This window comes from Anastrepha obliqua, chromosome 5 (genome assembly GCF_027943255.1).
Source record: "Anastrepha obliqua isolate idAnaObli1 chromosome 5, idAnaObli1_1.0, whole genome shotgun sequence".
Classification (NCBI taxonomy): Eukaryota; Metazoa; Arthropoda; class Insecta; order Diptera; family Tephritidae; genus Anastrepha; species Anastrepha obliqua.
In genome coordinates, this window is record NC_072896.1 from 105,823,046 (window position 1) to 105,894,457 (window position 71,412).

The window sequence follows — 71,412 nt, forward strand, 5'->3', positions numbered from 1 at the left end:
CTATTGTGAAAGGCCTATTTTGTAACCCTAGAGTTTTAGGCTTTTTAGAAAGTTTAGCACAGTTTTGGGTTTTTGTTGTTCCAAAGATTGCATGGAGATACTACGATACCACCACGGTGGTAAAGTCTTTGTCTGCCCAACGCAGGACATTCACAAAGCACATGTTCTGAGCTTTCTATGTCCATTTCGCAAAAGCGGCAGACATTGGTCTCGGATAGACCAATATTATTTAGATGGTACCTCAGGCTGCAGTGACCTGTAAGGTATCCGGTTAAAAGACGCAGATCTACTCTGTTTAGTGAGAGAAGTTTGTCAGATATTCGTTTGTTGGGACTTAGGAATAGTTTGGCTTGACGCTGACCGGCACAGCTTAGCCAGTGTGCGGCAAGTTTTCTTTCTTCCCATTTCCTAAGGAATTCATTAATGTGGCCTTTTGTTAGTCCACAGAAAGGCTCGGGACCAGTAAGTTGCATATTTGCTCCTTGTTTTGCAAGGTCATCAGCCATTTCATTCCCCTCATGCCCTTCATGTCCCGGAATCCAGACTAGAGTTACTGTGTTGAGGTTTCCTAACATGTTGAGAAGGTTTAGGCAATCATTTACCAATTTAGAGGTGATAGTTGTTGATAGAAGGGCTTTTAGAGCCGCTTGACTATCTGAAAATATGTAGATGTGAGTACCTCTCATTTTCCTTCTAAGGCATTCTCTCACACATATTTCAATGGCATGTATTTGTGCCTGGAATATTGTTGGGTAGGATCCCATCGGAATCGATTTTTTGAATTTGGGCCCATTGATTCCTGCCTCTGTTCTACCATTTTCCAATTTGGACCCATCAGTAAACCATAGCTGGGAGCCAGGTTTGAAAGTGATAGAGTTAGTTCTCCAGTCTGTTCGTTCATTGATTATAACTTGGAAGTTCCTGAAGAGTATTGGTTTGGGTGATAGTATATCATCCCTATGAAGAATGGGACTATGTAGGAAGTCTTCTAAGATCTTTAAATGTCCTTTCATATCCCCACTTTTAAGTTCAGTTATACCTTTTAGTCTTAAGGCACTCGAGCGAGCTTCCCTTTCAATTAGAATTGGAAGCGGTGGTATGTTCAGAGCATAACACCTGTTATTATACATTATATATATTGATATATACATATACAAGATCTCATTTCATTAATATATGAAGAGATTGAGGATATTGACCGATCGACCTATGTATATTAACCCACTCAGCTATAATGAACTAGTAAAAATAAACGGAGATTAGGTGGCGCATACTTCGATACAAGGCAAGTCTATTCAAGGAGGTGGTATTCGGGCAACAACAACAATTTTAAACTAGACCTGTCAATGGAAAAATACTAGAAAAATGAAATGAATGACAAATAAATAAAATTAGTTTCTCGCATATTCACAACACAACAACAACTTTCCGTCATTCCGTTTTACTGGCATTTCTTAATGTTGAATAAGATGAATAAATTTTTTATCCAGTCTAAATTTTAAAAATAGCCTGAAAGCTTCAGGTTTAACAGCACACTAAATCACATTAAAAATTGCAGATCCGATAGTACTTTTAAAAAATTTAAAACCGTCAAGCACACGCTTGAGAGGTAAAAAAAAACTATGGTATTATTGAAGCAACTAATTTGACAAAGACTTTTGGATATTTACTTGAAGCTGAATTCCCTTATTTAACGGTTTTTTAACTTGTGTTTATATTGATTGGTTCATTCAAACATTTCTTCTGAATACTAATAATTTTCGATTTAAATTCAAATTAAATAATTCTTATTATTATTTTTCTACAAATTTTCCCTCCAACTTTCTTTTCAAATTCGACCATGACAATTTATAAAAATAAAAAGCTGCGACATTTTTCAGTCGCATTTTTAATTTCGTACCCAGCGGGAAGCCTGGTTGCCTATTTGGTTTCTGTCAGCATTTCTTGACATCTTCGCTAGATTTAAGCACTTGCCAGCGTACATACATACATTTACCATGCAATTTGCCTATGTATGTATGTGCAAATATTTAATAAATGCTGCATTTTAAATATTTTCAGTACTTTAATATATTATTGTACTGAAGCAAATTGCATGCAAGTAGAATGGAGCAGCGGGTCAATTGTTGTTCTATGAAAATGTGAAGTGAAAAGAGAGGCTTTAATTTTCGTTTTCACAAGTTAGAAAATACGTGTCAGAAAATTTAGATAGTGTTATCGAAATTCGTCCATTTAGTAATTGGCAAAAAGTCATTGAAGATGACACTATTCCTGAACGATTTGATTTTTCAACGGGATTCAAAACAGTATCTCCATATATGTACATACTAGGGTTTCTCTCCCGGGATTTCCCGTTCCCGATATCCCGGGTAATCCGCAAAAATATCTATTCCCGATTTCCCGAAAAAAACGTAAATTCCCGGGATTATTTAACATTTATTATCATTTAAAATGAAAAATTCAAATTACTTTTTTTATTTAAAAATATTCAAAAACAAAGTAAGCTAAGCAAGCATTGACTTTCTTGTTTTCGTGATTATGCAGCTGTGCAACACAAATATTTGAGAAGTCATAGCGTTTGGCTGTCTTTACTTTTTATATTTTAAAAAGTTATATATTAAAAGTGGTTAAAAGATTTCTTTGTGAATTAAAATAAGTTTAATTGAATTTTAATAACAATTAGTTATTATTCCACTGATATTTTAAAAATTAAAATTAAAGGGTTATTAAAAAATACGAATGTCGTCAGAAAGAAATTGGAGATTTTATTTTACCATTGATTCTACTAATAAGGACAAAGCAAAATGCAATAAATGTAATCAAGTGATTATGAGAAAGGGAGGTTCCACAAGTATAATAATAAATCGTCATATGCAAATCCAACATGGAATAGATTTGGTTACCAAGAACAATAAATTCGACGCTCCAAGTACTTCATCGCCGGACAAATCTGATAAATCAATTTCAGGAAATCAAAATTCCATTTTAAAATATGTAAAGAAACAATCATTGGAAGAAATTCTTGCAAAACTAGCAGATGTATATTAGATGGAATTTCTATCAATGTTATTTCGAAAAGTACGTTCATTCGTGAATCTATTTGTGCGAAAGGATATTTTCTTCCTAAAAATCCTTCACACATAATGAATCTTATATTCAACTATTATGCCGAAGTTAAATCAAAACTTAAATACAGATTTTCAACTATTCTAAATGCAAATCAAAAATTTTGCTTAACTGTAGATGAGTGGACAAGCAGCCGTAATCGTAGATACATGAATATCAATGTTATGTCCAATGGTGGGATATTTGAAAATTTGGGATTAATAAGAATTGAAGGAAGTTGTGGAGCTGAAAAAACATTAGATTTAGTTAATGAGCGGTTAAAGGAATTTAACTTGAATTTATCTACAGATATTATTGCAATCATAACTGATGGAGCAGCCGTTATGGTGAAATTTGGAAAGTTAGCTCCTGCCTTCCATTTACAATGCTACACACATGGAATTCATTTGGCTGTTCTGGATACCCTTTTTGGTTCTACTAAGACAGAATTATTATTGCAAAAAAATCAGCAGCACCAAGTAGACCAATTATTAGATTCAGATGATGATAGCGACATTGATAATTATGATTGTCTTGACAAAGACGAAAATACAACATTTGAAGGGATGTCATATGAACATGATACAAATATAAGTGACCTTAAATTCAAAGATCTAAAACCTCATATCCAGGATGCAATAAAACAAATCCGCAAAATAGCATCATTTTTCAGAAAATCGCCAGTACGTAACACAATTCTTCAGCAAAATGTCAAATTAGAATATGGTAAAGAATTAAACCTATCATTAGACTGTACGACAAGGTGGAATAGCTTATTAGATACATATGTTGGAAAGATTTGAACAAATAAGAATTCCGATTAAAAAAAGTCTATGCGAAGTTAATGCTACACATCTACTTGAAAAGGAAGAACAGCTGTTCCAAATTGTAAGCACATTAATTACTTGTTTACGTCCAGTAAAATTAGCGTCCGATGCATTATGTCGACGTGATATGGATTTAATAAAGAGTGAGGGAATACTATCGTTCCTAATAGAAACGTTAAATGCGTTAGATAATTCAATATCTCGAAAATTATTACAAAATTTTAAATTCCGTATGACAACTCGAAGATCCAAAATTTTAATTTCATTGGTAAAGTACCTAAATAATTCAAGTTTATTGTACTCCAATCAAGATGATATGTTTTTTGAAATGTCGTCGAAGTCTGAAATGGTTAAATTATCTAAAGAATTGTTATACCGCCTATTTCCAGTTAATATCCTTGAAGACACCACTGTACTTGAAAATGAAGAAAGCGTATTGATTTCCGAAACGGAAAACAATATAGAAGCAGAAATGCCCGCGAATGTTTTGAAACGAAAGCTTGAAAGTGCTATAAATAGTATGAGCGCCAAAAAACAAAATACTGGAGATACAGAATATAAGACTATATTAAAAGAATTTAATTTATTTGAAGCTAGTGGAAAGTTAACCAAAAATTTGAAAATGCTCTTAGATGCTCTTCTTTGCATTAAACCAACTTCAGTGGAAAGTGAAAGAGTATTTTCGACTGCTGGCCTTTTTGTCACCAAAATTAGGGCAAGACTCAACGAAAATTCAGTTAATGCGCTAGTTTGTCTCAGAACTCATTTTAAAAACTCTTCTAATAAATAACTTTTTTTTTTGTTTTATGAATTTGAATAAAATATGTAAAAATGAATTTTTTAATTGTTTTTAAATTAATAAATTTATTTTAATTAGTAAATATAAAAACTCGATTTTCCCGGGAATCCCGGGAATATTTTCGAAATATTCTCGTTTCCCGGGAATCATTATGTGACGGGAAATGAGAAACCCTAGTACATACGAAGCTGTGGTAAAATATAAAGGAAAAATCTCTTTTACAACTTATAATGCTAACAAGCCAACTAGACGTGGTATTCGCATTTACATACACATAGTAGAAAAAGTCTGCGTTCACCTATGCAAATATTCTTTGCATTAGAAAAAGTTCAAAATAATAAATATTTCAGAAATTTTTTTTAATGAGTTTTATTTAGTTCACTTAAACGTAACTATCACACATATTTCGCTACCAATAACAAAATCAAATTTAAAATGAGATCACATAAAATTAAAAAGGCCATTCAAACTAAACGGAAAAAGTTTGCGGTTACTTCAGTGATAATAAAATAAAAGGCTTAAGATCATAGAAATGTTTTAAAATTAAAAGCTAGCTCGATATCCACGCCTTTTTATGACTTCTAAAAGGCGTCTTTTCATTGATCCAACTAGTTTGGCTGTTATTTCTGGACTTATGGCTTCCCATTCCTCTTTAAGCGCGTTCTTAAGCATTTCCTTGCTAGTTATTGTACGCTCTCGTTTTTTTTTTCTAGAACGTCCCATAAGTGCTCAATGGGGTTAAGGTGAGGTGATTGTGGGGATGTGCGAAGTTGTTTTGGAACATTATACAACAACCACAACCTAACAATCTCTGCTGTGTGTTTCGGGTCGTTGTCCTGTTGGAAAACAAATCTTCCACCGAGTCCCAGTTGGGTTGCACTTTCTCTCAAATTCGTTTTTAAAATATCGAGATAATCATGTCTGTTCATTATCGACTCAATAAACTGTATATTTCCAACGCCCGAACTAGCCATACATCCCCATATCATGGCACCTCCTCCCCCATGCTTTACCGTAGGTACCTACCAGATTTTGCTTTTCAAGTGCCGTTCCGTTTTTCCTCCAAATAATTTTACGACCTTTTATCCCGAAAATGCAAAACTTGCTCTCATCTGAAAAAATCACACTATTCCAAAATTCAGTTGGCTTTTTTACGTATTCTTTGGCGAAAGCCATCCGCTTAAGTCGATTTACTCGCGATATAAAGGGTTTTTTTCGCGCCACTCTGCCGTGAAATCCGATTCTTTTTAGAATTTCTCTTTCTGTATCTGGATGTACTTTCTTTTGGTATGTTACTTCTATGTCTTTTGAAATTTGGCTTGCCGTTAGTCGTGGATTAGACCTCACAAGAATAGTTATGTTGCGTTCTTCTCTTTCCGTCAGTTTTTTTGGACGCCCAGAACGAGGCTTAGACTCCAAACAATTCGTTTGCTTGAAGTTGTTTATCACTCTTTGGACCGAGGAGTATTGCCTCCCAACAATTGTCGCGATTTCCCGATAGCTCTTACTATTTTGCCACAAACTTACAAGAGTTCCAGAAATATTATATTTATTTTGCTAATGATTAATTTTAGATCTAATAGCAGTCATAAAGCTACACGTTCCAAAATGTAATGCCTGAATGGAGAGATCCAAGGCGAATCTATTCAAGGTAGTGGCATTCGAACGACAACAAAATTTAAACTAGAACTATCAAGGGGAAGAAAATGGAAGAATGGACTACCCTAATCACTCCAACTTCTATGGAAACGCCTTGGATAGATAAACTCTGAGTTTGAACAAACCCAAATTGTACTGTAAAATTTTCACGTTAAACAAAATCCTTAGTAATTTCCTGCTTTTATGATAATAACTAATAATGGCATTTTAAACAACCTATTGCAGACATGATCAAGTTCTGCAAAGGCCTTATGTTTGTAATGACCTGGCAACAGCGACAGTAATTTCAGCGCCATCTGTCACACTGACAATTTTTGACATTTCATCTCTCCTCTCGTTTGTTCGTTACAGACGAGTGTCAGCAATCACCAGCAATTTCGGTAGGCAGCGAATTTTTTCGCAACAATTTTAGCCTCCAAATAAATTTAAAACGTTTGAAAATACGAGTATTTAAAATATTAAAAAATGATGAACAGCGTAGCACGTGTTTACTTACGCGCTGGGGGCCAAACGCTTCCCAAAGTTCTCAAACCTGCAGCAGTTGCCTTCACTCAGGGTAAGAATCGAAGCAGTGCAAAGAAAAGTTCCTTCAATTTCGTATTGCACAACCAAATTAATCCGCTGGAGTACCTAAACATTAACCGATAAGATGATAAGTGAACTGCAAGCTGGGAGAAAAGTGTTCATGTCATTAAAAAAGATATTTTTGCTATTACTTCGAGCTTTCCATTATGTAATGTTTTTTAGGTTAGACGTAAACGTCATGCAAAAGGCAGTACCACCAAAACAAACTGGAGAGATCATCGAATAATTATTCATTTAATAGAACTGCATTTTTTTGTTTAATTCATACGTGTATTATATAATAAAATACAAGGGTTTTACTTACAGCCGAACGTAATGGACACACCGACTTGCAGGTACCAGACTTCTCACCTTACCGCCGTGAGTCTGTAAATACACCCAATCGCAAAGATGACTCCGCCGAGAGCCGCAAAGCATTCTCTTACATGTTAATTGGTACTGGTGCTGTTGGCAGTGCATACGCAGCTAAGGGACTCGTAACAGCGTTCGTGAGCTCGATGAGCGCAACTGCTGATGTTTTGGCCATGGCAAAGATTGAAATCAAGCTTAGCGATATTCCAGAAGGCAAGTCTGTTACATTTAAATGGCGTGGCAAACCTTTGTTTATTCGCCACCGTACCGCTAGTGAAATTCAAACCGAGCGCTCTGTTGCTGTATCGACCCTACGTGATCCTCAAGGCGATGATGTAAGTTTACAGTACACCTTAATACTGCCTAATATCATATATAAACTGCTTAATAATCTTTTGTGAATTACAGCAACGCGTTCTCAAACCTGAATGGTTGGTCGTAATCGGTGTTTGTACACATTTGGGCTGCGTACCAATTGCTAACGCTGGCGACTTCGGCGGTTACTATTGTCCTTGCCATGGTTCTCACTATGACGCTTCTGGACGCATTCGCAAAGGACCGGCTCCATTGAACTTGGAAGTGCCAACTCACGTATTCCCTGATGACGGCACTTTGGTCGTTGGTTAAGCATTACGAATTCTAGCTAAATAGAAAAAACGAAAAGAAAAGTGTAAACCTAATTTAAAACTGAATAAAAGCAGTGAGGCAAAATGTGATTCATTACGAGACGGGAAGCATCACAGTTCATTATTTGGGAAATAATTAGTATATTGTTGTTATAGCAACATAATCATTCCCATATGTACATGTATGGAGAATACTGCAGGAGTTACAGTCCTTGACCGGATGTTAACGCTTGGGGGGAAAACATAAGTGATCTAATTCTAAATCAGATCTAATTACTATTATAGTACTTATAGTACTAGCCCTGTCTAGTGTACCGTATTTGTTTTTACTATTATAGTACCGCTTGTGGCTGATTTATGCTGGAAGGATTGTTTATATTTTTGAGATCCAATTCAACCTTCAGAGAACAATGAATTCATGTATCTAATTCAAATATTATGAATATTGTTTAAATTCTGCAAACTAGGCACTGTTTATTTTATCTTTTTCTTTATTCTAGTTATTCGCAACAAAATACTCGGAGTTACATGTTAAAAAACTTGTAAAATTATAAAGGAACTGCAAGAATCAAGAAAAATAAGACGATTGGCTTACCAAAAATAAAACTAAATAGTTTTCATTTTCCATTTGTCTGGCAACGATTGGTATATAATGTGAATGATTATACGAAGAAAGAAAAGAAAAAGTAAAAAACAATGTCATATGTCATTCTGCTGTGTGACAAATTAGTCTGCAAAATTTCACCATGGATTGGAGTTTTATAAAACCACTCCTATCTAATCGATATGGAGCTTTAAATAAAACTGATATAGTTAATATAATTAAAGCTGTAACAAGATGGTAAGTTATGCCTCAGTTTATGAAGATATTTTTCTTTGTTCAATAATTTATTTGATGCGCAGTAAGAAAGTCTCCTAACGACCGCTAATCAAAGATGGCGGCCGAAGATGGAAAAAATTTTCTCAAATATGAATACAAGTTTTATTGGCTTTTCATATATTTTTTATTGATTTATTTGCAGTGAAAACGATTTTTTCGATGATGAAAGCAATTATGCTCAATTTTACATGGCATTTGCGGCTCTTGCTGCAGAAAAATTAAGCCAGTGCAAGCAAGGTAAATCAAACGATTTTTCCCCGAAATATTGTATACACACTTTTCCAAATACAGTGTACGCCTTTACATCCGAACACCTACAAATTTAAAGGGTGTAATGTAGCGCTCCACAAAATTATCCATTACATATATATACTATAAGAAAAATCTAAATACTCGAAAGAAACAGGATTTCGACCCAGAATAGTAGAAAACAAGGGTTTCTCTATATCATAGGGATGGTTTGTGCAGTCGGTTCTACGGCTCAAATATGAAGGAATTGTGTTAAATGTTATTACAACAACAATAATTTCTGCGTTAGTGATTTATGAAATAGCTGATTTTGAACTAAAATATTCGTATCTTGTAATAACTGTGTAATTTAGAAAGTGCGTATTAACGAGGTAATGCTGTATGTTGGGAGAAAAGTTGTTGGCAAAGAAAAAAGTATTTTCTTATGCATTTGTCATATATATATGATTATAATACCAGCTGTTTTCTGTGAATGGTTCATAATCGCGCCGGGACGGGCTGTGAAGTGCAATATCATTAACATATTTTTCTAATTTTCTTTTCTTCTCTTTCTATACAAACATAGTTTGTCAAACACAGGTGCCGCAAATACAAGAAGCCTGCGCCGTACTTATACGTTTTATACTACATAAATTGAGCAAAGTGAGTATCGTTTTTTTTTTAATATGTGCCTTTATATTTTTAAATATTGGCAAAAAACTAAGTAATCCATTTTTTTGGTATGGACTTCTATGTAGTAGGAATCTTTATTTATATCTGCTATTATTTGCGGGCTATGATTGGGCGAAATTTTAAATCGTGTGATATGTTTATAATATTTATTTTGCAAAAACAAAATACATTGCAAAAAATGATAAATAAACAAGCCTCAAAAGATGCAAGAGTCGATTACTAAATATTGGCAAGAAGGCAAAAGCACTCACAAAATAGACGAAGTTATTAAAAAATACAACGCTACAGTATTTTATTATCAAATACAAGTAAAACGTTGAAGCAGGAAGGTGAAGAAACTTCTGTGTTGTTTACAAAACGAGAAGGGCGTACGCATGTCGAAGATTTTGTGGTGGATGTGGTCCAATGTGTCTTGATCAATAAAAATAATAATTTTGCTTACCAAAAAATAATCCTAACAAGTCAAAAAGCGAAAACTTATACGTAAAACTGTAATTTAATAATAAGGATCTGCTATAGATTACCATATTCTTGGAAATTTTGTGGCCAGAGGACTCGCTGCCTAGCTTAGCCACAGACTTCACACCATTCAAATTTACTGTCTTTCCTGTAGAAAAGCCTGAGTTTTCCCCCTGTGATTGGGTCTTAAAATTTTTATATCTTGGTTATCCGAGTCTAGAGTTTTTTTTTTTTTAGAATACATCATTTACATTATCCCCCGCACTACTCGGACGTGGCGAGCGTGGCGCACTACGTTTTTAGAGTGAAAATTGGACAATCGACCATGGCACTTTTCCTCCTCGGGTGACCCAGTGTCAGGGGAGAAAGACGAGGACACGATGAGATTCCAATGTAAGGAAGAACCATCCGCTCCACAGATGGATACCCGCCCAATCCGCATGTGGAGTTTACCTCTTAGTTCCCACAATAAAAACATTATAGTATTTCAAGTTAATGTGTACATGCCAACGTATGTTTTTTTAATCTCAGACATCTGTTATATTCTATATATTTTTGGCGATTTATTATAAGCATTGGTTTAGAAATCAGGTGACTTTACCTGTTTTTCGTTTGAGTTTTGTTAATGCATTTCATTAAAATTTATTATGAAATCCTAATTTCAACGCATATTTATTAATACATGTACATATATTTTAACAATAGATAACTAAGAAACCGAGCTACGCACAATCTCTGAGAGACGAGATAAAATGGCTGCTACCAGCTTTGAAAAGCCTTTGCGAGGGCAAGTCCACACCATCCACACAAACGAAAACAAACACAGGCAATGCTTCTGGTGGCGCTACTGGGAGTGTGTCCAACTCATTGCTGTTACAATTCGATTACAACGTTGTAGCAGCTGTTTTGAAGAGTGCCAAGTACCCCGAACTCAACAAAAGCATTGTGTCTGGCAGTGACAAGGAGTCGCCCAAGTCGGAGATAAAACGTTCCCGCTCCGATTTATCGACGGTAATATTCCAACAGCTTACTGCGCCGTTAGAAGCTGGAAAAATTACATGGTCACCCTTGAGCGAAGAACTTACAGATTGTTCAGTAAGTTGTCATTTGATGCATAAAATTAAATAAATATAATAACAATATTTTTAATTTTTGTAGGAAATTTTTTCAATAGCAAATATTGCACATTTGCAATCACTAAATGGCGCCGACGTTATACTCGATGTGTGCATTTCGTTGCCCATTTTGTCGCGTTATCGCACGAAGTATTATGAAACTGTCGGCGCTTTTAGTACAAAACCACTATACTTGCCCTTGACACAGGCCGATGCCGCACAAATTAAAAACACTCTTGCACACATGGTCACAGACATTTCCATTCTGTGGCAGGCTATATCATTGCCCATAATGCAACCACTTTCACCAAGCCGTATAACGAAATTGTCCAACTGTGCTATATCTGCACTTTACTGTGCTGTGTTGACATCGATTGCCAGCAGTGTGCTGAGCATGACCAGCTCAGTATCGTCACAAAAGAGCCAACAATCGTCAGGTGGTGGCAGTGGCTCGCAATCAAAAGAAACCGATGAAACTGAGGAGCATGCCCGTTTTATTGTCGACAAAGCGCTTGAAATTTACACTATTATTGGTAACGTTTTCAAAACGTCTGCTCGTTCGCATATCTATCAGAATCATTTGTGCTTTGGTGCCTGGCTATTAGTTAGTGGTATACAGGGCGCACTTGGAGCTTCAGGTAGCGGTGCTGCTAGCAGCAAATCCTCAGCACAACTGGACGATCCCGCCAAATCTAAGACGGCTGTTGGCGGCACTCAACGCGCACCAGACACGCCATCCACACCAACTGCACGAGTTAATCTCTTCAAAGTGCAACAAGGCTTCGGCGTGCTCAATGCCGCAATTGCAAATCACTGTATTAAGCTGCTTAGTGAGCTTGTTGAAGACTTAAAAATTGAATCAACCTGCAATGACATCGGTGTTAACAACACCAATGAGAATTTACCAGAGCCAGCAAGTTTCGATATATTAGAAAACTACACCTCACTGCAGCGTCTAATTCGTGTACTCAACACAGCCACTCTGCATCAACTCTTCACTTTTCTAGCAACTGTTGCTTACAGGAAGGCTTGCGCTCTCAAACGTGCAAACGCAAAAGATCGCACAGAATGTGAAGCCATCAGCTATTCAGATTCAACAACATACTTTAATGATACGCTCTCTTGCTCGGATAATTCTGAGGAAGATGATAGCGAGAGCTATTTGGGTCATTGGTTTAAAGAGACACTCTCTCCTGAAGCGAACGATGAGGCGGCAAATGCACAGGCGCAAGAGCGAAGCAATGAGGCGCAAAAATCCAATTTGGTGCCGGCAGTCGATGAGCCACATGAATATTTGGATTTAGCTGCGCAAATATTTTGCTTCATGGAGCAATTTTTCGCCAACAAACATGCCTACCTGCATCGCTATGTAAAAGCTGGCTTAAGCGACCAGCAGATGTTGCTGCTGGCAAATATACTCAAGGATCTTGATCGTGATGCGGCACGCGGAGAAGCTGAAGCAAGTACGTGTGCTAAATGGCAGGCCGCAATGATACGCTTTTCAGGTGCCGTTGGTCGTTATTTGCACAACTTGATATCGGCCTCATTGTTAAGTGAATCCTTACAATCCAATTTACTACAACATTTATCGATTTCGCCGTGGTCGACAGACACAAACGCCTGGCCATTGCAAGTCTATCCAAGCACACTTTCGGTGCTAGTGCAAATTCTACTGCTTAAGCCAACGCAAGAGAAGGAGGCTGCATGCCTATCCGTCTGGCATCGTTTAATTAACACTCTTGTAGAGGGCGTTTGCTGCACTTCCGTTGCGAGCACAGCATCTGATGTCGATTACGAGGATCTTAACATGGAACATGCGCAACTGCTACTATTTCTATTTCATTCGTTAAATTTGATGCAAAAGAAAATGATACTGTTGCTAACCGCCGGCGCCGTGACACGTTGCGCTGAAGTGTGTCGCGGCATTTCGCCAGATAAGCCTGTACGCAATAGCCAAATAATGTTACTATCGCGTCTACTACTCTTTCTGGAGTATTTAATGAAACATTTGTACAACGCACCACCCGAGTTGTTGGATCAAGTGCGCTGGAATTTATTTAGCATAACTACAATGCATGAAAATCAAAAAGTATCTGATTTACTCAACAGCAAAACGAAGCTCACGTCTTTCTGCCGCAAGGATATTGAAGAGAAGTTTCGTAAATCCTCCTCGGACTATCTATCCAGTAAGCAAAGTCATTTAAAAGCCACAGCTAGAAATTTGGTTCTCAATACCCAAATCTTTAATATACCACACATTTCAGATATACGTCCAACATTTTATTCGCTCTCCGTCGTCGATCCAGCGGCCACTTCTATTCAACAAGAATTCAAGCTAGACGGTTTAGCATGGAATTTCATCCTCTGTACGCCCGACAAATTGAAATACCCCCTGCTAGTGGATGCACTAATCGATATACTGTCCGTCACGGACATGTCGCAAAATAAAGTCACGTCACACACCTTATGCGCCATGCAATATTGCTTCAGCATTTGTTGGAAATTGTTGCTGGGACTGCCGCCTTCTACGGTGCACGTGGAATCATTGATGGAAGACAAAGTGCCGAATTTGCATTCACTGCTGTGGTCTATCCGTTGCCCTATGCCAACGTCGCATTACCTGATAGTGAACAGTTTAATCAAGCAGGGAATGTACACACAGTTTGCCGAAACTTTATGGTCAAATGTTAGCGATCGAGTCAGCGATATTGGTTTCAATTTGAAACAAACATTGCTGGGCGTAGAGTCATTCAATAATACAGTTGATAAGAGTGAGTTTAATTGAAAAGCAAATAAAATTAGTAGCGATGCATTAATGTTGCCCATTTATTTATATGCATTTATATATTTGCAGTAAGTCCACGCTTATCCCACATCATTCTTCTCGATGCCGTTGTTGCTCACATGCAAGCAGTGGCTTGGGCTGCCAAAGAGGGTATTAAGCTACAGCGGGCAGCTGCCAGCACCAGTAACAGCGGCAGTGCTAGTCCCAGTTTGCCCAGCTCTAATTCACCGATCACCACAGGCGAGCAGGATGTATATTCCTCTTCGGAATCGTTGGATCAGAAAAATAAATCGGATTCACCATCCACATTGCTGCAAGAGCGCGCGCAAATTAGCCGGGATTTATTGTCATTGTTAATTGTAACATACAAAATCGTAGTTGAAACAGTACGCAGCAAAATGACGTTACAACTTACCGACGCCACACCGCTGAACATATTGAACCTCATCGTACCAATCGTTAGCTCACAAAACCCACTCACTGCTGAGCTAAATGCAACATTTATAAAGCTCTTGCCAAATCAAGATAAGGATATAATAAATGTGGAGTGGCCAAAGTGCTTGCGCGTGTCTGAAAGTGCTGTATTCACCAAGCCCAACTATCCAGTTGAGGAATATACCCTGACGGTAATTGAAGCGCATATTATGGAGCTAACACGCTACAACAACTACTCGCTTCTAAACTCGCTGAAACACTGCATGAAGTCCATATTGAGTCTGATTGATTTGCTACTTCCATACTGCAATATTGACGTCGCGCCTAGTGCATGCGCTACAAATGCCGCTTCGGACATTGAAAGGGATTTGAAATCAGTACTCATTTCGACAATGCTTGATGTACGTATGGAATATGTGTATGAAAGAAGCGAGAAATGCATGAACACTCTAATGAATGGCAGCGATGGCAGTGCCGAAGCGCAACAGCTGCTCGTTTACGAGTACACATTGAGGCACTGCTACAAGCTCTTATTAGAATTCGCTAACGAGCTCCGCCAGTCACAGGCAAACACAAATAAGGTAATCTTTAGCGAGGTCATGTTTTTCGCTGTGCTCAAGACCATGACACAAATGCTTGACAAACCCACTGGCGTTAGGGCAATGCATAATTTCTTTAAAGTAAACAAAGAGGGCAGCTTGGTGGAGCTGCTGTTATCTTTCACAGGCACCACAATGTCAGTTTGTTATGCCAGAAAATTATTGCAATTCGTTGAGAAACTGTTCCAATTGGGAGATCAAGCTGATTCTAATTTTCCCATGGAAGATATTGTGCAGTGCTTTGGCGAATTGTCCAATATTGATGGCGCGCGCATCAAGGCTTGGCTTAGTCACGTTATTTATGGACCTCATGGCGCACAAGGCGGTTCGGATACAGTGGATAAAGTGCTCGCGAGCATGCAACCCTCCAGTACGCCCTCGAGCAATGCTCAAACGCCAACGAATATGGCCACCGTATCGGCGATACCTAGCATAACGGATCAATTGGCGCAATCTTCGGGTTTGGACGCAGAGGCGATGGAGACGGACGATGATGGCGCAGTGGCGTGTGGACCCACTATGCTGCAAGTAAGCACGGAACTGTGGCGTAAAAACAATATATAAAAATACCTAACTCTCTTTTATATTGCAGGCAGAGACGTTTAACCTTTGGCAAAACGCCGGAAACAGTTATGTGACTAACCAGTCCGATGAATCATCGCAAGATGCGGAGAACAGCGAACGCAATGGCGCACTCTTACTAAACGTCGTAAAATATATAACGCGTGATAGCAAATCTCCAGCCGGTGTTGCGATGATACTTTTTCAATCGCTTCTACAATTAGGGCAGTCCTTGATTGCTCCACCACAGGAGGCCTCGGATTTTGCCGACATTCTACAAGTAATGATCACACTTGCCGATACCACACAAGGACGCGGACATGCTACGCTCTTTAATGCCGCAATTGTTTGGCTCGAAATCACTAAATTCCAAGTGCTCGAACGTGCTTTGAATCCCAAAAACCTTACTTCTCTGGTACCAACTGTAACCCTAGAAAACATCAACGCGTTGCTGAAATATCTTAGCGAACTACTGCAGAGTCTTGGCTACAAGGGTAGCAAAAATCTAACACCGCCATGGGATGATGAAATGCAGACCGATTTAGAGGAACTAATTGATGATCTGGGCATCGAGGAGGATGACTCGTTTGTTGAAGACTCCGATGAAGATAGCCTTAATAATAAGCTTTGCACATTTTCACAAACACAAAAAGAATTCATGAATCAGCATTGGTATCATTGCCACACCTGCAACATGGTGAACACTGTTGGTGTGTGCTCAGTTTGTGCACGCGTGTGCCACAAAGGACATGACGTCAGCTATGCCAAATATGGTAACTTCTTTTGCGATTGTGGCGCCAAGGAGGACGGCTCGTGCCAAGCGCTTAGCCGACGCGTTTCATCTAGTGGCGGTGGCGGCATAGGCAACAGTGGCACTGGTGCAGAAAGCCGTCAACTCATCGACTACTCTCAAAGCGCGTACGCAAGCAATATAAGTGTATTAAGTAGCAAGAAACGTGCCCAAACACCACCTACGCAAATCGTCGCCTATAGTCAGCGTGTGGATGCACCAAACGAACGCATTACATTGCTGATGAAGCTGCTGGAGCCCAGTCGTGAAGTCTTGCAGAATAACGAGCAATGGAGTGTCATAGTACGCTGTATACTCGACTTTTTCGATGTACTATTACCGTCAATACGTGAAAACTGCGCACTCTTCTCGATTGTTGGTTGTCATAAGCGTGCAAAGGCAGCGCTGGATCGCTTACATACACCCGAGCAAAATTTCCAAATGACCGATCAATTGATGGTGCCAACACTAGGCTCGCAGGAGGGTGCATTCGAAAATGTACGCATGAGCTATTCGGGTGACCAAGGACAGACCATAAAGCAGCTGCTATCGTCTGGGTTGGTGCGACGCGTCGCGTTGTGTTGCCTTTCGTCGCCGCACGGCAAACGCCAGCACTTGGCAGTGTCGCATGAGAAAGGGAAAGTTACGATTTTGCAGCTATCAGCATTGCTCAAGCAGGCAGATGCTGCTAAGCGTAAACTTACGCTCACGCAACTCTCTTCAGCACCCATACCCTGCACGGTGCTTTCACTCACAGCCAATCCCGCGAATGAGGACTGCTTGGCCGTATGCGGCTTGAAGGAGTGCCACATACTGACATTCTCGAACAGTGGCACAACCAACGAGCACATTGTATTGACGCCTCAGCTTGAGAATGGCAACTTTATCAAGAAGGCCAACTGGCTGCCCGGATCGCAGACTATGTTAGCGCTCGTCACGGCAGATTATGTTAAAATCTACGAACTTGCAGAAGATTCTTACAGTCCAAAGTATTACTTTCTGGTGGCTATAGGAAAAATACGTGACTGCACATTTGTTTATCAGGATGGCGTATATTACATGTTGATCATAGCTTCTTCTGGGTACATTTATTACCAAAAATTGGACGACCAGAGTTTAGCTAAGCATGGGGATTTCTATGTAACCAACACTTTGGAATTGAATCACCCACACATCAAGGATGTCAGTGGGCAAGTTGGTGGAGGTGGTGTATCAATTTACTACTCACACACGCTCCAACTGCTATTCTTCAGTTATTCGGTGGGCCGTAGTTTTATGGCACCACTTTCCGATGTCAATAAAGGCGTAAAGAGTATTACAAATCTACAGACTACACCAGCTTCAAAGAACTCGTCGAAGGGCCCGCCACAACCACTGTGTCAGTGGACTGAAATTACTGGACACCCTGGGTTGATTTGTGCCATGATGCATACCTCCAATAATCCAGTCATATTCATGTTCACCCCCGAACGCATTCTTATGCAAGAGATCAAGGCGCAATCCTCCAAGTCTCGCATTATGGACATGGTTGCCATACGACATACTGTGTCGGGCGTGGAGAAGACTACACTAATACTGCTGTGTGAAGACGGCAGTTTGCGCATATTCACCGCCCAACCGGAAAACACCAGCTTCTGGCTGTCGCCGCAGGTGCAACCCTTCGGCAACCAATTGTACTCCTCCACACTTTTCGTTAAATGCAACTCTAACAAGAAGTCCAAACGTAAAACAACAAATCAGCAAAAAACTGTTGGTCCCAATGGCGCGCCAATATTCCCAATCGATTTCTTCGAACATTGCACGATGCTTTCCGACGTGGAGTTCGGCGGCAACGATCTGTTGCAAATATATAACAAACAAAAACTCAAGACACGTCTTTTCTCAACGGGCATGTTTGTGGCCTCTACAAAGCCAACCGGCTTCACGCTCGAGGTATACAACAACGACCCGAACACAGTGATTGTGGGCATACGCGTATTACTCGGCACACAGGATCCACTACGCGCGCCACAAAGCGTCACTGTACTAGGACGTACCATCCCCACTGTTGTGCGTCGAGCACGTTGGTTCGATATACCGCTCACACGTGAGGAGATCTTACAGTCAGATAAATGTTTGAAAGTGATTTTCGGTAAGTCACAAGATCCTGAGAATGTCAGCATGCTTGATAGCATTGAGGTGTACGGCAAGTCAAAGGATTTGGTTGGCTGGCCAGATGACAGCGATGAGATCGCCGGTAATGCTGCAGCAGGTGCCACCGGCAACACCAACACCAATTTCAATGGCCAATTGTCTGCCGCAAACTTTGGTGAAGGGTTCACTTCCATAAATAACCTTGATAAAATGGTTACAAATCTTCTGGAAGTGCTTGACTATTCACTAGACTTGCTTGGTGGCAGCAATGTGGCCGCGGCCATCAAACAGAAGGCTATAAAGACGGCCAATTCACTGCTTCTTCTACCAACACCAAATCAGGTGCAGGCCCAGTCGCGCTATGTTTTGGCCACTTTGTTCGGCAATCGCGCCGCTTATCATTCTTACAAGGATAGTGAGGTTATACACCATGTAAACTTAGAATTGCAGGTATTGAAGGGCAAAATGAGTAACCCGGAAATGGTGCGCGATATCGACCCGGAGGCTTTCTATCGTTTAGTGCTGTTGGTGCGTGGTATAGCCATGTCGCGTCCACAATCGCTTACAAAGATTTGCCTAGAGAACAACATCGAGCTAGTACAGGATATAATACAGTTAGTCGAGAAGCTTTATCAAATAACTCCGAGGGTAGATGAGCCAACTTCGATCGTGAGGCGGGGTCTCAGCCATACCGAAACTATTGTTCATTGCTTGGTAGAAATAATGCACGCATTTGCTCTATCCGACGCTAATCAAGTGGAGCGCATGACAAAATACTTTATAGACCTTCTAAAGAACGAGTCCAGCGTAATTAGTCATAGCGCCAAGGAAGCTATTATACTGCTACTTAATCCACGATTGAAGCGTCGCAAAGTTGCCATTGTGACGCCACCAGTTTGTTCGACGCCTACGCCCTCTAATGCCACTGCGACTGCTACTTCATCCAACCTAGCATCGCTGGCAGTAGCTGGTGCAGCCGAAGAAGCCGCCGATGAAGTTTTAGAAGCAGCCGCAGCCGCCGTAAGCGGTCCGTCAGCAGCTGCGGTCGGTCGAAGTAATAGTGCTGAGTTTGTGGACGCAAGTGCTCTAGACCCTCTTGCACACGATGCCGGGCATCAGCTATTAAATTTGGAAGCTTTCATGGGCGGCGGCTTCCCGCAACTTCTGGGTCTACAACAAGACGCCGACGATGAGGCGATAATGGATTTGGCGATTGCTTTAAGCTTGCAGCAACACGACGGCGAGGGGCTGCAATCCCTACAACAAGGCTTAGCCAATCTTCAGGGCATTCGTAATGCGGGCAATCTGCATAATTTACAAGCGCTTGAAACCAACAATATGGGTATGGCGGCTAACGCAGCAAGTGTTTCGGCAGGTGGCTCGGATGATGAAGGTTCAAATGTAGCCACGGATGGTTCGACGTTGCGTACATCACCTGCCGAACCAGCAGGAAGCGGTGGTTCAGAGAGTGGTGGCAGTGGCGTGGAAAGTATTGGTGGTACATCGGGACGCAGCAGCACCTACGGCGATCAAGCAAATGCTTCGCCACCGCGTTCAGCTAATGCCCCCTCTGACATACACATAACCAGCAAATCGAATACGACTAGCGGCGCAGTAGGTGGAACAGAGGAACCAGTTGCCAGTACCAGCGCTGCAGCTGCTGCAGTGTCATGTGCAGCAAGTGAAGAATTGGTATCTGAAGATGAGAATTTGGCCAAGTTGCACGATTTGAGGTAATATTGATTGGCATCCAGTTGTATGCACGATCTAATTTTTCACACATTTTTTAGAATTTCAATTTTGGAAAATATCATCCTTAACATACAAACCTTTGATAATTGCAATGGCGTCCAGGCCATACCTTTAATACAAGTTATACTAATGCTAACGACCGATCTGAATGGCAATAACGAGCGCGATCAAAAAGTGTTAAACGAACTGCTGTCTGCACTGGTCGACTATGTCGAAATGGACTCAATTTCAAACATATTTAAGGCAAGTAAAATAATGAACCCCGGTTGTAATCGCGCTAGGCAGCTATGGCATCGATGAGTGCTTAAAATCTTTGTAGTGAAAAAGCAATTGACTTCCAGATGCGTATTAATAGTCGTAACGGACTCCAGCTGTACGAAAAGTCAATCTCGGAAACTAAATATTTAAAGTTAAATGAGGCGCGCAATTCTTATTATTAGGTTAATATTGTTTTTTAGTTCTAATCGAATATAATTAAAATTTGCTGGAGATTTGTTTGTGAATGAACTGTTGAGAAACTTCGCCAAAACATAACGATATCTTTCTCACCGGGCTAAGGATATAAATATCCGTGCAATCCTTGTTTTTTATAATTATGTTATTTATTCATGATTTTTAAGAGTCCTATGCTTAGATCTTTTCCTACCAAATTGTAGGTTGGATCACTCTTTTGAAGGCTTTTATGAGAGATCTTACCTCTTAGGCATCTAATGCAGTCATAACAACGAAATTTGTAGTTGACAGGATATCAAATATGTGCCGTAGCCATCGTATTGCTTCCCGGTATAACCGGAATTTTAAATAATAACTATTTTTATGTGCAATCAGGTTCAATCTTTAATTTTTCCTTATTGTATTTATTTATACTCCGTTCAGATGAAGGACCGCAATGCCAAAAACGAAGTTCGACTAGTGATGCTTTGCCTGTTCGGGGTATTGATGGGCAAAACAAAGTCAAAGCAAGCCGGCACTACATCACCGCCGCATCAATTCAAGGATAACGCCTCGTTTGTGGCCAGCACTACGGCAAGTATTCTTAGCAACAACGGCGCATTCACGTTTTCATTGGTTGTAATGGAATCCCTACTCGAACACTGGAAGCGTGTATCGAGTGAACAAAGCGCAAATGGCAACAACTCGGCTGTAGCCGGAGGAATGCCCATTGCTGCAGCTGCAACAACACCTACTCAAAATAATCTACTTAAACCGATAAGATATGGCGCCAAACCAGATATTTCAATGCTAATACCACATAACTATTTGAAAAACTATCCCGATATTTTCGAATCATACGACGCATTGCTCACGGAGATTTCAGTGCGTTTGCCATATCAAATCTTACGACTGTCTGCCACACATCCGGGACCTTACGACTGGTATCACAACTACTGTGAGAATATGACTTATACGCTATGCGAATATATGATGCTAAATTTAAATGCGCTATTACGGCGCCAAGTGCGTAAGTTGCTGATGTACATTTGTGGTAATAAGGAGAAATTCCGCATGTTCCGCGATGGGCACTCGCTCGATGTACACTTCAACTTTGTGAAGGAGATTTGCAGTCTGTTCAATACCAAGGTGAGTAGATAAAATAACCTTTTTAGTTATTATAGAATTCGCTGTACGAGTATATAATTAAACGGCCGTAGTCGAGTGGATTTTTGTTTGACTACTACTCGGTAGAGCCTTGCTCGAAACCCGCTGTGGATACGAAACTAATAGCGGTTGGCTGTCGGCTAGCAATGGCAAACCTCCGAGTGTATTTCTACCATAATAATATTCGCATAAAAACCATCTAACGTTCATAGGCGGACCCAACGGTAGGTTCGTCCTCAATTTATAGAGGCACATCGCGTATACCACGAATCGAAGGAGGAACTCTGCCAACCACCCAAATAACGTGGGCGCCTGTATATATTCACCTAATTCTCTTTTTACACGAATTTGATTTAAAACGAGTTGAAATGAAAAAATCTAATTTGTTTGTTTTAACACGATTTTCAATATTTTATAAATTTTTCTTGAATCTCATAGAGCAAACAGAGTGAGATTTTTCGACGCATGTACGAAGCATTTAAGTTAGTCTCAGGAAAAGTGTCTGAGACTCGGTAGATTTTACTCTCGCCGTTTAATAACTTATTTCCTATAATATATTTAATTAATTCAAATATGTAAGCGCGAAATAAATTCTTAAGTGAACTCTAAAAAGAATTTTTTAATATTGTTTTCAGCTAATTCTCTTTTTACACGAATTTTTTGCGAACGTATCTATCGTGAAAAAGAGAATTAGATGTACATAATTAGAATATTTATTTGCACTTGACTAATCAATTATTTCTTTTTCAGAACTTGGTTCTCTCGAATCAATCTATTCCAATACTCAGCTATGACTCCCTTGTCGAACTCACCGAACATTTGCGCACTTGCCAAGAGATCAGTCAAATACGAACCGGCAATTGGCAGAAATTTTGTCTCATTCATGAAGATGTCATTCCGGTATTGATAGAAATTTCTTGCTACCAACTCGACGATGGTGTTTCGCCAATTCTCTTGCAACTTCTCCAAGCGGCACTTTGTAATAACAGTCAAGCCGTCAAACAGCAGCAGCATCAGCAACAACCTGGCACCTCATCGAAATTGCGCGGTGATCGTGATAAATCTGAAGAGATTGAACTTTCATTCGATTCGAAATTCGATTCTGTGCATTGCAGTACATTCGTGCATCAGATATTCCGTTTTGTTTCCGATACGTTACTAAATAAATTTGTGCGTATCTTCTTACTGGAAACAAACATCACATCGATACGCTGGCAAGCACATTCGTTAATTTTTGCCATTTACGAGAACTCCAACGATCGCCAGAAGGAGAAGTTGATTAGCATCTTGTGGAATATGTGGCCATTGGTACCGGCCTTTGGCCGTCGTACAGCCCAATTTGTCGATATACTTGGGTATTTAACGCTAAGCACAAAATCGATTGTCGACAAGTTGCCAGAGTACACGGAGAAGGCGGTGGAAGTGCTCCGCCAACAAAATGATCTACTTTCAAAACACCCGAATGCGCCAATTTATACAACACTCGAGCAAACACTGCAAATGAATGGCTATTATCTAGAATCAGAACCATGTCTAGTTTGCAATAATCCAGAGGTAGCGATGGCCAACATCAAACTACCTTCCATCAAATCCGATTCGAAATTCACCACAACCACAATGATTGTGAAATTGGTACAAAGTCACACTATATCGAAGATGATTGTTCGCATTGCCGATTTGAAACGCACAAAAATGGTGCGAACGATTAACATTTACTATAACAATCGCACAGTACAGGCTGTGGTGGAGCTTAAGAATCGCCCGGCCATGTGGCATAAGGCGCGCTCTGTCACACTGCAGTCCGGACAAACAGAGGTGAAGATTGATTTCTCATTGCCCATCACCGCTTGTAATCTGATGATTGAATATGCCGACTTCTACGAGACAGTAACTGGCTCCAGTGAGAACTTACAATGCCCTCGCTGCAGTGCCGCAGTACCAGCCTATCCTGGTGTATGTGCAAATTGTGGTGAAAATGTATTTCAATGCCACAAATGTCGGGCCATTAATTACGACGAAAAGGATCCCTTCCTTTGCCACTCATGCGGCTTTTGCAAATATGCCAAATTTGATTTCAGCATATATGGGCGCATTTGTTGTGCTGTTGATCCAATTGAATCGGCAGAGGATCGCGCCAAGACGGTGCAAATTATACATTCTTCGCTAGAGCGCGCCGATCGTATTTATCGCCAGTTGCAAACCAACAAACAAATGTTAGAATTACTTATACAAAAGGTGGCTGAGCATCGCTGTTCCGATCGGTTGGTGGATGACAACCTTGGCACTGTGCATAGCACGTCGCAGGTGAACAAAATCATACAGCTTTTGGCGCAAAAGTACTGTGTTGAGTCGCGCAGTTCATTTGAGGAGCTGAGTAAAATAGTGCAGAAGGTGAAAGCGTGTCGCAGGTGCGTTCTATAGATTTTATATTATCTTCTGTTCTATTTCGATGTATATTTTTATTTCTTTCAACAGCGAATTGGTGGCTTATGATCGCAGTCAACAGGATCAGTCGCACAATGCCCAAGGCATGGATATGCGTGAAAATTATGCAATAAATCGCTGTTATGGCTGCGCGTTGGCATCCACAGAGCAATGTCTCACGTTACTGCGTGCTATGGCCTCCAACTATGAGTGTCGTATTGGTTTATATTCACAGGGTTTGGTTGAAGAACTAGCCCAACATAATCTACGACGTGGCACTCCTCAAATACAAGATGAAGTGCGCAATTTGCTGGTGCTATTAACAAAGAATAATCGCGATGCCTGTATGAGTTTACTGGATTTGATTACCGAACGCGTGAAAACCGCTCTACTGGGTGCTATACCATTGGCTAATTTAGATGCAGCAATACACCATGAAATGGTTTTGCTTGAAGTATTAATCGCGCAAGATGATTTCTGTTGGGAGAATAAATTGAAGGTCGTATTCGAGCTGTTCTTAGTGGCATGTCGGTAAGATTTCTTTAAAGTTTTAATTTACATATAATTATATAAGTATATTACGCGTTGGGCGCCTTAGCGGAACGGGCTTGTGTGTGTGAATACCATAGAGCACGGGCTCCAAAACGACTGTGGGCATGAAACACCAATTGATAGTTAAGGGTTTTTCTAATAGCGATCGCTCTACGGCAGGCATTGACAAACATCTGAGTGCTTCTATTGAAAAAGCGTCTACTGTTCAGGGTGGCATCAAATTTAACTTAATCAAAAGTAGCTGTACCCAGTGAACTTTGTACCACCACAAATTTATTTCATTGCAATATTCGTTTCAAAAATGTGTAACTCATGGCGTAGCTGTGAAACGAAAGCTGAATGTTCACTATCGAAATACAATTCTCTTAGGTGATGTTAAGTGTACAACAGGCCAGGACCGTTGATGGTTAAAATGCGATTTTTAGTAACAAAAAAAACTAAGTCGCAGATGTCGATCACTGAGATGGCACATTAACACTGAACTTATTTTGCGAATGGTTGGTCAAACTGCAGTAGATTTTTATATGTGAAGTACTCCATTCCTGCTCCATGAATCTGAATGTACATATAACATATTATTTAAATAATGAGCTATCGATTGGTTTCTTTTTCTATTGAACGAACTTTTTATAGCATTTTTAAAAAGTAACCTGCGGGCCCCTTTAGTGTTCAAACAATTTTAACATTTACTGCATTGTGCATTTTAATTACATTTTTCTCCCATTTCAGTGCACCACGTGGCCCTGCTGTTTCCGTGATCCAACCGTGCTTGCGCATAATGCAAGCACTTATTTGTCCAACAATACCAACAAGTAAATTAAATCGTGATCTGAGCCCTTCGCAATTATCCACCATCACCAGTATTGATGGTCTCACCGTTAACTTCAATAAGTGGTTAAATGGCGACCCACAGCACTATTACGAAGCTTGGAAAACACGTATGCCTGCGAACACCACAACTAAAGGACGCAAAGGATTTACCAGCGGAAGTACGAGTGGAAGTACTGCTGCCTCCATACTTCCAGATGATCGTATGTTGGCTGCTATGTTGCAATCGGTCGTTGAACAAAATAGTGGCTCGAATAGTGTCAACGTGGTAAAGCCAACAACAGAATCGGCAGATTCTGCCAAGAAAAAACGGCAACTCGTACACGAATTCTATTTGTCTGAGAAGTATGGGCGCCGCTGGCGTAATATTGTACTTAATAAAGGGCATCTTAATGCGCCACTAGTGTTGAGCGCTAGTTGGTTGCAGCCTATTTTATTCAACCCGAACTCCCGATTCGGCCGCCAATTGGCATGCTCACTCATTACTTCGCTCAGCCGTACACATGAACGTAAACGGGAAATACTGAACTTACTGACTGGTTTTCTGAAGTACGTCGGCGAGGCCGGTGAAGCAAGCGCCGAGTTTCTGGCTTTGTATCGCGCACTCGCCTCGGATACTCCATGGCGCCAATATTTGGCTCTAAAAGGTGTGCTTGTTGAAGTCTCTCAACTGCTGACAGCTGAAATCGTTAAAATACATCGCCTGGAGGAGACTACATTGTCATCAGATTTATCACAAGGCTACGCGCTGCGCCAATTTGTAGAGTTGCTCTCGCTCTTCCTGGAGAGCGCTACCATACGACAGGCATACAAGACACGTCTTCTGGGACCGGTTCTTGAGGGTTACCTATCATTGCGTAAGTTGGTTGTGCAACGTACACGCCTAATTGATGATGCACAAGAGAAACTGCTTGAAATGTTGGAGGAGATGACCAGCGGCACCGAGGAGGAAACGCGTGCCTTCATGGAGATTCTAATTGACACAGTTGAGAAAACGCGCATGAATGATATTAAGACACCAGTATTTATCTTTGAGCGTCTGTACTCCATTATACATCCCGAAGAGAGCGATGAAAGTGAGTTCTTTATGACTCTAGAGAAAGATCAGCAACAAGAAGATTTCTTGCAAGGGCGCATGTTGGGCAATCCGTACCCCTCAACTGAGGTAGGACTTGGTCCACTAATGCGCGATGTGAAGAACAAAATTTGTACGGATTGCGAGTTGATAGCGCTGCTAGAGGATGACAATGGCATGGAATTATTGGTTAATAATAAAATTATCAGCCTGGACTTGCCCGTTAAAGATGTCTACAAGAAGGTGTGGCTAGCAGAGGGCGGCGAACGTGATGCAATGCGAATTGTATATCGCATGCGTGGATTGTTGGGTGATGCCACCGAAGAATTTGTCGAAACACTAAACAATAAAAGCCAAGAAGAAGTCGATACGGAACAGCTGTACCGCATGGCTAATGTGTTGGCCGACTGCAATGGTTTGAAGGTGATGCTCGATCGTATTGGCAGCTTGCAGAATATATCGCGAACTCGCGAATTAATACAAGTACTACTCAAATTGTTCTTGATTTGTGTGAAAGTGCGTCGTTGTCAAGAAGTGCTCTGCCAACCCGAATTAGGCGCCATCAACACACTGCTTAAAGTGTTGCAAATGTGCCTGCAGTCGGAGAATGATTCCATACAATCGTCGGTGACTGAACAATTATTGGAGATAATGGAGACCATACTCTCGAAGGCAGCCAACGATACACTGGACTCATTTTTGCAATTCTCATTAACTTTTGGTGGACCCGAGTATGTATCGGCGTTGATATCTTGTACCGACTGTGCAAATGTACGCAACAATCCTTCGGTGTTGCGCCACCTTATACGCGTGCTAGCGGCGCTGGTATACGGCAATGAGGTGAAAATGGCACTGTTATGTGAGAATTTTAAGGTGAGTGGGATAAAGCTAAACTAGAATTATCAAAAGTATTTGCCATCTTTCGATAAAACTATTTATTATTCTTTTAACCTTCTTGGGAAAGTAACGGTTGATCTGCTAAAAAATTAAAATTTACGAAATCATTTTGGCACTGCTATTAGATAACATGATTAAGTTGAAATGCACCTACCCGGTTACATTCGCTTGCTCTTTGACAATGGCTTCACTGGTGAAATCTTAGTTTAAATTTTTAAGATTGTAACCTCCAACATTTCTATATAAATATTTTTTTTTTAATATTGATAATTTGGGGCTAATTAAAATTCTTTAAATAGAGTTCGAACCTATTTTCCTGTATCAGGTTTGTTCGGCTAGTATTTCAGCCCGCTGAATGGAAAAACAAAGATGTGGCCAACATCAACTCTCAGCGAATTTGAAGTAATCAGCTGGCCTAATAAGGGAGAGGATGGAGCGGCCAAAGTTGCACTCACAATTTGGCCTCGGATGGTTGTTGTAACAGCATACGGATGGTCATATCTTGCAGTCTATCATTCTTTATTTTCCAGTAAATTTCGATCGCAGGTTGGTTCGAGAGCAAAATTAGTCATCAATCCAAATCTAGAGCGGAAGCGAAAATTCTCTCCCAAAGTTTTGCCATCCGAAGCAAAATTGTGAGAAAAGCTTTAGCTGTTATGTCATAGGGGATTTGGCAGAGAGAGAGATGCGAATGAAATGATAGCAAAATGTGTAAAGTGTGATTAGTTGAATAAAATAAGGCTTCCAGTCAGAGGCTGCGTTGACTTTTTCGTATATTACCAACACAATCTCTGTTTTTACCAACGAGACCTCTGTTGTAATAAACCCTGTTACGTCAGTAAATCAGCTGATTCCCTCAAAATCGCTGGGAGCTGTTTAACGGTCTTGTGTTGGCCACACCTTCATTATTCTCTCCACCGTGGGATATTTATCACTGCAGATTTATCCGAATAGACTAAATTCCAGCAAAAATTACCAGCTCCCCTTCAAAATGAAATGATTTTTTGCTATCTAAATTTCCTTATCAAAAACTATCGGTTTCGCAAATATAACTACTTTATTACTTTAAAAGAGAAGCATTATTTTATGCATAGCATATTTAATATATATTTATCTTCCCTCTATCTTATACATATATTATAATATATATACCTTCCTTTCTTTATAGGAAATTCTCGATTTCAACCACTTTGACAGTGAGCGCACTCCCGAAGAGGAATTCAAAATGGAGCTCTTCTGCGTGCTAACCAATCAAATAGAACACAACTGCATCGGCGGCACTTTGAAGGACTACATTGTCGGCCTGGGCATTGTTGAGCGTGCCATAGCCTACATTACCAAGCATGCACCCTGTGTTAAGCCAACACTACTACGCACAGACTCAGACGAACTGAAAGAATTTATCTCTCGTCCCAGTCTTAAGTACATTCTACGCTTCCTCACTGGACTCGCAAGCAAACATGAGGCTACACAGCTTGCCATCAGCAAAGACATCATACCAATCATACATCGTCTGGAACAAGTATCAAGCGATGAACACGTCGGCAGTTTGGCAGAAAACTTATTAGAGGCTTTGTGCACCGACGAAGCAACGGCAACACGCGTACAAGAAGTGCGTGATTTCACACGAGCTGAAAAGAAACGCTTGGCAATGGCTACACGTGAGAAACAACTGGACGCGCTGGGCATGCGCACCAATGAGAAGGGTCAAGTGACAGCCAAGGGTTCTATTCTCCAGAAGATTGAAAAGTTGCGCGATGAGACCGGTCTCACCTGCTTCATTTGCCGCGAAGGCTATGCCTGCCAACCAGCCAAAGTATTGGGCATCTACACATTTACCAAACGTTGCAATGTGGAAGAGTTTGAATTGAAGTCGCGCAAAACTATTGGTTACACGACTGTTACACACTTTAATGTTGTGCACGTAGACTGTCACACCTCGGCCATACGTTTAGCACGCGGTCGTGATGAATGGGAACGTGCTAGTTTGCAAAATGCGAATACACGCTGTAACGGTTTGCTACCGCTTTGGGGACCAGACGTTTCGGAAGCCGCTTTCTCGGCATGCATGACTCGTCACAGCAGTTACATGCAGGAGAGTACTCAGCGTTGTGACATTTCCTTCCCCAGCAGCATACACGATCTCAAAATGCTATTGATGCGCTTCGCTTGGGAGCGAAGCTTCCACGATGATGCTGGTGGCGGTGGACCACAATCGAATATGCACTTTGTGCCCTATTTGCTCTTCTATGCAGTGTATTTGCTGTTGTCCTCACGCTCAGCAGCACGTGATTGCAAAACATTGATTGCATACTTGACTGCAGCGCCATCGGATAAATGGTTGGAGTGTGGTTATGAGGTCGAAGGTCCATTATATATGTTGACTATCTCGCTGGCTCTACATAGCCATGAAACATGGAATAAGCATAAGTTGTCTCATTTGAAGCGATTAATTGCCGTAGCACAGGCACGTCATATCTCACCATCGGTTCAATGTAAAGCATTGTTGTCGCAGAGCGATCGGCAGACAAAGGATTATGGCATTTATCGTCCATTCCTGATGATGTGGGCCCTAATCGATTTAATATATAACGTTTTATTCAAATCGGTGAGCACCCCCAAGGAGGAGGACTGGTCTATTTCACTGTTCGATTATATACGAAAGAGCGACGAAGCTATGCTCAAGTCGACCGATACGATTTTGCAAACATTCACTGAAGAATTCCTGCCATGCACATCTTTCGGTGAATTCTGTGATGTAGCTGGTAAGTTGTTTGACAAATTCAAAGTTTTACATATTAGTATTTAAATTGAAATTGATTACTTTTGGTTTTAATTTAATTTTATTTATTTATTTATTTTTTTTTTTTTTTTTTTGTTCTTTTACTACCTGAACAATCTTTTTCCCAAAAATATATTTTAAATTTCATTATGTTTTCTCTAATTATTTTAAGCTTTTGTTTATAAACTTGTTGAAGAATAAAATTTTTGTTATTCTAGTTTTATTGCATTGACAATGAAACTCATTATTTTCATAAACTAATTTATATATATTTTTTTAAGGACTTCTGCATTTGATTGAAAATCCTGACGGTTTTATCGATGAAGTTTTGGCTTCCCTTCCCACAACATCATCCACCTGAATTGAGGAAAACATGATTAAACAATAAATTTTAAAACTGCTTCTGGTTGTCGATTGCTAATCATAACATTATGGCACTGAATCTACTAGCATACATGTAATCACATTCATTCACCACACAATGTTACTGAATGTTTGCTGATAAATAAAATAATCACATTTATTTCAAATTTAATCTCAATAAATGGTATAGTTTAAAAAGTTATTCGCTGGTAGTCTTATTTATTTGTTAATAAGATTAGCGTACCAGGGGTATACTACTTTCACACATTTTTCTATATGGGATGTTACTCGTACTTGTACAATCAAGTTTTACCACAGTTTACTAAACAGGATCAGTTTAGTCGGGCGGCAGTTTGATTTCATAGGAATGTGAAGGTAACCCGCACGGCACTAACCACCTATTCGTGTGCCCCCTTAAGCACACGCATCTAATACCACTTTTTCTAGTAAGCACCGTACTATGTAAGAAGAAGCTTATTTCTGTCGCAAGACAAAACAGGCTTGTACTTACATATATGGGCTCCAGGACACTACGATATTCAAGGAAACGAAATTGCCGATGAATTGGCCAACCGTGGATCAGCGGTTCCCTCAAAAGGACCAGACCCAATAATCGGAATCAGTTCCGCAGGAATCATGAATTGAATCAGCGATTTTGTATGCAATCTATATAAAGAGCGATGGTCCGGTCTAGAACGCTGCAGAACTGCAAAGTGTCTTGTGACAAGTCCGCTTATGACCACTATTGGAATCATTGAGGACCCAATGTGCTTGTCGTGATTGGAGGAGTCGGATATCACTGAGCACTTTCTCTGTAAGTGTCCTGCCTTTGCTAGAGCACGGCTACGAGTTACGATGTCGTGAGAATTAGTAATCGTGCTCTAAAACTGAAGGATATTTACAGATTTGCCAAAAAATCTGGAAATTTTTCACAGGACTAATTATCTGTATCTCTGTCTCTATTCTTTCCTATCTCTTTCTCTGATACTTTTCCCCTTCCCTCCTTGACTATCTACCCTGTTTCCATAGCTCTAAATACAAGGGGCTTTTTAGCCTGAGTGTTTTAGGAGCCACCAACCACCTGGGGCTCCTTGGCTCGACCTTTTCAAATTTCAATTTCAAGGTACAATGCACCTGACAGGGCTAGATTAATTAAGCGGCAGCCCTTGGTCGCTAACGTAGAACCGGCTGTCATGGGAATGAATACAACTGTAATCGGAGTACAATCGATTTATTTTATTTATTAAGTTTTTTTTTTTTTTTTTTTTTTTTTTTTTTTTTTTTTTTTTTTTTTTTTTTTTTTTTTTTTTTTTTTTTTTAATATATGGAAAATAACAATAAATTATTATTTTACAATAAAAAAAAGGAGCACTAGCTGCCAAAATTATTTCTAAAATACCACTTTCCCGTTATACTACCGTTAAACCAAGTCGACAATGATGACTAATGATTTCACTCAACAGAGCTGCTGTTACTAGTTCTTTTCGCACCCACATGTAGACGCCCCTGTCTGATTTGTCATTTACGTTTACTGTCAAAGTATACTAAGCAAAATTTATCGTTGTGGTCGGCTTGCATTTCAGTCAAATGATTAATGTCTACTTATTACTAAATAAATAACACCGCCTTAGTATTCATCCACATTTTTATTGCTATTGGAGTTATTGATCTCTACAATAACAAATATTCAAGTATTTCGGACCTATTGGTCGTAAACATGATTCCAAAAAAAGCGCTAGTGAAGGATGCGCACATTGTAAAAATCGCCGTGGAGTTGGAGAACCATTTGCCGCAGTTAATAAATTTGGACCAACGACAACCTTTAACAGGTAAATGTTTATTAAAAGGATTACCTGGGTTTTCAAAACTACGTACATATATTAAATGCGCAAAGACTGACCAGCCATTATCTCGCAAACTTGCAAGTCGTACAAGCCCTAATCGGCCAACGCCCTTCCGCAGTCGTAGCTGCATTGATTTCGAATGCAGCCCGCAACAGGAAATAATTTTATGGCATAACGCCATACAAATGACCCTTGATTAAATTACCTATATGTATGTATGTATTCTGCTAATTTTACAATGGAATAGTAGCTCTGGAGTCACGCCTATCATTATTTTCTTTTATTAAAATATGATTTAATGGGCATACATACATACATATGTATATTAAAAAAATTTCGTTAATATTTTGTCTATTTTATTGCAGGTAAAATACAAGAAATCTGCAGTTGTTGGGGTATTGTTGATCCGGAGAACTATGCCTTGCAGTTTTGTGATGTAAATAATCAGAAATATGTGACAGAAAAAAATCGCAATGAAATTAAAAACGGTTCAGTGTTGCGGTTGCAGTACTCCCCGTCGAAAACTGCAAATGATACGCTGGAATCATTGCGAAGCGGTTCAACAGTGGAAAAGACGAAATGCTTAAAACAGCTCGCCACCCTTAGCAAAGATCACACTTTCGCTATGGAATTTATAAAAGAGCAGGGTCTGGGTATTATCATAAATATGATCGAAGATCATGCACAAAAAGATGACGATATACTCAAATACAGCCTGGCCAGCTTTGTAGAACTAATGGAGCATGATACAATTTCGTGGGAAATACTGCAAAGTACATTTGTGCAACGCAACATTTACATAGTCTGTAATTTTCAAGATTTCCCCAAAGAATGCACCCAAAGTGCGCTTTCCAATTTAGAGAATATTGTGCAAAATAGCAGCAAGTACGTGCTAGTCGAAAAGGAGGTCACTTTGCAAGATCTGCTACATTTACTTCAAGATGCCAACTCGGCCACAATTCAGCAGAATGCCATTGCGCTAATCAACGCATTGTTCATGAAAGCCGATGAGGCACGCAAACGGCAAATTGCGCATACAATTAGCGCCAAGCCATTCCGGTTGGCATTGATTGGCAATACTTCGGGGCGTCAAATGGAGATGACACACCAATTGTACGTTTTGCAAACACTTACTTTGGGTTTGTTAGAGCAAAGAATGCGCATGAAAATGAATGCACAAGATCAGGATGCACATGAAAAAATCAAAGAATTGCGACGTATTGCATTTGATGATTATTCCGGGCAAATGGGCTTGAGTGATGAGCAGTTGCGTCGCGGTGGTGGAGGTTCGGGTGGAGGTAATGTGAACTTTTCGCAATTCTACAAAAAACTCGGTTTCAAATGTGATATAAATCCGGCTCAAGATTTCATTGAAACGCCACCAGGTAAGTCGTTAGTAAATTTACTCTTATACATACGTGAGTAAAATAAATGCATACTTTTGTTCCGCATTCTTAGGTATTTTAGCTTTGGATTGTATGGTCTACTTTGCACGCACCTATACGCAACAGTATACCAAAATCGTGCATGAGAACTCGTGTCGCGCTGACGAGCATGAATGCCCTTTCGGTCGTACTTCTATTGAGCTGGTAAAGGTACTCTGCGATATATTACGCATTGGTGAACCACCAGCCGAACAATCTGCAGACTTTCAACCAATGTTTTTCACGCATGACCATCCGTTCGAGGAATTCTTTTGCATTTGCATTATAACGCTAAATCGTACATGGAAAGACATGCGTGCTACGGCGGAAGATTTTCAAAAGGTGTTCAGCGTTGTGCGTGAACAAATAACACGCACACTAAAGGAACGTCCGGAGAATCTGGAAGAGTTTCGTGCAAAAATTGCTATGCTTACTTATCAAACTATCACTAACTTACGTCAACAGGAACGCACATCAAAAGAGGAATGCGATTCAACAGCATCGGCTATTGTTAAGTTGAAAGAAAAGATTTCACCACATATACTCGATCTAATCAAACAACAACGGCTCTCTTACTTGGTAGAAGGTGGGTAGAATTGAAATTTATTTGAGTCATTGATTGATGCTTAGTAAAATTATGGAAAACCATACTCCCTTCAGGTACACGATTTTCGAAATACTCACGCGGCACACGTTCCAAAGACAAGTTTTGGTATGCTCGGCTCTCGCCTAATCATAAAGTCATACACTATGGTGATTGTGATGAAAAAACTGTGCCAACGCTTGAGGAGCTCACCAACAAAGTAGCTGTTATCGATATTAAGCAACTACTGGAGGGCAAAGAATGCCCGCATATGAAGGAAATGCGTACACGCAAAAATGCCGGCAATTTGGCTTTCTCCATTACGTTGGATAGCATGGAGAATACAACTTTAGACTTTGTAGCCCCCGATGAGACTACATTTCATTACTGGACAGATGGTATAAATGCTCTGCTAGGTCAGGAAATGGCCAGCAAACAGAAGAAAGAAGACTTTGATACCCTACTATCAATGGAAATCAAATTGCGATTACTGGATACCGAAGGCGTAGACATTAGCAAAGATCCGCCGCCAATACCTGAGGACCCAGAAAATTATGATTTTTGTTTCGAGAGCTAGAGCATTTTAAACTGGTCTTGCATGTCCGTTTGTATGTATTATTATTATTATTTTTTTTTTCAAAACATGCCAAAGTAAAGTAAGTCTAAATTTAATACCCTATAGTAATATGCTTTATATGTATATCGTATTTACAGTGCCGTAATAACACGACTTTTATAATATTTTATATAAAGCATACGAGTAACTAAGCCAAAAACAAATTAAATTTTCATACCATATTGAAATCGAACAAAATTATCAAAAAAATTGTAGTAGACAAGTTCATATTTAATTTGCAATACTTTTATATTTTAATAAATTTATTTAAGCTAACGCCACAGTTTGCATTCGTGGTATAATCAACGATTAAAGCAGTTGCATATATTTATTTATACTCTTAGACTGTTTTCTAAGCTGGACATAATTTTTTTGGAATATAACATATGAATTTAAACTCTAAAAAAAAAGTTGTGTGCATAATTTTTAATCGGTATTGGCCAATTTAGATGCTGAATACTAGGCTTACTCAGCATCACTAACAATTATGGTTTTCTATTCGAATTTGTACGAATCGTTCAGTTGCTGTTAACAAGGATTCGAGGTGGCTGCAATTCCGTAGCGTGTAATATGTGTAGTTATATTCTGTTAGACCGAGTTGCAGAAATTTTTACCTTAAATACAGATAGCTTAGCTACGTATGGATATGCACCCTAATCGTTTATCTACTAACCCTAGAAACTATCTAAATTTACTAATTGTGCGCATCATCTGCACCACATTTTAAGATTTGGGACATATATTTACATACATCAAATTATTTTTTTAATTTTATCCTCTTTCGTTGGCGCTGTATTTATGTTACCGTCACCGTTAGCAGTTAATTTAAAGTAAAACATAATAAGTTCGTTGCGCTTTACATAAATATTTCAAGGAGAATTTTTTTTTCTTCGTCCATAATTTATTAGACTGGAGCATAGGTACATACTTTAAATTGTTAGATCGTTATTTTCCGACACACTTGGCTACGGCAGCCACCACAATTTATACAACCAACAGTTTGGTAATAAAATTCGATGCGTGGAAATTGCACATTTGGGCGTGACTACCATTCGAGAGTGCGTAAGTTCGAATCTCTGTGAACATCAAATAAAAGATACATTTTTTTTTCTAATAGCGGTCGCCCCTCGGCAGGCAATGGCAAACCCCCAAGTGCGTTGCTATCATAAGAAAGCTCCTGATAAAACTGTAATTTCGGCTCGGCTTAAAACTGTAAGCGGCTCCCTTTGCCGAACAACATCAAGACGCACGCCACAAATAGGAGCTCGAATAAATACCTAAGAGAAGTGTTCGCGCAATTTATTATTATTGTTTGTATATGTTGCCATATAAAATTAGCAGGTACATTTTATCAAGTTTGTTGGCGAATTTCTATTAGTTAATATAGCTAATAGGTCAGTTCATGAAGCAAATAATTTGTAATATTTGTTAAAAATTATCAAGTTTTGGTGTTCATGTATCCAAGAAACTTGTAAAGTAGGGGAAAGTGAGAGAGCAAAATGACATTTCATTTTGAGAGGAAGTTGCAAGTTTTTACATGTAAGTACTTGCAAACAGCTGATCGTAAAATAAAAATAAACAAGATTTAGAATTGCGACTTGCAATTGCTAATGGAATGCTCTTCATCTGACAGCGATGATGAAATGGAGCAAATTATTGTGGACAAAATAGTCGCTAAATTTTATTTTATTTGCTTTATTTATTTTAATTATTTTTAATTTAATATGAAGTAGGCCAATTTTTTGCGATTTTTGCTGTCAACAATTTAATCAGCTGTTTGTAAAAGTTGCAAATTATTTCTGATTTAGCGTTCATGTACTTTTTTGACGTGATAACGTCTTATAATTCAATTTAGCCGGCTGCACGCACGAATCGTCGTTACCTTGCTTTAACTGCAAGCGAGAGCGCGAAACGAACGACAAAGAGCACAATCGGCCCCGCGTTCGGCACGTTCGACATCTGGCTCTGTCCTACTTGAGTGAGCATATATATGTATGTATATGCGCGTATGTAGGTATATAAATTCACATACTTGTATTTGCATATGCCTTCTTCCTGTGTGCATGGTAATGAACCATTTCTCTGTTGAGAAAAGGACGATGATAGGAAAAGTAGGAAATGAAAGGGGGTGTTTCGAGTGTAATGTGTCTTGAAAAAGGCAAATCGAGGATGTTGCCTCTTAGTGTTATTGACTTATTAACGCCCGATGCACAATCGAAATTGAACATATCTTTCATGAATTTGATGTTTCGTAATTTTTCACGTTTGTGTAAATGTAACTTGACCTATTCCACTGCGATTCCATTTACCTCCTTCTCTATATCCATACAAAATATCTATCAAACAAATAAAATTAAAATTTTGTTTTGAAAATTGCAACCATTACATCAGTATTTGCTTATGACGTTGTCACGTTAAACTATCGTCAGTAAACCGACTTTACAGACAACCTCTTTTTTTTATCCTTTTCTCTTTGAAAGGGAATTCTCGGAAAATAAGTTACTGGGTAATTTTTACATGAACAGACCTATTCTTTAAGTAATTTGCTTTATAACTACAAACGAGTCTATCCCATAATTGTATTAACTTAACGGCTATCACTTTGGCAGCACCCCCAAAATTAAATAAATTTTTTAGCAATATACATATTATACAGTTACAAAAACGTGTGTAAACAAGGCGAATCTATTACAGGTGGTGTTGGTAAAACAGCTGTTTTTTTTTACTTTCGCCGTGTCCATCTGGCTGTCAGCTCAAAATGAAACAATGCGAATTCATTATTTGTTTCCTAGTTTCTCAATACTTTGCTTTGACAATCAAACGTACAGAATATTGTTGTTGGTCTAGTGCGACCACCTTTAATGAATGCCCCTTGGCTGCTGGATTGAAATTTTATGCCAGAACATAAATACGGATCGTTCCGGTAACGCCATCTGTCGTGGGAGTTTTGCCGACATTTTCAATTAGTTTGATTTGAAAACTTGCACATATAGTTTTTACTGTTCATATCCTCAAGCTAACTCCAATTTCCTTTTACCATGTGGTTTTTGGTTTTCGCTTCATCTTTGTAATCTCAATTGTTGCTACACTCTCTATCTTTCCAATTAGTTTTCATAGGCTAAAGCTGAAAAGTGCGTTTAAATTCAAGCTAAATAACTACTTAATCTTATATCTCGCCTCGCATTGCATTCGTCTCGACTGGCTTTGAAAGCCAGCTTCACGATTTAATCTTTTTATTATCCATGTGCTGGTATTTTTCGGCGCCGCGCATTAGCGCGTACCTAAGTTTTCAATCAAATATTATCCTCCATAAGCAAATCATTTTCATCGCTCCGATCAGGCAAGCAGACAAAGAATTCCAACAAATTTAGAATGGGTCCACGCGAGAATGGATTTTGGTAGCGTCCACGCTTGTCTCGCAAATATGGATAACGTTTGTAATTGAACATTTCGTTGGTCGTAAGATTCATGCAGGCATGCAATATCTGTGAGAAAGAAAATTAATCATAAAGTTACATTTTTGGTGACCACATAAACATTAGCATAACATACCGATGTACAGGTTAGTATCCAACCGAGACCACAAAAAACAACAGCCTCCAACAGTCCCAAAACATAGAGCAACGTAAAGCCCTCAATCATCACACAATAGCAAGCAAAGTAAATGGTGAACGAGCAATTTACGGCTACTGAGAGCACGAACAAGAAGAACCACATACGATTCCGCAAGCCCACACAGTTATATATAAACGGACAGTGATGATCAAAATAAGATACGCATCGATTACAAACACGGCAATGTTTGGCGCGCAGCGGGCGTAAACACCGACAGCTGTGACATAGACGGGTCAAAATAACATTACGTTTTTTCAACTTATCGAAATATGGTATCTGCTTGATAGCGCGATAGTAGGCATCGGAGCTGAGCGGTATGTAGCCCGGATCACGACGATTCGCGATGACCCAACTGATCCACATAACTGCGTTCCAATAGATGAAGCAATAGTGGGAACGACGAAGAATATTCCAGGTAATTGGTATAGCCTTGAAAAGAAAATTCAACATGAAAAATGCACTCTACAGTGGTGAGTTGTATCTAAAACTATTCTTCAAGAACCGTTCGCTAAAGAATTTAAGGAAATGAAAATGAAAAAAAGAAACAATTCAAAATGTCTCTTCTCGTCAGCGAATGGTAAGGTATTACAACAGACCTAAAAAGACAGTTAAATTATAAAATAGGCCTTAATGCCTTAACGAAACCTTCTATTAAATAAACAAAGACTGCAATGTATTATCTTGGTACGGGGAACCAAGACACTTTGGCATGCTTACAGTTTTAGTAATAGACCAGTTATGTTATAGTTTATAAAAATTAGCTCACCCTTATCATATACATTGGGTACCCCCATAATAACACCGAAAATAGGAAAAGCAGCAATGGGCCCTTCGAATCGCCTGCTCCACCAAACAACCATCCCCAAATTTCCGTAATTGACGGTATCCAACGTGATTTTTTTTTCACTTCGTTATATAGCAATCGCACAATGTCCTGATGTTGATGTGCCTGTGCCAACATTATCGGCGTTTTTCCATTCTTATCTCGCGGTTCCAAGTCCATATTCGATTTTTCGCACAACAATCGTACGCACGTCATGTTGCCCGAGAGGCAAGCCAAATGCAATGGTGTCGAACCAAAATTGTCTGTTTTTTGTAATTCAACTCCTGAATACATTAACAATCGCATGAGATCGGCATGCCCCTTGTAAGCTGCCCAATGCAAAGCTGTGTCGCCATTTATATCCGTAAGATGATTAAGTGCACCCATACCGAGCAAATAGGCGGCCGTAGCTGTCTTACCATACATACACGCACTCATGAGCGGTGTAAGACCTTTAAAATCAGCCGCGTTCACAGCCACACCAGCCTGGAGCAATACTTGCACCACAGCCGCATGTCCTTTACGACAAGCCCAGTGTATGGGCCGCGGGCCTTGTGTACCTAGACAAGGCAAATCGACCGGTGCATTACGCTCAATTAAATACCGCAACATTTCCACATTGCCATTCAGCGCGACCCAATGGCCAGGTGTGTAGCCGTGCCTATCACGGGCAGACAAACATTCAATACCGAATTTCTCCACCAAATTTTCCACATCACAAACTTCGCCATTTTTAATCACATCGAATATGTCATCTAAATGCGCCATAGCACCGTCGATGCCTTCAAACAATAGTAAATTGCTGTCATCATGTTTGTCGATGACTCCATCTCCTCCAGAAGTGCGTCCAACCCCACCACCAACGCACCCGCCACCACGGCGCAATGTTGGTGGTGAATGAGGGCGTTCTTCTGTGTTGGCGGCACTATCCTCTTCGGCTACCATATTGCATGAGGTCAGGGGCAACGCCCACACACTGCGGGCGGCCCCCGGACTGGGGTGCACTTTGCTGTGCTGCGTTCTGATGATGTCGCCGCTGGCCACGTTATAAAAATCCGTTCTCTCCACAATCACAGTGCCTGAAGCCGAAGGTGATTGATGGAGCGGATTCTCGAGTAGATGAGAAATCTTGCTTGCTTTTTACTCTGCACCAGGTTCGAGTAAAGAAACTTTCTATTCAGCCGTAATGAAACTTATCTTATTCAATAACTAGAATTATTGAAGTTTGGGATTCAGTCGATGGATATACATACATATGTATGTAGGTAGTATATTAAAAATTATTATTTCAAAATTTTTGAGAAGTTTCCCGATTTTTTTCACTTTAAAAACTGTTCTACTTTCGAGGATATAATAAAATGAAGGCAACAAAAAAATCAATAACGAGCACAATTTTTCCTTGGGGGTGTGTAAACAACAACAAGATGTGAACATGAGCAAGGATGATAGATACAAGGTTTAACCAACCAAAGCAAAATTGTGAGAGTAACTTTAGCTGGTACGTCATCGGGGACTACATGGTGAACAGATTTTTTAAGGTGTATTACATAGCAGACCGTTATTCAGCTTTGCACAAATTTGACAGATGCGCTGATGTCACTTGTGATACATAATTTTCACAAAATTTAGCTTGTGGTACCGATAAAAATCAGCACAGCCAATGCTCATACCATTGGTTTGTTTACGAATACGGTGAATACAAAAGTGCAAAACTGCAAATTGTTTTGTTTAATTAAAATTAATTTTAAAATCTAGCTTAATTTATTTAAAAACACAACTTTTCATACATTGCTCACCACACAGCAGCACTCGCGACCTATTTTGGAACTTTGCACATTTGTATTCACCGGATTTGTAATTTATTCGTGCTTGACATCTATCATCCTTGCGGAAACTCGGCAGCAGGATGCCAGATTACCAAGCTTGATGGAAAACCAAATTGTGAGCGTAACTTCGGGTGCCAAGTCACCGGGGGCTCGGCAATAGATTTTTGCCCGCTCATTTCATACGTATTCACACACTCGTCAAATCAGTCGTTGTTCACACCATATATATGCCACAGATGACTACAAGGATGATAGATTTACCAGGTTTGGCCATTAATTTTGATATACGAAAAAAATTAACCAATGACATTTCGTTGCCTTCTGAACAAAAATTGATTGGTCGAGTATTCGAATATGTGTAAAATTATCGTGCAAACGTCACAGACGTAATCGACATTCGAAGTTTTTCAGCATAGTTAATGGGCGAATTCGGCCCGCTCATTTCACACACTTGTCCAATCAGTTGTTGTTCAGATAGCAACAAAGCAACGCGAAAGAAGACTGTGTAAATTTTTTTCGCTTTCACTAAAACAATCTTATCGGCAGCCGATATTTGCACGATAATTTTAAATATATTCACACACTCGTCTAATGAGTTGTTGTTCAGAAGGCAACGAAATGTCATTGGTTTATTTTTTCATATCCCATCAGCTTATTCCGTCAATTCGCTCAGAACCGAATAACAGTCAGTTAAGTAGCACACCTCTATGAATCTTTTTACCATGCAAACAATACACATTTTGACAGCGCCCTCACGAAAAAGAGTTTCGCATCTTGTGTTAATGGCAACAAACTTGGTCTACTTTATTTCCCACACTTTCCTTTACTTGTACACGTTAACCTTAAGACTGAATCACTCTATAACATTTCGTTAATTCGGTTACAAGTTCAATTTCCAACTGAATATCCTGAATACTGAATGCTTATGTTCATGTCCTTAATAACTATAGTAATTTTTAGATCTGGCAGCTCGTATCTTCTGTCGAGTTTTCCTCTTGTAGCTTACTAAACCCTGTCTGTGCGATATAGTCACCTGTCGTCTTCGTCTAACTCATCTAGCGGTAAACCCAGAAAGCATGCTTTGTTTCGTTATCTGCTGTCGCTATCAAGGCTAGTTAATTTTTTTTTGTTTTGGCATCTCGTTCGCTTTTGTTGCCAGTCGGTTCGCGAAACTTTACCATTAGCTACAACGCGAATTGGTAAATCGTTTTTTTTTGATATGGCAGCACTTTTACAAATATCTTCTTTTAATAATTTTCGCTGGAACAGAATTTCGTGCAACGTGGTTTACTTTCTAGATTTCTTGGATAATAATTAGAAGAGGCATGTTTAATCTTTATTAACATGTGCATATCTTAATCTTATATATCGTATCTTAGTATGTTTAAAATTGTACAAGTAGTGGGCACGCCAAGATTTTGCATTCTATTTCCCGGCTTCAAACACCAACTCCTCCAGAGCAATCAGCGCCACATTGCCGTACTTACATCACAATCCCACTTTGCTGATGGTAGTCATGACATAGGGACAAAACAGGCGGACGTATTAGAAAAACTTCAGCCGGGAGTAGAAAACTTCTTTGCCGTACGAAACAAGACTACCAGCACTCTTTACAGAAGCGGGGTACCACATGAGAACTGTCGCCGCTATGCAACATTGGTCGGTGTTTAAAAGTATCCAGGAAACTGCACCTTACGTTCCCTTATAGAATCCATAGATATTAGCGTATACCAATTCTGTATAATTGTTTTTTAAGTGCGGAAAGGTTTGTCTGCGGGTTTGGCAAACATCAATATCAATAATATGTTATATGTATATACAAGAGTCGCGTCATTCATGCGCATGATTCATACATACTATACATTCGTAGTAGTATTTAAACCCAAAAACTTTATTTTTATATATAATACGTGTGTATATTCCACAATGCTCGCTACTTCATATCAAATCGCTGCGGCAAAAGAAGTTAGAATGCTAGTATTACTTTGTGACGAGATTGCATCAGACGATGTCGCCTAAAAAATAGACCTGTGAAAGTCAATTGCGAAGTCGGAGTAATTTTTTAAAGTGGCAAATAGTTTTAGTTATCGGAAATAGAATAGAACATTTAAAAATTCATTAATTAACAAGATTTGGTTGGGGAAAAAGATAACGTTTGAGGTGTTTTCATAGTTGCTCGACTAAGTGCTTGATTTAAACAACTTTGCTGACAACATAATTTATTTTTTTTTTGTGGTTTTACCGTGAAGTTAGTACATATTGTGAAGTAAAGCAAAATTTTGAGAACGCCTTATGAAAACCATATCTACATTTACTTTCCATTTAATGAACACGTCTTTACTAATTTCCTTTAATTTTTTTAAAGGCTACTAAAATGAAGAAGGAGAAGCAGTTGAATGCTCCTGCCGTAACTGGAAAAAAAGGTTAGTTTCATTTGACTCTATGTAGATTGCATATACGGGGTCCTTTTGCAGTATATTAAGTAAAGCTTTGCAAATGATTTGTTGTTCTCTAAAATGTTTATATTTTTGTAAACACAATTTATAATGTTAATTAAGTTGTGTATTGGCAGTAAAATTATATTTACCTACATATCGCTGTTTTACTGCAGGGGTGATACTATCTTACGCTAGTCATGATTGTTGTTTCAAAATTTTTATATTTTTTATGCCAATATGTATGTAATTTCAGAATTGAATCCCTGGCCGGCATATATTGAGGAACGTAATGTACTTTGGGAAAAATTGAAGTCTGAACGGGAGGCGGAGTTGGCGGCTAAGCCCCGTACCCCCATTAAAGTAACGCTTCCCGATGGCAAGCAAGTGGATGCCACTTCTTGGGAGACCACTCCTTATGACGTAGCGAAAGGCATTAGCCAGGGTTTAGCGGACAATACTGTTATAGCGAAAGTTGATGGTGCAGTTTGGGATTTGGACCGTCCGCTTGAACAATCTTGCAATTTGGAATTACTTAAGTTTGATGATCCTGAAGGACAAGCAGTGTTTTGGCATAGTTCAGCGCATATCATGGGGGAAGCAATGGAACGCATATATGGCGGACACTTGTGTTATGGGCCGCCAATCGATAATGGCTTTTACTATGATATGCATTTAGAAGGAGAAGGTGTAAGTTGATAGTATAAAATATGCATTTACTGGTAACTATGAACTGATTTTTTTTTGTAGGTATCTACAAATGATTACCCTGTTATAGAAGGTGTTGTCAAAAAGATTGTGAAGGAAAAGCAGCCATTCGAACGTTTGGAAGTGAAGAAAGCTGATTTATTGGAAATGTTTAAGTACAATGAATTCAAGTTGCGAATTTTGAATAGTAAAGTCAATACTGAGACAACTACTGTGTACAAATGTGGTCCATTCATTGATCTGTGTCGTGGTCCTCATGTGCGCCACACCGGCAAGGTTAAGGCAATTAAAATCACAAAGAATTCGTCAACCTACTGGGAGGGCAAAGCTGATGCCGAGACATTGCAACGAATTTATGGAATTTCCTTTCCGGACAGCAAGCAATTAAAGGAATGGGAGAAAATTCAAGAGGAAGCAGCAAAACGGGACCATCGTAAAATTGGTCGGGAGCAAGAGTTGTTTTTCTTCCATGAATTGTCCCCTGGCTCGTGCTTTTTTCAACCACGCGGTGCGCACATCTATAACACATTGATGACTTTTATAAAGGCAGAGTACAGAAAGCGGGGTTTCCAGGAAGTCATATCACCAAATATATTTAACTCAAAACTCTGGATGACATCTGGCCATTGGCAGCATTATGCAGAAAACATGTTCTCTTTTGAAGTAGAAAAAGAAAAATTTGCCCTAAAACCAATGAATTGTCCGGGACATTGGTAAGTAAAACTGTTGCGTGATGTAAGTCTTAGAAACCCTAATAAAAATCCTACCCTTTAGCCTGATTTTTGACAACCGCAATCGATCGTGGCGAGAGCTACCTCTCCGTCTGGCTGATTTTGGCGTATTGCATCGGAATGAGCTGTCGGGTGCACTCACTGGCCTTACTCGTGTACGGCGTTTCCAACAAGATGATGCACACATTTTCTGTGCTCCCGATCATATTAAGAGCGAAATGAAAGGTTGCTTGGATTTCATACATTACGTATACTCCGTTTTCGGTTTCTCGTTTGACCTCGTTCTTTCCACACGCCCCGAAAAGTACCTTGGTGAATTGGACCAATGGAACACTGCCGAAAAGGCACTCGCCGAGGCCCTGGACGAATTTGGACAGCCTTGGAAAGAAAATCATGGTGATGGGGCTTTCTATGGCCCAAAGATTGATATTACGATTATGGATGCACTAAAACGTGCTCATCAAACCGCAACTATCCAATTAGATTTCCAATTGCCAGAGCGATTTAATTTAAATTATATCGCAGATGATGGTGAAAAGAAACGGCCGGTTATAATACATCGTGCCATTCTTGGTTCTGTGGAGCGTATGATTGCTATTCTTACAGAGAATTATGCCGGCAAATGGCCATTCTGGTTGTCGCCACGTCAAGTAATGGTTGTACCTGTCGGTCCTCAGTACGATGAATATGCACACTCCGTACGTAATCAACTATACGAAAAAGGATTTATGGCGGAAACTGATACGGATGCTGGAGATACCTTGAATAAGAAGATTCGTAATGCTCAGCTCGCTCAATTTAATTTTATTTTGGTGGTGGGCGAGAAGGAGCGCTCCTCGAACACTGTTAATGTGCGTACACGTGACAACAAGGTGCACGGGGAAGTATCAATCGCAGATTTGATAACTAAGTTAAATAAGTTGCGCGATGAATTCATTACAAATGAAGATAGCTTCTAGACTTGATAAAGACGACTCTAAGTATTTATTTTTCTTTTATTTAAAATATCTGCGAAAAGTAAAAGATGAAATGCTTCGCCGCAGTGCTTAAAAAATTATATAATCATACGGCTTTCTCAAAACACTTAATAAAGATCTTTGAAAAATTGCAAGCAAGTGGTTCGAGCATTTTGTTTTCTTTTTAATTGCAAAAATATTGAATGAAAGGAAATAGCAATACATTCTCCATTCCATCTTACCAAGTTTTGACAGTATATTCAAAAAACATTCTTTTCCGTAGAGTCGGTCTGAGGGAAAGGACCGATAGATGAGATGGTTCTAAAATAAGTCGCGGGGGTCTATTCAAGTCTATCCAAGTTATTTCATCTAAGGTGGTTAATCTCCGTTAAAGGGATTCCTGGGGTGAGACTTGTCTGACGCAAGGGATAACATAGGACGCCAAGTTATATTATTAAACAGACCAGCGTTACCAATTATTAGGCCAAACAAACTGCTGCAGTAGACCTTTATCCTGGATCGGGTCTTCAGGTGACATCACTCATTGGACTGATTACACCTAACAAAAGTAGTTTGGGTGGAGCTGTCTTTGGCATACGCAACAGAAATAAACTTCGGGTCCAGGGTTAGGCTCAAGGCCAACCCTACAAAAAAGTTTTAGAGGCAGCCTTTCTGCATGGACCTGTTCCAGTGACGATAGGCGAGGGGTGGAGTTTAGCATGCTAGGCAGGGTTAGTAGCCGTTGACCGTGAAACACCCAGAGATATTCCGGTACGTAGAATTGACGCTAAGTCCTGATCCACTTGATATTTTCAACACAAATCAGGTCTTCCTACGCTACCACCCGCTGGTACCACGTCATCTATGGGTACCACATCGAATACTTTCAGAGTCGGAACGCCTGCACTACGTCTATGTTGCCGTACTATACTCGCTGTTGCCAATATGCAAAGGTCCAAAAATAATCTCCAGAATCTTTCTCTTAAACACTCCTAGGGACGCCTCAGCGGATTTTATCATCGTCAAATTTCTGCGCCATACATCGACACGAAATTGAACGAATGAGTTTAGTTTCTTTACTCGATACTTTTTTCAAGTTTGGTACTTGGTATCGATACTTTTTTGGAGTATTTGCTATGTGGCAACACTAAAACTATCATTCCATCATGTCAAAGTAGGCAAAGTAAATTTCCATTTGCCGTTATTTTCTCATGTTTACTTTTCTTCTGACTTCTGTATAAGATGTTTAGGAAAGTTAAGATTTTTCCGCTGCCTCCAATATTTTCCAAGTTGAAGAAATTTTACAGGTATGGCAAATATCACCTTTAATCGGCGCTCAGAAAATTTTACAGAATAAGCTGAGGGGCCGACGGAACTGAGGTCACGAAGCGGTTTGTTTGCGAGAAAACTAAGATTGTGTGAATGATATCCGAAAAAATTGGACACAACCGCCGCCCATGTCGCTTCGTTGCCGCTTGAACATTATCTATCTTCCATTGTACAATGCTATGGCCTGAACAACGACTGGTTGGACAAGTGTGTGAATACGCGTGAAATTAATGGTTAGAATTCGCTTGCTCAGTACTCCTGTGACGTGACAGCCGAAGTGCCAGGCACAATTGTGGTTTTCACCATTATTAAGGGCCAAACCTAGTAAATCTATCATCCTTATAGTCATCTATAACATAGAACACAAATACACTCAAGATCACATCCCTCCTTTCTGTTACGCAGTATTATGGACCATAATTCTTTCTCTTAACGCAGTATTATGTACAGATATATTTACTGCCGATTTCATAGTGTTTTTTTTTTTTTTATTTTCTAAAATAAATAATATATAAATTTTCTCTTTTCATTGGTGGGTTTTTTTGTTTTGTTTTATCTCCATTGGGTTCCTTTCACAATTTAAAGTTTAGAAGTATTATAAAAGTTCAGAAGTTTTTGATTTAAAGATTTTTCTACTAAATAAAAATGTTCAATCAATAAAGAATGTTTATAAGTGAATATTGTTTCTTTCCGGTGTTGGTATTTAAGTGAAATAAGCGTGTGTAGTACATACATATACACGACGTCAAATTTTCCTCTTAATTCTTAATGGTAATTTGTAAAAAGTAAAGGGTTTTCCAAAAAGAGGTGTTATTTTGATATTCAAAGAAAAATGCTATTTTTTTAATATAAATGATCGGATGTTTATTTCATTAAAAAAAAGAAGGTATACCGTTAATAGCGGAAAATAACATCAGGCAAATGACCACCACGACCACGCTTACAGGACAATATTCTTTTCATGAAATTTTCCATAACCGAATTGCAAAGTGGCTGCCCTATGTCCTCGATAGTCTCACGAATTCCATTTTTGAAAAAGGAAAGAAAAAAGTCCCAAGGTGTAAAATCACAACATCTCGGTGGCCAATTGTGATCACCTCTTCGGGAGATAACACGGTCCGGAAACTTTTCCCGTAAAAGATCAATGGTTTCGTTGCTTGTGTCGCACGTAGCACCGTCTTGTTGAAAATAATCGTTGTCCAGATCAATACTATCCAATTCCGGCCATAAAAAATCGTTAATTATCTCTCGATAGCGCAATCCAACAACACCTGTTATTTTAATTTTATTTAGTACCCGCACTTAAACATTATAAGCAAAATTTTTGCTGTGGTAACGGAAAGTAAATCTCAGAGTTTCGGTCTAAAGTTTTTGCAGATTTGAAAATATTATTCTTTGATTTAAAAAGAGTTTTTAATATGGTAAGCACTTTCTTAAATTTTTGGTGCATTTTGAAACTCATCAGTTGGCAACACGACGACACATGTCGGCAACGTAGTTGAAATGAAATGTTATAAGCTGGTTGCTGACGGTGACTAATGAAAAAGCGATGCAGAAAGTGTAGGTGAAGATTATAAAACATAAAATAATATATTTGAACAAGAAAAATACGTGTTATTTTCACAACGAAAATATTTGGAGTGATTATCCCGGAGTTTATAGCTACATTCAGTTAAGGTTTTTAAACAGTGCATTAAATTCAAAGAGCCCAGCCCTGATCAAAGAGGTCAGCAGAGGAAAAGAAAAAAGAAAGCAACTACGTCGACGAAGAGAAGTGGAAGTGGAAGAAGAAAAAAAAAAACGAAAGGAGGGCTCTAAGCAGGATTTAAGAAAGGGGTTTAAAGACTCCTGCAAGCTAAAATATCTTCAGAGCGGAAGGGGATATAAACTAATTAAACCATTATCACCACAAATACCATTAATTACACTTAAAACATGTCATCCGGCGAATTTGGAAATCCCCTGCGCAAATTTAAGTTGGTGTTTCTGGGCGAACAGAGTGTTGGTAAAACTTCACTGATCACACGTTTCATGTACGACAGCTTCGACAACACGTATCAGGCCACAATTGGTATCGATTTTCTTTCGAAAACCATGTACCTTGAAGATCGCACCGTTCGTCTGCAGTTATGGGACACAGCCGGCCAGGAACGTTTTCGTTCACTAATCCCATCATACATACGTGATTCCACTGTGGCGGTTGTTGTCTACGATATAACAAATACAAACTCTTTCCACCAAACATCCAAATGGATTGATGACGTTCGTACGGAACGAGGCAGTGACGTCATCATTATGTTGGTAGGCAATAAGACAGATTTATCGGACAAAAGACAGGTGTCCACTGAAGAGGGTGAGCGCAAAGCGAAGGAACTTAATGTAATGTTTATCGAGACGAGTGCGAAAGCCGGTTACAATGTTAAGCAACTTTTTAGACGCGTGGCGGCAGCGCTGCCTGGAATGGATTCGACAGAAAACAAGCCGTCTGAAGATATGCAAGAAGTTGTGCTAAAGGACTCACCTAACGAATCAAAGGATCCTGAAGGTGGATGTGCATGCTGAAGATTCAACGAATGTATTAAACGATTTAAATAATTAAATAAATGAAACAGAAGGGAGCGCTTAATGATAATTTACCAGTATGAGTATGATGACGTAGACAAGTATAAGAAGGCTTAAAAAGAGAAACACAATTTTATGTTTAAGTTTATTTATAACGTAAATAAAACTAAAACCGATTTACTGCATAATTAATTCATGAATGCGTTGAAAAGTAGACGCATAAAAGCATTTAATATGAGAAATTTAATATTGTATAAAAAATTAGAACTGAATATGTTTGAGGAAAGAATGCTGAAACCAAAGCAAAAGCTGTCAAACATGCACTGTAGTTGGTGGTATTGACAGGTAGCTATTGTGTAGAAGAAATATAAGAAAATTTAATTACTAAGCGAACGCATTATTTAAAAAATAGTCGTTTTAAATTATATGCATATTGAATACCCAGTTATGGGAAGGATTTAAAGATAGTTACCTACTTTCATATTTCTCAAAAACACTCAATACACTTGTTTAGGGAAATGTATTACCTTGAGATCTGGAATAGTAATGTGTAAAGGAGTCCCATTAATATGAGCACGACATTTCTATTATAGAACATTAGTTTGGGAAATTTTATTTCGATTTAATTGCTGTCGCGGCCGTCTGGGAGTATTTAAATATGTATTAACAGTCTTACTTATTTCTTCGCGTATGCATATAATTCACTTCTGTCAAACATGAATTATGAAGCTTTACGGAAAAATGCGTGAAATAAATTAATATAAAACCGTTTAATATTTTTTTGTATTTTATTACATATCTTATTTTTATTGCCTCCAACTAAACGATAAATACTGATTGCCAATATAATTCAGCTATCAATTTCTATATTTATAAAAGCGTGTATGTACAACAAAGTAACTTACTGAAATTTATTAAAAGAAGTAATTCATTTAAGTAAACTATCAATTAAAGACAGAATGTGGACAAGTGCAATGGATATTTGTTCAAGTCATCAAACTTCAGTTAAAAATTTCGAAAATTGGCATTTGCTGTATTTAAAGGAAATGATGTAAAGAGTAAAACGAGAAAAAAACATGATCTTTTCATTGTTCTACACATGAAATTGTAATTTTTCGGTTAATTTTGACACTCACTAATGTACTTATGCTGTCAAAAACACTTAAAGCATTAATTTATTTTTCTGCTAATCGTATGAACATAATTTAGAACTCTATATGAACATCAACTGAACATTCCTGCCTTCCTTGTGTATGTGTAATAGTTATTTTTTTAATCATAGAATTTAGTCCGAAATTAAAGAAAATTTTGTAAATCTGACCAGTTATGGATAAGCCTAGTGCCACCTTGCTACGTATATGTTTCATTTTCTCAGCATTTGGTGAAGGATGGTTATCAGATTATTGGCAGAAAATACTCACTATTTTTATTACCATTAATGAGTATTTTTATTTCTGGCGATATCCAAGGTATATTAAATAAAGTATGTTTGATAAATCAGTGCGGCTCTCTTTTAGGGGATAATAATGTCAAAAAGTATAAACAAACGTATTTTTGCAATTTGACATTATAGTACTCAAATATTTAACTGCTTTTTAATTTCAATTAGAAGAGCAATGATACATAAGGTCTCTTCTTTTCGCCAAGCATTAGCAAAAGGCGAATAGATGAGGCAACTGGTATAAACGAACATATATTGGACACGAGGCCACCCTGAATTACATGTGTTTGTAAGGCAGAGTGTTATACTAGTTTAATGAAGCGGCGAATCTTACTCTACAACTTTGTTGTTGCTTTTGTATGCAAAATTTTTCGTCAAGTTAATCGAGAGAGTGAGCGGGGAAATGGTGAATGGAAGAGGCCTATATAATGACACAATTTCTTAGAATATTGCGACTTTTTATAAAACATAAATATACGTTTATTGATAATTCTAGTTACCCGACCTTCATTTTCGGTATATATGTATAAATGTTTTACTGCTTTTAGGCTATAGAAATATACGTACACTAAGTTTCAGTCTTTCGAGGGAGCACTGCCAAATTCAATCACACTTTTGAAAATTGTTTGTGCGCATAAATCGCTAGTGAAAACTATCCAACATCAACTTGCAAGAGAGTAACGTACAATTCTCTCTCAAATAGAAAAATACAAAAAAAGTACGCGAGCGCTAAATTTCCAAAAACTTACACAAGTTTTCGAAGGCACCTTATTTGAATGGCTCAATTTTACTTTAATATTTCTTTATTACTAAACTCTCTATTGATATTCTTGTTTTTTACTTTTAAACTTTTTAAATCAGGTTGAATAAAGCACTGAAAATTGCTGGAAGGCTTGGTATGGCGTTCTAGTTTAAACATTTTTACAGTAGGAATTATCAACTTCCCCTTAAGGGCAACTTCCACCTTGCGCTCTCAATTTCCCCTACTTTGTAAGTCCTGTGCCAACGCTAACGCCAAACCCTAATTGTTGTCATAATTTTCAATAATAAGCAGGTAACATTTTCATGAAATTCAATACAAAAAAAAGGACGAAGTGCGAAAGTTTGTTCGTGCATTGTAATGCAATTTATGGTAATATTTGCTCAGATCAGATAAGGAAATTCACGATGAGGTCACGCCAAACCCTAATTTTTGTCTTCATTTTCAATAATAAGCAGGTAACATTTTCATGAATTTCAATATAAAAAAAGATGAAGGCCGAAAATCTGTTCTTGAATTGTATTACAATTTATGGGAATATTTGCTCAGATAGAAATCCTCAATATTTGCTTACAAGGAAATTTACGATGAGACCCAATAGGTGCAGTCTCAAGGACAATAGAATACCCTATAAGCTAACGTCAAAACTTAATTGTTGTCATAATTTTCAATAATAATTAGGATGCTTTCCATTTCAATTCAACCGGGCTACTCGGGTCATGTTCTTCGATTTCGATGTAACTTAAATATGTTGCTCTCTGGTCAAAATAATGAGACACGTATTTTTTTGTTCGCCCGAAAAAAATTTTTTTCAAGAGTTATCGGCAATTTTGTTTTTTGCCTCAAACTCGATTTTTTTTAATTATATAAGAAAAAAATTTTTTGAAATGCCCATAACTTAGTCAAAAATGAACCGATTTTAATAATTCTGGGTTCAAAATGATCGTAATTACTTACACAAGCGACTTCATGTAGAAACAATTGCAAAAAAGTAGTTGAAAATTTTTTATTTAGTAAAAAAGAAAAAAAATTTAAATTTTTTCAAAATTCAATATTTCAAAAAGTGCATTTTTTTTTTTTTTATAACTTTTTCCAAATCAAAAAAACATCTCAAACTTTAATTGAGCTGCATGCCTAGTAGCTAAAATGCGTTGTTTTTGAGTAATGAATTTTTGAGTAAACACCCTGTTTCGCACTTTTTGTTTTTTGCAAAATAAAAAATTTTCAACTACTTTTTTGCAACTATTTCTAAATGAAATCGCTCGTGTAAGTAATAACGATCATTTTGAACCCAAAATTATTAAAATCGGTTCATTTTTGACTAAGTTATGAGTATTTCAAAAAATTTTTTTCTTATATAATTAAAAAAAATCGATTTTGAGCCGAAAAACAAAATTGCCGATAACTCTTGAAAAAAAATTTTTTCGGGCGAACAAAAAAGTACGTGTCTCATTATTTTGACCAGAGAGCAACATATTTGAGTTACATCGAAATCGAAGAACATGTCCCGAATAGCCCTTTTGAATTGAAATGGAAATAATCTATATAAGAAAATTTTTTTTAATTGCTCATAACTTAGTCAAAAATGAACCGATTTTAATAGTTTTGGGTTCAAAATGATCGTAATTACTTACACAAGCGACTTCATGTAGAAATAGTTGCAAAAAAGTAGTTGAAAATTTTTTATTTTGCAAAAAACAAAAAGTGCGAAACAGGGTGTTTACTTAAAAATTCATTACTCAAAAACAACGCATTTTAGCTACTAGGCATGCAGCTCAATTAAAGTTTGAGATGTTTTTTTGATTTGGAAAAAGTTATACAAAAAAAAAAATGCACTTTTTGAAATATTGAATTTTGAAAAAATTTAAATTTTTTTTCTTTTTTACTAAATAAAAAATTTTCAACTACTTTTTTGCAATTGTTTCTACATGAAGTCGCTTGTGTAAGTAATTACGATCATTTTGAACCCAGAATTATTAAAATCGGTTCATTTTTGACTAAGTTATGGGCATTTCAAAAAATTTTTTTCTTATATAATTAAAAAAAATCGAGTTTGAGGCAAAAAACAAAATTGCCGATAACTCTTGAAAAAAATTTTTTTCGGGCGAACAAAAAAATACGTGTCTCATTATTTTGACCAGAGAGCAACATATTTAAGTTACATCGAAATCGAAGAACATGACCCGAATAGCCCGGTTGAATTGAAATGGAAAGCATCTTAGGTAATCCTTCCATGAATTTCAATACAAAAAAAGGACGAAGTGCGCAAGTTTGTGCGAGCATTGTTATGCAATTTATGGTAATATTTGCTCAGATCAGATAAGGAAATTCTCGATGAGGTCACTCTCAAGGACAATAGAATACCAGGTTGGGCCATCTGAAGCGAAATCGTGAAAGTAACCTTAATAACCTAGGTTGATTTTTTCTTATATCACCAACACAATTTCAGTTGTGTTGTAAGCAAACCGCTGTTACATTACTAGTCGCATCAGCAAATCAGTTAATTCCTTCAAAATCGCTGAGAGTCGGTTAACGGTCTGATGTTGGCCACACCCTCCGAATTCTTTTCACGGCTATCACTTTGTGTACATATGAAGCTGAATCAAATGCCTCGCTTGAAAATAGATAAAATATTTAATTACTGTTCAGGTGGTATCGCATCATTTTAATATCTGGTAACTTCACAAAAAATTATAAAACCAATGAAGATGCAGAAATAATCGGAAAAGAGATTCAATTAAATTAAATATCATTGGAAAGTCTTATGAACGAAACGCAAAACATATTTATTAAAAATTGGTTTGCTTCGAATTAATGGCCACCAATACAAATTTTATAACGCGGCTTACAAAATACATATAAAGAAATAAATATGCGATAAATGCAATAACACACAAGAAAAATATGAAACTTTAAGTACTAACTACAATATGTACGCGTAATGCAGTTTATAAAATGAAATAAAAATAAATTTAAACATTTTAAGGAAATTTAAACTTAAGTTATAGCTTTTGAATGATCAATGGAAAATTGCACTTGCTACGTGAAAATAATTTTAAAGGAACCAAATATTTGCAATAAAGTTTTTGAAATAACTTATGATAATGGATTGCAATCTTACTTATTCGCCGAATTGAAAATTACTTGTAAGTACGTACACACACACACGTACAAAATTATTCACACAACCACTAATTTTTCATTCGATAAGTTGTATCTTGCGAAAAAAATTAATGCAGTTAAAAATGTTGTTCTAGGAAAAATACAAAAATTTATTGTTTATTTAAACATAATAAAACTTTACTCCACGAATGAAAAATTACCAAAAAATCACAGATTTCTTCATATATTTAAGTGACAAAATTATTCACACAATTCAATTTCACAAATAAAACATTAAGTTTAATGAAAATTTAATATTTAGTAGGCATTCCTTTTTGCTTGATGACTTAATTGGCACAGAGTTACCTAATTTTTTAGTCACATTTGGCCCCGAATTTCGCCATTCCAGTTGGTGGAGTATCTCCTTTAGTTGGGTTTTATTTATTTATTTAATCAAGAAACAAGAGACTTACAGACTTTTACATAGTTAGATACAAGTTAAGACCTTATGACAAGATTCTTATAAGTAACTTCTTAAAAGTAAACTTAGAGTAAGAGAAATGAAATACTAAGGAAGAAGAAGAAGCATTAAATTGAGCTAGCGTCCTTCTAAAAGGAACATTCGTTCCATAAACAGTTTTAGCAATATCCACAAAAAACAGTTCATTACAACATTAAAATTAATTTTATTGATTTATTAATAAGCAACGAGCCCGATAAGACGGGATGGGATCTACGAATTTCATTGAACTCAAAGCAAAACGCACAAAAGCTCTTTGATCAGACTCTTATCTATTAATATAGACTGCATGATACGGTCTCCAAACGAATACCGCGTATTCCAACCTGGAGTATAGGGACTAGAAAACGAAGACCTATTTCGACGAGTAAAGGCTAACATTGCGAACGATTTAGAAATAATAAAGTTTATGTGGGTGGTGAAGTTGAGCTTTGAGTCAAAACAAACACCCAGGTCCTTTAATTCACTCATTGACTTTAGCGGCGAGTTCGAGATGTATTAAGCTGCATACGAAGTGTAGTGACATTTACTAATGTTTAACGTAGTAGCGGACCCTAGGCCCACTACCTTGAGGAAAAACAGACGAAGCAATAAAAGAATAAGACGATACATTATCAAGTCGAACGATACAGTAAGAAGAGTGAGTGAGAGTGAAAGCCGAAAAGCTCAAGTTTAGCAATTAATATTGGGTGAGATACCCTATCAAAAGCCTTAGAGAGATCTGTTTAGATCGTATCCATTTGGAAACCTCTTTGAAATGTTTCCAAACAGTCCTCCGTAAATACAGCTAAATTTGTTAATGTAGATCTGCCCGGAATAAACCCATGTTGATTGGGACATAACAAATGTTTAACAACAAAGTATATTTTATCTTTGACTATACACTCCAAAAATTTCGAAACTGTAGATAGTTTGGAAATCGGCCTAAAATTTTCAAAATTATTTTTATTGCTGCCTTTAAGAATATATACAGGGTTGGCCATATTAAACTGACCCATATGATTATTAAAGAAATATGGAAAAAAAAACATTTTTTTGTGTTTCATTGTGAAAAACATTTAATTTAGTTCAAGGAGATTCGTTTACATCACTTTTTGAATATGATATCGCGCAAGTGGTCGCCCTTAGCTCGTATAGCGTAATGTGCCCGTTTTTCGGCGTTTTCCATAGTTTTGGCCAGCGTCTCGGCCGATATGGCGGCTATTACCCGTCGGATATTGGCCTTAAGTGCGCCTAGTGTCTTTGGCTTGTTGACGTAAACCTTAGATTTCAAATTACAGTAAAAAGTTATAGGGTTACTCAATGGGTCAGTTTAATATGGCCAACCCTGTATATATATGTATAATTGGCGCGTACACCCTTTTTGGGTGTTTGGCCGAGCTCCTCCGCCTATTTGTGGTGTGCGTCTTGATGTTGTTCCACAAATGGAGGGACCTACCGTTTCAAGCCGACCCCGAACGGCAAATATCTGTATAAAGAGCTTTTTCATGGCAGAAATACACTCGGAGGTTTGCCATTGCCTGCCGAGGGGCGACCGCTATTTGAAAAATCTTTTTCTTAATTTTGGTGTTTTCACCGAGATTCGAACCGATTCCGAATGGTAATCACGCACCAACCCATTCAGCTACGGCGGCCGCCTCGCTTTTAAGAATAGTTATGTTAATTTTAGCCACACGTCTACCGAGTTCATCCCACAAATGTTCGATGGCATTCAAGTCTGGAGCCTGTGGTGGCGTTGGAAGTATGTGAGGATTGTGATCGATGATCCTACGCACATCGTGGGCAGTATGCTTGGCATCATTATTTTGTTGAAAGTAAAATTTATTTCCAATACAGAGTTTTCTTATTATATGGCGCACAGAGTTTTGGCGCACTTTAATGCAAGTTTTCCTTCAAAATATTAAGGTAAAGTGATTTATCCAAAATACAGGGTGGCTGATGAATTTTGCTACATTAAGAAACTCAAATAACTTTTTTTTTTAGTGTATGGAATTCATTTATTTTTTTTTTCAAGTTGAAGGTCATTAAATTTTATTAAATGTAGCTTAACTAATTTTAAAAATAATTGAATTGAAATGCCCCCCATGCTCGTTGACACAAGTGCGGCATCTTAGTAAAAAGTTGTTCATTGCTGCTTTGAGAGTTGCGACAGGAATAGCCGCAATTGTTGCCCGAATGGATTGTTTTAGTTCATCCAAATTTGTTGGCTTTGTTTTATAAACTTCTTGTTTACATAAACCCCACAAGAAAAAGTCAGGTGCAGTAAGGTCAGGCGACCTGGGGGGCCAACGAAATTCGGAGTTTCTTGAAATCAGTTTATTGGGAAATTTTCGTCGCAACTCTGTCATAACAGTCTGGGCTATGTGAGACGTTGCCCCATCTTGTTGAAACCACACAGAGTTGAAAGGAATTCTCTTTCGGCGTAGTTCTGGATAGAAAAATTCTTTCAGCATTTTCAAATAACGGTCTCCAGTAACCGTAACGGTGTGACCATTTTCTTCAAAAAAATAAGGCCCGACAATACAGCGTGAAGAAACCGCACACCACACTGTCACGCGAAGAGGATGCAATTCCGTCTCGTGGAGTATCTGTGGGTTAGAAGTACTCCATATTCGACAATTTTGTTTGTTCACATTGCCGTTTAAATCGAAATGGGCCTCATCAGACATGAAAAGGCAGTTTAACATGTTTTGATCTTCTTCCACCATTTACAGGATCTTCTGGCAAAATTCCAAGCGAATCGGCAAGTCTGCTGCATTCAGTTTGTTAACCATTTGAATTGTGTAGGCAAATAAGTCTAAATCTTTGTGCATTATTGTTTGCAAAGACTGTCGGCTGACACCAAGTTGAGCAGATAAGCTTCTTGTTGAAACCCTTGGATTGCTTTGTATAGCTGCAGCTACAGCAGCGATCGTTTCCTCCGCCCGAACTGGTGGGTTTCGATGATAAGGCCTTCTTGCGACTGTTCCTTGCTCAGCAAAATTATTCACCAGTCTCATTATGGTCCATCTGGTCGGGGGATCGCCGCCAAACATCCGCCTGTACTCTCTCTGTACCAAAACTACGGACTCCAGTGCGTGATAGCGGCGGACTATCCAAATTCTTGTTTGCGTGTCCCAGTTATCCATTTTAATAAATTTTAAAGATCAATCTGCAAATTAAAACAAAATGGGAACAGATAACTTAAAAAGAAAAAAAGTTATTCAATTTTTTTTTGGTAGCGGCTTTCATCAGCCACCCTGTACCATCAATAAATACAAGATTATCCACGGCTACCCTTAACATATGTACATCCCCACCACCATGATTCACTGTACTTACTGTATTGCTTTCATCGAATTCGATATTTTGTTTTCTTCAGACTCGAATCTTTCCATCCGACTATTCTTCCATGTTGAACTCTCTCTCGTCGCTAAAAATTATGTTGCTCCAGAAATGAAGTGACTTATTTTTATATTCCATTGTGAACTCTATCCTTTTATTTTTATGAACTTTGCTGATGAGTGGTTTCCTTCGAGCCATTCGCGTGTATACCCGGCACGTTTGCGAACTGTTTTTGGATGGATTTCTTTTTTAATCTCTTCAAGAACTTCTGCTACCACTTGCGTTGATGTAATTTTTTGCTTCATTTTATTTTTCTTATTATATGGCGTTCATCACTGAGGGTCAATTTGCGAGGTCTTCCCGTATGAGGTCGGCTCTTAAGATTTGTTTCCCCTTCAAAGCGTTTTATTATGTTAGAAATAGTAAAACGACTTCATTCGCCGTTTGACCGATTTCTGCACATGATTTGTCCTCATCATGCATATGCGAAATTATTTTTCTTTCAGCTCTTCAGTAGTGTCTTCTATTAATAACGCGAAAGCAATACTTGGAATGACCAAATAAGTTGAGTTTCGAATGATCATATTCATAACGGGACTTAGTCGAAAGCATAGGTCACTTTGTTACAAAAATGAAATCAGTTAAAATTTAAAATTCATACTATGTGTGAATAATTTTGTTCCTTGAAAATATGAGGAATGGTATGATTTTCGTTAACCCTTTGGGGACGGAGCCGCTCGATGGTCGAGCGTCGCTGAGGACGAGAGGTATTGGAGTGCGCAGTAAAGAAAATAAATACTTTGAACGTTATACAAACGAAGGCTTTATTTAACACAAGCAAAAATTTTCTTAAAACCAAAAACGAATTTCACTTCTACTTCTAATGCCGTCATCTTCCGTCTTATCAGATTCAAAGTAACATTCGTCAGAACTGTTACTATCTAACGTATCATCTCTAAATCGCTTAGCCATCGTGTGTAGGATAAAATATATTACAGTAGGTTCTGTTTTTATGCGGCTTTTTTTTATGCGGTTTTGAAATAGTGCGGTTTTTTTTAAATTACAAAATGCATGTCGACCTATCGGGAATTGTACATATAAACAAGATTCTAAATCAGCTAAGCAAAAACTCATCACAGAGTACATCAGAAATGCTAACCCTACAAGTATGGAACCGCCTGCATAACTATCTAGATCAGACGTGTACATTTCCTAAAGTGACGAAAGTGATTTTACGCCAAATCCTAAACGAACGCGCAACATGTGGGTATTGTCTGATTCTATTTCTGACTTAAATTTATTTTTCGATTCTGACGTTTCTTAAATAAAGATATAATTTTCAAAAATACAATATTTTGTTTATGCGATTTTATTTAATATAATTATTTCAGATTCATGCGGTCTATGGAACGTATCTATAGTTATAATATGGGACTAGTGCCCTTTTTTATGCGATTTTATTACATTATTTCAGATTTATGCGGTTTTAGCATTTGAAACGTATCTATAGTTTTACTATAGAACTAGTAGCTTTTTTTATGCTGTTTTTTTTATGCTGTTTCTTGCGGAACGTATCTACCGCATAAAAACAGAACCTACTGTATTATATATAAAAGCCTACTGGTTCCTCTGGCAGTGAAATTCGTTTTGACCCTACCGTCGTTTCACATCGTAAGTTTACATTATAAGGAAGATAAGACTTCATCGCTAATGGCCCCTAAGGTCTTTCAATGCAAACGTGACTCTTATACTATAGGTATAGGTGTATTATATCATCCTTGCAGCTACGAACTAATTTGGGCGGCTATATGCCAACACGCGTCCGGAACGGTAAAACGGCTTGGGCGGCTATATGCCGACATTCGTCCCCAAATATTAAATATTTTATTTACAAAGTAAAGGTTTGTTAAGTTTATGTTAGTTTTAGATAAACAGTAAATTTGTGTATTTTTCTTAGAACAACATTTTTAATTACATACATTTTTTCTCAATACACAGCTTATTGAATGAAGAATTAGTTGTTGTGTGAATAATTTTTTCCGTGTGTGTATATATATTGTATATAATATATGTACTTATAAACATATACTTGACACTTACACCTTCTGGGGGTTTGGCCAAGCTTCTCTTTTCATTTGTGTGTCCGTCTAGATGTTTCCAGAAATGAGGGTACCTATAGCTTTCCGCTGCCTCCGAACGGCAGATGGAGCTTTTTTCATGACAGAAATTCAATTGGAGGTTTGCCATTGCTGTGGAGGGGCTCTTAGAAGCAATATCAATTGGTGTTTCGTGCCCGGGATTTCTAGCCTGTGCACTTTCGAATGGTAGTCCCAATCTTTGGCATATAAAGGGTGTTTTTTTTAGACGTAAGGTTTTCAAGTTGGCACTACTTTTTTCGTAGATGGTCTTTTTGACAGCTGTCACTTGATTTATGCTCAGTTTGGTTTGCCATTTCATAATGAATAGATTTACACCGGAACAACGTTTGCAAATCGTGCAAATTTATTACGAAAATAATGGTTCGGTTCGCGCGACGCATCACAAGAAAATTTTGTTCAGCGATGAAGCTCACTTTTGGTTGAATGGGTATGTCAATAAGCAAAATTGTCGCCTTTGGAGTGAACATAATCCACAAGCCATTGCTGAGACGCCGTTACATCCTCAAAAAGTCACTGTTTGGTGTGCTCTATGGGCAGAGGGAATCATTGGTCCATATTTCTTTAAAAATGAAGCCGGCCATAATGTTACAGTCAATGGAGAGCGCTATAGAGCCATGATTAATGACTTTTTCGTGCCTGAATTGGACGATGTTGATGTGGACGACCTTTGGTTCCAACAAGACGGCGCTACATGCCATACAGCCAACGCAACAATCGATTTATTGAAGGAAACTTTTGGTGAGCGCATTATCTCGCGCCGTGGACCTGTGGCGTGGCCTCCAAGATCGTGCGATATAACACCGCTGGACTATTTCTTGTGGGGCTATGTGAAGTCGCTTGTCTACGCAGATAAGCCCGAGACGATTGACGTCTTGGAAGAGAATATTCGGCGCGTTATTGCTGACATACGGCCCCAATTGCTGCAAAAAGTGGTCGAAAATTGGGCCTCTCGGCTGGAATTTATTCGAGCCAGCCGCGGCGGCCACTGCCCGAAATCATTTTTAAAACATAATGGCAAACCCTTATCTTTATAATAAAGCTAAATTCTTGGCCATAACATTAAATTATATACGTTTTATTTCATCTTGAAAACCTAACCTCTAAAAAAAACACCCTTTACAAGTAAATATAGTAATATTTGTATCGATTGAGTGTACGAGATATGGTAATTAAAAAGGAACGAATGCCGTAATCGGAGTTCAACCACCACCCAGAGCAGATGAAGAGCTTCAGCTACCCCGAGAGACGCGCGTAACCTTGGCACAATCACGTTCTACTTATCCAGAATTGACCTCGACATACACATTAATCATATTTTCAGCATGTGAAGGCACCCCGCACGATACCAACCACCTTTTCACGTCGCGAAAATCGCGAAAAATAATGTAGCGGTTTTCAAAAGGTGCCACCTTCTTCTATATTCGTGCGCCACGGTCATATGATATGCATTGAGAACACCACGAAGTATACTTAAGAAAAGTGTGCAGTTATATATGCGGTATAAAACGCAATTTTCCATTTTTTAGCCTATTTGAACTGCGCGCCAAGAAAACTTGTCGATTCTTACATTTTTTGCGTTCTAGTACTTTTTGATATTTGCCTCTGTTAGAGCTAAGGCGGAAATTTTTTTACTGGTTTTTACTGGAAAAGAACGAGTAAAAACTTAATTTATATCATTCTTGGAATACATCTTTTGCCCTGCAATCTGATTTTCAAATTAGAAATTCAGTAAAAGGAGGATCGACCGCTATTAGACAATTTTTTTGTATTATTTTGATGCTTCGCGAAATAACTAAACTCATATCAAAATTTATATGTACGGGCATGCGGCGCATACTTGATTACAGATTAAATTAATTAAATTAATATTAATATATATCATACATATACATATATATATATTCATACATAATTGGCGTTTACACCCTTCATTGGCTATTTGGCCGAGCTTCTCCTTCTGTTTGTGATGTGCGTCGTGATGTTTCTCTGCAAATGGAAGGACATATGTACAGTTTTAGGGCGTCTCCGAATGGCAGATGGTTTTTTATGAGGAGCTTTTCATAGCATAAACACACTCGGAGGTTTCTCATTGTCTGCCGAGGGGCGACTGCTATTAGAAAAAACCTTTTTGGCATTTTATGTCCGAGTTCGAAACCACGGGCTACTGAATGGTAGTCACGCACCAACCCATTCGGCCGTCTAATATTACAATAATTAATTAAATTAATACATATATTAAAAACAAGCATTGGATTCCCCATCCACCTATATTTCTAATAGGTTTAATGAATAAACAGAAGAGAGACCTTATCACCGCCAGTATAAAATTTGACTTTTGTTGCGCTTCTAATCGCCTTGATAAGATAGTAGTCCTTACTTCCAAACAGATAAGAGCCGATACCATCTGATAATGAAATTTCAAAGGAAAAACGAAGACTTAATTAAAATTAGTAAACAAATAAACTAAATAAAAGCATCTAATTTTATTTTAAAAAGTTAAATTATCGTGCATAAAATTTAGTACTATCAGTTGTGGACTAATCTTCAAAGTAGTTAGTTAGTATGGCACTTGGTCGCTCAGTACTTATTATTCCGGTTCTTTTTTGCCAATGCATTCTGGGCTTAGCCGAACCGGAAACTTTAGTATGTGGACGTGTTGTAGGAGGTGTTTCGGCAGCTACTGATGCAGCGCCTTACATTGTTTCGCTTCAAGCGGGAAGTGTACACTACTGCGCCGGTAGCATTTTAAATGCGAATTGGGTGGTCACGGCGGCCCATTGTCTTACTTCAAAGTCGCAAGTGTTGAGCAGTACACTGGTCGCAGGCAGTAACGATGTTACGGGCACTGCAAGTACCACACAAAAACGTGCGATCAGCTCCTATGTGGTGCACAGTCTTTACACTGGTGGCATAGCACCCTACGACATCGGTCTCGTGTACACTGCAACAGCTTTTCAATGGACCAGTGCAGTGAAGCCAGTCACGTTGCCATCATCTGGAGTAGTTCCAACAGGAAGTGCAGATTTATATGGCTGGGGTTCGACATCAACTACAACAGTACCATCTTATCCCACTATGCTACAAGTGGCCAAGAATATACCCATTATTAGTGAATCCGCATGTGTGAGTGCACTAGGAACCAAAGGTGCTGATGTTCATTCAACGAATATATGCACTGGGCCACTATCTGGAGGCATTGGAATTTGTACATCTGACTCGGGTGGTCCATTGGTTCAAACATCGAACGGTGAAACTATTCTAATTGGCATTGTTTCATGGGGAAAGATACCATGTGGTCAACCTAATTCGCCATCAGTGTACGTGCAAGTATCTGACTTCATTTCATGGATTTCTTCCAACCAGTAAATAAAATAGTCGAGCCAATATTCAGGAAATTAAATGATGTAATAAAGATATAACGAAAATGAACGCATTTGTGAACGCTCTAAAGCGCATTGCATTTTTTGCCTAAGAGCAGACAAGTTTTTGCATTTATAGATTTGTTTAAGGTTTATTTATATAGGGTGATCAATCATGAGGTGCTTTTTTCAATAGTTAAAAAAAAACAAAAATGTAAATTATGTTCAAAACCTTTATTTATCATTTGAAAGGACATTCTTTGACATTTACTTTTTGAATATGACTTCATTCAAATGTTGGCCGCAACTACGCTTAAGGTGGTCCATTCTGAAGGTCCAATTTTCAATCACTCGTTCGAGCATTTCGACTGGTATGTCGTGAATAACACGCGTAATGTTGGCTTCCAGAGCTTCAATCGTAGCTGGTTTATCAGCATAGACCTTGGACTTCACGAATCCCCAAAGAAAAAAGTCCAAAGGTGTGATATCACAAGATCTTGGTGGCCAACTCACAGGTCCTAAACGTGAAATCAGCTGCTCTCCGAAATGACTTCTCAATAAAGTCATTGTTTCACGAGCTGTATGGTAACAGAACGCTGATTTTCATAATACAGTTGAACAATTTGTAGACGTTGTTGCGGTGTGAGTCTTTCCATGATGAAATGCCAAACGCTGTTCAACAAATCCACGATGACAGTTTGCCACAACTCGCGCGCGATCTGTAAAAAAAACGCAAATGAAAAAAACTCCTCTTAATTGATCACCCTCTACAAGCTGGTATTATCCATAGTAAGGTAATCAGGTGTCCGCCGTAGCCGAATGGGTTGGTGCATGACTAGCATTCGAGAGAGTGTAGGTTTGAATCTCCGTGCATGAAACACCAAAATGAAGAAGGTTTTTGTAACAGCGGTCGTCCCTCGGCAGACAATAACAGGCCGCCAAGTGAATTTCTGCCATGAAAAAGGTCCTCATAAAATACCATTTGGCATTCGGATTCGGCTTAAGGGGTTAGGGGTAGTCAGAGGACCGAAAAAATGATGATTTTCACGAATTTTTTTTTGCTACTTAATTAATTAATTTAACAAAAATAAAAACATAGCATAAAAACATCATGTTTTAACTTGACTTCACCAAAATTTCAAAAAAAAAAAAATTAAAATTGCAAAAGTTATCGCTGTTTGTGTGAAGCCCGTTTCTCCAGAAGTCCCTTGCGGTGAACATCACAAGTCCTTGCAGATTCATCTAAAACCAATCGGACAAGAAAAATTAGTTTTATTAATAGATAATCTTGTGCCTGATCGAAGCTTTTTTTTTGTTTTTCAAAATGAACAAAATGGCGGCCTCAGAAAATTTTTTCCAGATTTTGGAAAAAAAACCAACAGTTAATTGTTAAAAAAAAATCGAAATTTTTGAAAAAAAAAAATCCTTCGATCAGGCACAAGTTTTTTATGTTTTTCAAAAGCTGTATAAATTTTATTGAAATCTACGTAGCGGTTTTTAAGTTACAGTGTTCACCAGTTTGAAAAACATAGTTTTGAGAAAAACGCATTTAAAGTTTTGCTATCGGCTCCGGAGCGGCCGAGCGCCCTTTGTTAATTGTTGAATAACTTGAAAAGTATTTGTCGGATTCACTTCAAATTTTTACACAATATTTTTAAAACATTATACTTTAAGAAAATGCAAAAAAAAGAAAATCGATTTTTTGAAAATTCTGACTACCCCTAACCCCTTAAAGCTGTAGCTTCCCGCCATTTGTGGAACCAAATCAAGACCAAGAGACGTACGCTACAAATAGGAGGAGGAGCTCGGCCAAACACCTTACAGAATTGTACGCGCCAATTAACTATTTTTATGTTTAAATCAGGTGTAATGATATTTTATTAAGTGTACCAGGTAGCAATGCAACTGTTTTGGGTATGCAGATTTGGCAGTTAAACACAAGAATGATAGAATAAGAGATTGTAAATGAAGGTACCTATTTGAAGAGGAAGAGTAAGCGAAAGCAATAGAAACTACCGAATGCGAAAAACAAAAATATATATACACATGCACACACACTTTCTTGCCACGGCAGCATATGTATATACACAGGTTTTTAACTTCAAATTAAAGTTTTTTGATTTCAAATTAAATTTTTTTAAAAGTCAATTAAAGTTTTTTTATTTCAAATTAATTTTTTTTAATTCAAATTAAAGATTTTTAATTTCAAATTAAAGTTTATTAATGTAATTTTGAATATTTACAATACAAAATGAATACTAACTAGAATAAGAACCAAAAAAAGTTAAATAAAGCAATTTGGACAAAGCATTCAATGCAACGGTTGTTCTGCTACAGCCAACGGTAGTTTCCTAAACATGTCAACGCAATAATTGTTGCAATCAGTAGAAGTAAGTAAGAAGAAGAAGCTGGTATATATTCTCACAGACTTAAAATTGAAAGATCTGTGCGTCTCTCTAATGCTTGCAGTGTCTATCAGGCGGAAGTAGTGGCAATTGGGGAAGCTTGTAGGCTACTAATCGTAGATCCATCTTTTAAGGGCAGTATCGCTATTCTTTCGCATAGCCAAGCTGCAATCCGGGCACTGGGTTCAGCTACAACCACCTCTAAAGTGGTGGAGCAAAGCAGGAATAGCCTCACCACCTTGAGCGAAAACCATAAAGTTACCTTAATCTGGGTCCCGGGACATCGGAGCAACGAAGGTAATGAAAAAGCGGGTGAACTGGCAAGAAGAGGATCTGCCATGAATAACGCTCTTGCAGAAACGGTATTCCCACCGCTAGGTACAGTCAAGAGTGCAATTTCCATAAAATACCTTCGAATCGCGGATTGTAGATGGAGAGACCAGACGAAATGCAAAATTAGCAGAACGTTATGGCCCACCTACAACCTGAAACAATCCTCAATATTGTTAAACATGAAAGGACGGGACGCCTGGAGACTAATGGCAGTCATAACTGGCTTTTGGTCTGTGGGAGAACAAGCAGCCAAAATGGGCATCCCTCACAACACATACTGTCACAGTTGTAAACAACCGGAGAAAAAGGAAACAATCTTCCATTTCCTCTGCGAATGCCCTGCCCTATGGAAGGACAGAATGTTAACCCTGGGTAAACCGCTGTTCGAGAGTCTGGAACAGCTGTCTAGCTTAGATGTCAACAACCTGATAAGGTTCCTGAACCGCACAGACTGGATATAGTCATGCTGTAAATAACTGGTAAACAAGTTGGTAACGAGGATGTGGCAACAAAATGGTGCGGAAGCGCTAGTTGGATTCTGAAAGAATCACCACTTAAACCAACCAACCAAGAAGTAACAGTGGTCATTGATTCTTCAATAATCTGTACCAAATTTTGATTATTTTAGCAAATTTCGTGCAGGCAATTTTATTTTTGAAAATACCTTTTCTATAGGTTTTAACATGGGGGAATATGGTTATAGAAAAATTAACGTATGATTAGTCTCACTAATCTTTTCCGGTACTTCCCGAGTTTTATGGATTCTGGCATTGTCCACATCCATCAAATAATCCATCAAGAAATGTAATAATATAAAAACATTTGAATTTACTGTTGAGCTAGAAATTACTTGAGAATGTACAATACTATTTAAATTCATGGCTAAAATTAATGAAACATTTCTTCCTCTTGTTGTTGGAACTATAGGGTTATTCAATAGGTGCGCTTCAACTTTTTTCCGATAGGGAGGGCGAACGACGCAATATTTTTTATTTTTCGCTTGTCATTTGTAAACTTCATTAGTATACATTTCATCATGGAACGCTACACACTTGAGCAACGATTGCAAATCGTGCAAATTTTTTATGAAAATAATCGTTCTGTTGCTGCTACTTTAAGAGCATTACGGCCATTTTACGGTCCATTTAACAAGCCGTCCCGTTTTGGGGTTATGTGAAGTCATTGGTCTACAGTAACAAGCCGGCGACGATTTGTGAGCTCAGAGCCAATATTGAACGCGAAATTGCTGGAATTTCGGCCGATTTATGCAAAAGAGTGGTCGAAAATTGGTTTCAACGATTGGACTTCGTAAAACGTGCACGCGGTGGTTATGCAAAAGAAATCGAATTTCATACTTAAATGTATATGTTAAAACCCGATAATAAAAAAAAAAATTAGTTAAAAAAGTCAAACCGTTTGTGTTTTATTCAAAAAAGTTCAAAAGTTGAAGCGCTCTTACTGAAAAACCCATTATTACATAGGCCGAAGTATTTATTCTCGATCGAGCTTTATTTCTGCGAAGATGATAATTGGAACCGGATTCATCAATTAAAATTATTTTATCATGTGTTTGTGGAGCATTTTGTGAAAAATTTAGTACATAATTTTTGCGTTGTTCGATTGTTGATTTGGAGTTTAAACGGCCCCGGTTGATTGTGGCGGTTTTAACGTTATTTTTAAAGCTTTTAATGCATTAAATACCGTTGTTGTGATTATGTTGACGTTTTTATTTTCAAAAAAATTTGATTTTATATTTTCCAAAGTATTTGATGGATTTTCCGCAAATAATTTCTCCACATAGTTTAAAATCTCATCACTTAGTTTAACGTTTCTTTTTCCACCACGATTTCGTCTAACGTCTCACATCCATCCTTCTTATATCATACCTTCTAATTATAGAAGTGGCTGTGTTTTTGTTAATTCCAGCTAATTCTGCTGACTCTGCAATAGGTTGACCTTCTTCATAGTATTTTATGAAAATCTCCTTTTTGTCAACACTCGTTTTAACATAATTTCCCCTGCTGTTTCTACAACGAAGAATAGGTAAGCTCTCTTCATTTTCTAAATTGCCATCATCAGAATCTTCTGTGACCTGCATTATTCACCGATAATGACGTTTATTTACCAGACCTGCTGTATTACCTTCAACAGTTACTTATTCGGGTGATGTATTGGTGTTCATTATCATAAACTTACTTAAGTGTTTGAAGGATTTTGAATTTCAAATATTTATTTCAAAATAAATAATAATTACACAACAAGAAAAGAAAAGTTTTATTGTGCATTTACTGCAATTGCAATAAAAAGTTTTATTTTGTGATTACTGCAATTGCTAAATTGAATTCACTGAATATTTATAACTAGCAAACCCGGCCCCCTTCGCTGGGCACACTAAAATAGAATAGATATGGTTTAGAACAGAAAATATAATATATGATTTTCATATTATTTATTTCTTTATTCTTTATTCAAGCGCTTTGGCATAAACAATATTTTTTGTTTTTCTATTTGTTTTTGAGTAAATATAAAATATAAAGTGAAAATCAGGAAAAAAGAAGATTGTTTTTAAATTTCAAATCAACGCATATGAATAAACAATCGTCTTTTTTCCTGATCATCCATGAATTTTTCGTTTCAATTTAATATTATATGTTTTAATTATTATTATATGTTTTATTAAGCATTGGAGCTTTTTCAACCATTATCCATTTATATTTTTCAAAAAAAAAAAAAAAAAAAAAATTGTTTTTTCCACGAACACATAATTTCATTCGGATTTCACATTAAATTCTCAAATTTCGTAAGAAATTATTCGCTGTTCCAAAATCCACTCCAAAAAAATTCACAAACAATTTTTACATGTTGCACTTAGGTTTTTTCCTTATGGCATCCAAATCAGAAAGAAATATTGACACATTGTAACTCACACTGTCAATTTGACAGTTCAGTTCCGCCCCAAGCTTTAAAAAAGTAAGCGACATTATGGTTGGCTCAAAAGAACGCTGTACCCGTTGCCACTGTTCCGAATTACAACCAAACTTTACGAAACCCATTTTCAATACTTACTTAACAATGTGCGTAAGTTTGGTTTAATTCGGTGCAAAGACACGGCGGGTCCACGTTTTGGCATATATTTCGAGACCCTAGTCATCAATAGGTATGAAAATTACCCCGTATTAAAGCACTTATCAACAGCTTTCATTTGATACCCATATTGTACATACACATCCGAAGGTTACCCGGGTCCACGTTTTGACCTATATCTCGAGACCCCAGTCACGGAGCGGCATGAAAAATACTTTGAACTAAAGCATTTCCCAACAGCTTCCATTTGAAATCCATATTGTACATACACATCCGAAGGTTACCCGGGTCCACGTTTTGACCTATATCTCGAGCCCTATCCACCAATAGGTATCCAAACTATACGGAAATCATCTTCAATACCTTCTTAACAATGTGTGTAAGTTTGGTTTAATTCGGTGCAGATACGGCCGGTTAGCGAACACACACAAAAAGTTGACTTTATTTTATATATAAGATTTTTTTCAGTTTGTGTCCGAAAAATCCAAATATCTTACGGAACCCTATTTTTTTCCAAAATAAAATGTAATCCATGTTACTCGTGGATAATGTAGTTTTCGAATGGTGAAAG

General features: G+C 38.2%; 7 protein-coding genes across 9 annotated transcripts; 6 read left to right on the forward strand and 1 right to left on the reverse strand.

Moving 5' to 3' along the window:
• The first annotated feature begins 6,723 nt into the window (after positions 1-6,723).
• LOC129248639 (cytochrome b-c1 complex subunit Rieske, mitochondrial) lies at positions 6,724-8,060 on the forward strand. The gene is made up of 3 exons (XM_054888262.1): positions 6,724-6,946; positions 7,282-7,661; positions 7,735-8,060. Exons 1-3 carry the CDS (start codon positions 6,856-6,858, stop codon positions 7,951-7,953), a joined length of 690 nt encoding a protein of 229 aa, XP_054744237.1. The 5' UTR covers positions 6,724-6,855; the 3' UTR covers positions 7,954-8,060.
• Positions 8,061-8,679: 619 nt separating this feature from the next.
• On the forward strand, positions 8,680-31,104 carry LOC129247594 (protein purity of essence). The gene is made up of 15 exons (XM_054886773.1): positions 8,680-8,793; positions 8,975-9,069; positions 9,647-9,723; positions 10,918-11,307; positions 11,371-13,513; positions 13,592-14,098; positions 14,182-15,674; positions 15,739-20,363; positions 20,421-20,625; positions 21,259-21,963; positions 22,732-24,389; positions 24,457-24,936; positions 25,687-27,733; positions 28,926-30,522; positions 30,821-31,104. Exons 1-15 carry the CDS (start codon positions 8,699-8,701, stop codon positions 30,898-30,900), a joined length of 16,197 nt encoding a protein of 5,398 aa, XP_054742748.1. The 5' UTR covers positions 8,680-8,698; the 3' UTR covers positions 30,901-31,104.
• Positions 31,105-32,454: 1,350 nt separating this feature from the next.
• Positions 32,455-35,747, forward strand: LOC129247099 (engulfment and cell motility protein 1). Its single transcript, XM_054886026.1, has 4 exons — positions 32,455-32,731; positions 33,112-34,131; positions 34,205-34,756; positions 34,831-35,747. Exons 1-4 carry the CDS (start codon positions 32,620-32,622, stop codon positions 35,328-35,330), a joined length of 2,184 nt encoding a protein of 727 aa, XP_054742001.1. The 5' UTR covers positions 32,455-32,619; the 3' UTR covers positions 35,331-35,747.
• A 175-nt stretch (positions 35,748-35,922) lies between these two features.
• LOC129247100 (uncharacterized) lies at positions 35,923-41,292 on the reverse strand. The gene is made up of 3 exons (XM_054886027.1): positions 39,751-41,292; positions 38,922-39,413; positions 35,923-38,854 (listed from the first exon to the last, which is right to left on the reverse strand). The coding sequence occupies exons 1-3, from the start codon at positions 40,750-40,752 to the stop codon at positions 38,663-38,665; spliced, it is 1,686 nt and encodes a 561-aa protein (XP_054742002.1). The 5' UTR covers positions 40,753-41,292; the 3' UTR covers positions 35,923-38,662.
• Positions 41,293-42,823: 1,531 nt separating this feature from the next.
• LOC129247664 (threonine--tRNA ligase 1, cytoplasmic) lies at positions 42,824-46,622 on the forward strand. Of its 3 annotated transcripts, XM_054886892.1 has the most exons (6): positions 42,839-42,956; positions 43,013-43,292; positions 43,999-44,056; positions 44,325-44,758; positions 44,819-45,489; positions 45,551-46,622. In XM_054886892.1, the coding sequence occupies exons 2-6, from the start codon at positions 43,014-43,016 to the stop codon at positions 46,464-46,466; spliced, it is 2,358 nt and encodes a 785-aa protein (XP_054742867.1). In that variant the 5' UTR covers positions 42,839-42,956; position 43,013; the 3' UTR covers positions 46,467-46,622. The 3 variants fall into 3 exon arrangements, with proteins under 3 accessions (XP_054742868.1, XP_054742867.1, XP_054742869.1); XM_054886893.1 differs by lacking the exon at positions 43,013-43,292 and having other exon boundaries at positions 42,824-42,956; XM_054886894.1 differs by lacking the exons at positions 42,839-42,956; positions 43,013-43,292 and adding an exon at positions 43,635-43,881.
• Positions 46,623-49,298: 2,676 nt separating this feature from the next.
• On the forward strand, positions 49,299-51,854 carry LOC129249479 (ras-related protein Rab6). The gene has a single exon (XM_054889322.1). The coding sequence runs from the start codon at positions 49,728-49,730 to the stop codon at positions 50,352-50,354; it is 627 nt and encodes a 208-aa protein (XP_054745297.1). The 5' UTR covers positions 49,299-49,727; the 3' UTR covers positions 50,355-51,854.
• A 12,349-nt stretch (positions 51,855-64,203) lies between these two features.
• LOC129249480 (trypsin-like) lies at positions 64,204-65,096 on the forward strand. Its single transcript, XM_054889324.1, has one exon. The coding sequence runs from the start codon at positions 64,223-64,225 to the stop codon at positions 65,024-65,026; it is 804 nt and encodes a 267-aa protein (XP_054745299.1). The 5' UTR covers positions 64,204-64,222; the 3' UTR covers positions 65,027-65,096.
• The last annotated feature ends 6,316 nt before the right edge of the window (positions 65,097-71,412 follow it).

Coding starts and splice junctions, on each gene's coding strand:
- LOC129247099 (XM_054886026.1), top strand. CDS start 32,620: ATGATTCCAAAAAAAGCGCTAGTGAAGGATGCGCACATTGTAAAAATC. Junction 32,732..33,111: donor CCAACGACAACCTTTAACAG/GTAAATGTTTAT, acceptor ATTTTATTGCAG/GTAAAATACAAGAAATCTGC. Junction 34,757..34,830: donor GCTCTCTTACTTGGTAGAAG/GTGGGTAGAATT, acceptor TACTCCCTTCAG/GTACACGATTTTCGAAATAC.
- LOC129247100 (XM_054886027.1), bottom strand. CDS start 40,752: ATGGTAGCCGAAGAGGATAGTGCCGCCAACACAGAAGAACGCCCTCAT. Junction 39,414..39,750: donor ACCCAATGTATATGATAAGG/GTGAGCTAATTT, acceptor TTTCTTTTCAAG/GCTATACCAATTACCTGGAA. Junction 38,855..38,921: donor GGATACTAACCTGTACATCG/GTATGTTATGCT, acceptor TCTTTCTCACAG/ATATTGCATGCCTGCATGAA.
- LOC129248639 (XM_054888262.1), top strand. CDS start 6,856: ATGATGAACAGCGTAGCACGTGTTTACTTACGCGCTGGGGGCCAAACG. Junction 6,947..7,281: donor AGCAGTTGCCTTCACTCAGG/GTAAGAATCGAA, acceptor TTTTACTTACAG/CCGAACGTAATGGACACACC. Junction 7,662..7,734: donor GTGATCCTCAAGGCGATGAT/GTAAGTTTACAG, acceptor TGTGAATTACAG/CAACGCGTTCTCAAACCTGA.
- LOC129247664 (XM_054886892.1), top strand. CDS start 43,014: ATGTTTAAAATTGTACAAGTAGTGGGCACGCCAAGATTTTGCATTCTA. Junction 44,759..44,818: donor TGCATTTAGAAGGAGAAGGT/GTAAGTTGATAG, acceptor TTTTTTTTGTAG/GTATCTACAAATGATTACCC. Junction 45,490..45,550: donor ATGAATTGTCCGGGACATTG/GTAAGTAAAACT, acceptor CCTACCCTTTAG/CCTGATTTTTGACAACCGCA.
- LOC129249480 (XM_054889324.1), top strand. CDS start 64,223: ATGGCACTTGGTCGCTCAGTACTTATTATTCCGGTTCTTTTTTGCCAA.
- LOC129249479 (XM_054889322.1), top strand. CDS start 49,728: ATGTCATCCGGCGAATTTGGAAATCCCCTGCGCAAATTTAAGTTGGTG.
- LOC129247594 (XM_054886773.1), top strand. CDS start 8,699: ATGGATTGGAGTTTTATAAAACCACTCCTATCTAATCGATATGGAGCT. Junction 9,724..10,917: donor TACTACATAAATTGAGCAAA/GTGAGTATCGTT, acceptor TTTTAACAATAG/ATAACTAAGAAACCGAGCTA. Junction 24,390..24,456: donor AAGGTGAAAGCGTGTCGCAG/GTGCGTTCTATA, acceptor TTCTTTCAACAG/CGAATTGGTGGCTTATGATC.